Source organism: Halichoeres trimaculatus, unplaced genomic scaffold (genome assembly GCF_033239565.1).
Source record: "Halichoeres trimaculatus isolate MK-OKI-2021-1 unplaced genomic scaffold, fHalTri1.1 fHalTri1_scaffold_11, whole genome shotgun sequence".
Classification (NCBI taxonomy): domain Eukaryota; kingdom Metazoa; phylum Chordata; class Actinopteri; order Labriformes; family Labridae; genus Halichoeres; species Halichoeres trimaculatus.
In genome coordinates, this window is record NW_027437189.1 from 37713442 (window position 1) to 37785530 (window position 72089).

General features: G+C 44.0%; 2 protein-coding genes across 2 annotated transcripts; one reads left to right on the forward strand and one right to left on the reverse strand.

Moving 5' to 3' along the window:
• Positions 1-36153: 36153 nt before the first annotated feature.
• On the reverse strand, positions 36154-49119 carry LOC141798996 (uncharacterized). The gene is given in 7 exon segments (XM_074681006.1): positions 36154-40728; positions 40731-43344; positions 43464-43514; positions 43637-43699; positions 43786-43920; positions 44013-44180; positions 49075-49119. Coding segments are annotated over 7 exon segments (7503 nt in total). The 3' UTR covers positions 36154-36301.
• LOC141798997 (uncharacterized) lies at positions 49118-51016 on the forward strand. The gene is made up of 2 exons (XM_074681008.1): positions 49118-49416; positions 50125-51016. Exons 1-2 carry the CDS (start codon positions 49118-49120, stop codon positions 51014-51016), a joined length of 1191 nt encoding a protein of 396 aa, XP_074537109.1.
• The last annotated feature ends 21073 nt before the right edge of the window (positions 51017-72089 follow it).

The following is a 72089-nucleotide window of genomic DNA, read 5'->3' on the forward strand; positions in this document are numbered from 1 at the left end:
ACCGGCAATTTGCCCGCCAAAATAAGAGTTTTCAGAATTTTTAGCCTTTCTACAAACATTAACTTGTCAATAACCAAAAACGGTACAGGCTTGAAAATTGCCTCACATGACAGACCAGACCCTGTTCTACAAAAGTTGTGGGGGAATTCGTTGTTTCTGGCCCGGTTTTCGAATGGCGAGCCCTCAAAGTCGCCGACCACGCAATGTTAACAGATGGGAGAGCAGCCCTCGCTGAGCAGTTGGGCCTCTAGACAAAAAAGTAAAAGTCGCACAGCTTTAAAAATGACATGGTTGGATTCCTCACAAAATGTTCTTTAAGAATATCATATTTTTACACAGATTAGGTCAACATTCTGGCCTACAGGATGAGTAGTTCTTCATCTTGGAAATTTGATCCTCTCCCAGGGCTGCTGCATTCCTGTGATGATGTCACACACTGATTAGTAGTTCCACACAGCTGGTCACATGACTCAGCAGAGGAAACAATGACTCTCTCCCTCATTAAAGTGCTTATTAGACCCCCTGAACATGCTCAAAAACTCACCAAAATTGGCAGACACATTACAGTCGTCAAACTCTTCAATATAATACCAAACATCCCATAATATTCCCTCTGTCCACATTCTGACACATTAAAACAGCCATAGCAGCCAGTAGGAATGTCCTAGAGAGATCAAACCAACATCAAAATGTTCATCTCATTAAGACGAACAAATTACTTGCTGACACCCTGACCTTTCCCAGACAGGAAGTTGGCTATTTCTCTTCAGCATAGCAGAGGATACGTTGCCATGGTATCAACTGACTCCCTGACATCCCATAATATTCTCTCAGAGCCACAAGGCTCACTTCCACCTATGCACAGCAAAACCGCCCTAACTGGGGCTAGGAGTGTCGTAGAGAGATGAAACCACCACCAAGATGTTCGTCTTATTCTGTTGGACACAGTGGGGCCAATACCATGATAGTAGGGCAAAACCGGCATGAGCCCCGAGGACCCGTCTAACGCTGCTTGCAGCTTTAATTAGGGTCCTCGGCCTGAGCAGAGGACACCTTCTAGCAGGGCTAGAAGGTGTCCTCCGCCGAAGGCCGAGGGCACTATTGTATTCCGTCCGTTTCTTTTTAGGGTCCTCGGCCTGAGCCAGGGCACCTTCTAGCAAGAGCTAGAAGGTGCCCTCGGCCGAAGGCCGAGGGCACTATTGTATTTCGTCCGTTTCTTTTTTCTTATTATTATTCCGCACCGTCTTTGATCGCAAATTAGAACCCCTAAACATGCTCAAAAACTCACCAAAATTGGCACGCACCCCAGGATCGCGAAAAATTGCGATTTGATACCAAACATGACCCCAAGACATCCCATAATATGCTCAATAGCGCCACCTAGGCACACTCTGAAGGCCCTAGCACGGGCTAGGAATGTCGTAGAGAGATGAAACCAACACCAAAACGCTCGTGTCACCGAGACGCAAAAATCATACGCTGCTACCCTGGACCTATATCCAACAGGAAGCTGGCTATTTGCCTCACAAAATTAAAAAAAAATTTTTTTAACCCTTTCTGCAAAAATTTTCTCCTCTGAAACCAAAAATGGTACAGGTTTGAGACTACCATCACATGACAGACCAGACCCTGCTCTCCAAAAGTTGTGGGGGAAGTTGTTGTTTCGGGCCCAGTTTTCGAATGGCGAGCCCTCAAAGTCGCCGACCGCTTTTGGCCAATTTAGGATTTCTCCATGTTAGCAGATGAGGAGAACAGATTTCAGGTCAAAACACTCACTACTAGTACTTCTACTAGTGCCGCATTTGGGCCTCTAGACAAAAAACTAAAAGTCATAGAGCTTTAAAAATTACATGGTTGGATTCCTGACAAAATTCCCTACAACCATATGATATTTTTACACAGATTAAGCCAACATTGTGGCCTACAGGACAAGTAGTTCAGACATGTCTCTAAAATAAAAAAATCCATTTTGAGCACTCTTTCACCGGTGTTGTGACACATAAGGGCTTCTAGAGAAAAAAGTATAACTCGTACAGCTTTGAAAATGCCAAAAATGGATTCCTCACAAGCTCTACTATCAAATATGATATTTTTTGACACAGATTGGGTTAAAATTGTGGACTCTGTGAGGATTTCTTTACATTAGATGCCTGATAAAAACTCCCTCCAGGCACTAGTCACACTCGTGTCACGCTAATTAGAATTCCAAGCATGCAGCTGCTGGTGATGTCACTCAGCATAGCAGAGGATACGTTGCCATGGTATCAACTGACTCCCTGACATCCCATAATATTCTCTCAGAGCCATAAGGCTCACTTCCAGCCTACACACACCAAAACAGCCCTAACTGGGGCTAGGAATGTCGTAGAGAGATGAAACGAACACCAAAATGTTCGTCTCATTTTGTTGGACACATTGGAGGGAAAACCGGCAGGAGCCCGAGGACCCGTCTAACGCTGCTTGCAGCTTTAATTTTTCTTATTATTCCCTCCTCCAGTGAATCGCTTATTAGAACCCCTAAACATATTCAAAAACTCACCAAAATTGGCACACAGGTTCTGTGCGCCGAAAATTTTCGTTTGATACCAAACATGACCACCGCCATCCCATAATAATCCCTCTAGAGCCAAAAAACCTCTAAAAAACAGACAAAAACACACAAAAATGCCTCTAGCTTGGGCTAGGAATGTCGTAGAGACATGAAACCAAGGCCAAAATGTTCGTGTCATTGAGACGCACAAAAAATACAGGAGGTATTTTTGCGTTGCTCCAACAGGAAGCCGGCAATTTGCCCGCCAAAATAAGAGTTTTCAGAATTTTTAGCCTTTCTACAAACATTAACTCCACTGGAACCAAAAATGGTACTGGCATGAAAAGTGGCTCACATGACAGACCAGACCCTGTTCTACAAAAGTTGTGGGGGAATTCGTTGTTTCGGGCCCGGTTTTCGAATGGCGAGCCCTCAAAGTCGCCGACCACGCAATGTAAACAGATGGGAGAGCAGCCCTCGCTGAGCAGTTGGGCCTCTAGACAAAAAAGTAAAAGTCGCACAGCTTTAAAAATGACATGGTTGGATTCCTCGCAAAATTTCATACAAGACATTTATATTTTAACACAGATTAGGTCAACATTCTGGCCTACAGGATGAGAAATTGTCCCTTTGGGAACCTCATCCTCCTGCCCTTCTGTGATGATGTCACCCACTGATTAGGAGCTCCACACAGCTGGTCACATGACTCAGCAGAGGCAACAATGACTCTCTCCTCCATTAAAGTGCTTATTAGACCCCCTGAACGTGCTCAAAAACTCACCAAAATTGGCACACACATTTCAAGCATCAAACTCTTCAATATAATACCAAACATCCCATAATATGCTCTCTGTCCACATCTACAACATTCAAACAGCCATAGCAGCCAGTAGGAATGTCCTAGACAGATTAAACCAACATCAAAATGTTCATCTCATTGAGATAAAAAAAAATACACCGACACCCTGACCTTTACCAGACAGGAAGTTGGCTATTTCTCTTCAGCATAGCAGAGGATATGTTGCCATGGTATCAACTGACTCTCTGACATCCCATAATATTCTCTCAGAGCCACAAGGCTATGCACAGCAAAACAGCCCTAACTGGGGCTAGGAATGTCGTAGAGAGATGAAACCAACGCCGAAATGTTCGTCTTATTTTGATGGACACATTGGAGGGAAAACCGGCAGGAGCCCGAGGACTCGTCTAACGCTGCTTGCAGCTTTAATTTTTTCTTATTATTCCGCACCGTCTTTGAACTCTAATTAGACCCCCTAAACGTACTCAAAAACTCACCAAAATTGGCACGCACATCAGAATCGCGTGAAATTGCGATTTGATACCAAACATGACCCCTGACATCCCATAATAAGCTCAATAGCGCCACCTAGGCACACGCTAAGGGCCCTAGCATGGGCTAGGAATGTCGTAGAGAGATGAAACCAACACCAAAATGTTCGTGTCATCGAGACGCAAAAATCATACGCTGCTACCCTGGACCTATCTCCAACAGGAAGCCGGCTATTTGCCTCACAAAATTAAAAAAATTTTTTTTTAACAATTTCTGCTAAAATTTTCTCCTCTGAAACCAAAAATGGTACAGGTTTGAGACTACCATCACATGACAGACTAGACCCTGCTCTCCAAAAGTTGTGAAGGAAGTTGTTGTTTCAGGCCCGGTTTTCGAATGGCGAGCCCTCAAAGCCGCCGACCGCTTTTGGCCGATTTAGGATTTCTCCATGTTAGCAGATGAGGAGAACCGATTTCACCTCAAAACACACATTCTACTAGTGCCGCATTTGGGCCTCTAGACAAAAAACTAAAAGTCATAGAGCTTTAAAAATTACATGGTTGGATTCCTGACAAAATTCCCTACAACCATATGATATTTTTACACAGATTAAGCCAACATTGTGACCTACAGGACAGGTAGTTCAGCCATTTCCCTAAAATACAAAATCCATTTTGAGCACTCTTCCACCGGTGTTGTGACACATTAGGGCTTCTAGAGAAAAAAGTACAACTCGTACAGCTTTAAAAATGCCAAAAATGGATTCCTCACAAGCTCTACTATCAAATATGATATTTTTGACACAGATTGGGGTAAAATTATGGACTCTGTGAGGATTTCTTTACATTACATGGCTGATAAAAACTCCCTCCAGCCTCTAGTCACACTGGTGTCACGCTAATTAGAATTCCAAGCATGCAGCAGGTGATGTCATTCAGCACAGCAGAGGATACGTTGCCATGGTATCAACTGACTCCCAGACATCCCATAATATTCTCTCAGAGCCATTAGGCTCACTTTCACCCTATGCACACCAAAACAGCCCTAACTGGGGCTAGGAATGTCGTAGAGAGATGAAACCAACGCCGAAATGTTCGTATTATTTTGATGGACACATTGGAGGGAAAACCGGCAGGAGCCCGAGGACCCGTCTAACGCTGCTTGCAGCTTTAATTTCTTATTATTCCACCCGCCCCGAGAACGCAAATTAGACCCCCTGAACATGCTCGAAAACTCACCAAAATTGGCACGCACATCAGGATCGTGTGAAATTGCGATTTGATACCAAACATGACCCCCGACATCCCATAATAAGCTCAATAGCGCCACCTAGGCACACGCTAAGGGCCCTAGCTCGGGCTAGGAATGTCGTAGAGAGATGAAACCAACACCAAAACGCTCGTGTCATCGAGACGCAAAAATCATACGCTGCTACCCTGGACCTATCTCCAACAGGAAGCCGGCTATTTGCCTCACAAAATTAAAAAAATTTTTTTTTAACCCTTTCTGCAAAAATTAAACCCACTGAAACCAAAAATGGTACATGCTTGAAAATACCATCACATGACAGATTAGACCCTGCTCTACAAAAGTTGTTCAGGAAGTTGTTGTTTCGGGCCCGGTTTTCGAATGGCGAGCCCTCAAAGCCGCCGACCGCTTTTGGCCGATTCAGGATTTCTCCATGTTAGCAGATGAGGAGAACCGATTTCAGGTCAAAACACACATTCTACTAGTGTCGCATTTGGGCCTCTAGACAAAAAACTACAAGTCATAGAGCTTTAAAAATTACATGGTTGGATTCCTGACAAAATTGTCTACAACCATATGATATTGTTACACAGATTAAGCCAACATTGTGACCTACAGGACAAGTAGTTTGGACGTTTCTCATAAATAAAAAATCCATTTCCAGCACTCTTCCATCTGTCTTGTGACGCATTTGTGTTTCTAGAGAAAAAAGTAAAGCTCGTACAGCTTTAAAAATGCCAAAAATGGATTCCTGACAAAAATTCCTATCAACATGATATTTTTGACACAGATTGGGGTAAAATTGTGGACTCTGTGAGGATTTCTTTACATTAGATGGCTGATAAACTCCACCTCTTCACTCTGATCACACTAGTGTCACGCTAATTAGAATTCCAAGCATGCAGCAGGTGATGTCATTCAGCACAGCAGAGGATACGTTGCCATGGTATCAACTGACTCCCTGACATCCCATAATATTCTCTCAGAGCCATAAGGCTCACTTTCACCCTATGCACACCAAAACAGCCCTAACTGGGGCTAGGAATGTCGTAGGGAGATGAAACAAACGCCAAAATGTTTGTCTCATTTTGTTGGACACATTGGAGGGAAAACCGGCAGTAGCCCGAGGACCCGTCTATAATTAATTATTATTAAGCCAACATTGTGGCCTACAGGACAAGTAGTTCGACCATTTCTCTAAAGTAAAAAATCCATTTCTAGCACTTTTCCACCGGCTTTGTGACGCATTTGTGCTTCTAGTGAAAAAAGTATAACTCGTACAGCTTTAAAAATGCCAAAAATGGATTCCTCACAAGCTCTACTATCAAATATGATATTTTTGACACTAAAGCCTATTGACAACAAAACAGCCATAACTGAGGCTGGGAATGTCATAGAGAGATGAAACAAACGCCAAAATGTTTATCTCATTTTGTTGGACTATGGAGGGAAAACCGGCAGGAGAAGTTTGTCCCTTTTCTGGGAATTTGATCCTCCTGCACTTCTGTGATGATGTCACACACTGATTAGGAGCTCCACACAGCTGGTCACATGACTCAGCAGAGGCAACAAAGACTCTCTCCTCCATTAAAGTGCTTATTAGACCCCCTCAACATGCTCAAAAACTCACCAAAATTGGCACACACATTTCAAGCATCAAACTCTTCAATAAAATACCAAACATCCCATATTATGCTCTCTGTCCACATCTACAACATTCAAACAGCCATAGCAGCCAGTAGGAATGTCCTAGACAGATTAAACCAACATCAAAATGTTCATCTCATTGAGATAAAAAAAAATACACCGACACCCTGACCTTTACCAGACAGGAAGTTGGCTATTTCTCTTCAGCATAGCAGAGGATACGTTGCCATGGTATCAACTGACTCCCTGACATCCCATAATATTCTCTCAGAGCCACAAGGCTCACTTCCACCTATGCACAGCAAAACCGCCCTAACTGGGGCTAGGAATGTCGTAGAGAGATGAAACAAACGCCAAAATGTTCGTCTCATTTTGTTGGACACATTGGAGGGAAAACCGGCAGGAGCCCGAGTCGCACAGCTTTAAAAATGACATGGTTGGATTCCTCACAAAATGTTCTTTAAGAAAATCATATTTTTACACAGATAAGGTCAACATTCTGGCCTACAGGATGAGAAGTTTGTCCCTTTGGAATTTGATCCTCTCCCAGGGCTGCGGCATTCCAGTGATGATGTCACACACTGATTAGTAGTTCCACACAGCTGGTCACATGACTCAGCAGAGGCAACAATGACTCTCTCCTCCATTAAAGTGCTTATTAGAACCCCTGAACATGCTCAAAAACTCACCAAAATCGGCACACACATTTCAAGCATCAAACTCTTCAATATAATACCAAACATCCCATAATATTCCCTCTGTCCACATTCTGACACATTAAAACAGCCATTGCAGCCAGTAGGAATGTCCTAGAGAGATCAAACCAACATCAAAATGTTCATCTCATTAAGACGAACAAATTATTTGCTGACACCCTGACCTTTCCCAGACAGGAAGTTGGCTATTTCTCTTCAGCATAGCAGAGGATACGTTGCCATGGTATCAACTGACTCCCTGACATCCCATAATATTCTCTCAGAGCCATTAGGCTCACTTCCACCTATGCACAGCAAAATAGCCCTAACTGGGGCTAGGAATGTCCTAGAGAGATGAAACCACCACCAAAATGTTCGTCTTATTCTGTTGGACACAGTGGGGCCAATACCATGATAGTAGAGCAAAACCGGCATGAGCCCCGAGGACCCGTCTAACGCTGCTTGCAGCTTTAATTAGGGTCCTCGGCCTGAGCAGAGGGCACCTTCTAGCAGGGCTAGAAGGTGTCCTCCGCCGAAGGCGGAGGACACTATTGTTCCTGCTGCGTTTCTTTTTAGGGTCCTCGGCCTGAGCAGAGGACACCTTCTAGCAGGGCTAGAAGGTGTCCTCCGCCGAAGGCGGAGGACACTATTGTTCCTGCTGCGTTTCTTTTTAGGGTCCTCGGCCTGAGCCAGGGCACCTTCTAGCAAGAGCTAGAAGGTGCCCTCGGCCGAAGGCCGAGGGCACTATTGTATTTCGTCCGTTTCTTTTTAGGGTCCTCGGCCTGAGCCAGGGCACCTTCTAGCAAGGGCTAGAAGGTGCCCTCGGCCGAAGGCCGAGGGCACTATTGTATTCCGTCCGTTTCTTTTTTCTTATTATTCCACAGGCTCCGAAAACGCAAATTAGACCTGCTTAACATACTCAAAAACTCACCAAAATTGGCACGCACCTCACAATTGCGAAAAATTGCGTAATGATACCAAACATGACCCCCGACATCCCATAATAAGCTCAATAGCGCCACCTAGGCACACGCTAAGGGTCCTAGCTTGGGCTAGGAATGTCGTAGAGAGATGAAACCAACACCAAAACGCTCGTGTCATCGAGACGCAAAAATCATACGCTGCTACCCTGGACCTATCTCCAACAGGAAGCCGGCTATTTGCCTCACAAAATTAAAAAAAAAATTTTTTAACCCTTTCTGCAAAAATTTTCTCCTCTGAAACCAAAAATGGCACATGCTTGAAAATACCATCACACGACAGACTAGACCCTGCTCTACAAAAGTTGTGAAGGAAGTTGTTGTTTCTGGCCCGGTTTTCGAATGGCGAGCCCTCAAAGCCGCCGACCGCTTTTGGCCGATTTAGGATTTCTCCATGTTAGCAGATGAGGAGAAAAGATTTCAGGTCAAAACACACATTCTACTAGTGCCGCATTTGGGCCTCTAGACAAAAAACTAAAAGTCATAGAGCTTTAAAAATTACATGGTTGGATTCCTGACAAAATTGTCTACAACCATATGATATTTTTACACAGATTAAGCCAACATTGTGGCCTACAGGACAAGTAGTTCGGCCATTTCTCTAAAGTAAAAAATCCATTTCTAGCACTTTTCCAGCGCTTTTACAGCGTTTTTGTGACGCATTTGGGCTTCTAGACAAAAAAGTATAACTCGTACAGCTTTAAAAATGCCAAAAATGGATTCCTGACAAGCTCTTCTATCAAAAATGATATTTTTGACACAGATTGGGATAAAATTGTGGACTCTGTGAGGACTTCTTTACATTACATGCCTGATAAACTCTCAGTCTCCACTCTGTTTGGGGTTCTGTCACGCTAATTAGAATTCCAAGCATGCAGCAGGTGATGTTATTCAGCACAGCAGAGGATACGTTGCCATGGTATCAACTGACTCCCAGACATCCCATAATATTCTCTCAGAGCCATTAGGCTCACTTTCACCCTATGCACACCAAAACAGCCCTAACTGGGGCTAGGAATGTCGTAGAGAGATGAAACCAACGCTGAAATGTTCGTCTTATTTTGATGGACACATTGGAGGGAAAACCGGCAGGAGCCCGAGGACCCGTCTAACGCTGCTTGCAGCTTTAATTTCTTATTATTATTCCGCACCGTCTTTGAACTCTAATTAGACCCCCTAAACGTACTCAAAAACTCACCAAAATTGGCACGCACATCAGGATCGCGTGAAATTGCGATTTGATACCAAACATGACCCCTGACATCCCATAATAAGCTCAATAGCGCCACCTAGGCACACACTAAGAGCCCTAGCTCAGGCTAGGAATGTCGTAGAGAGATGAAACCAACACCAAAACGCTCGTGTCATCGAGACGCAAAAATCATACGCTGCTACCCTGGACCTATCTCCAACAGGAAGCCGGCTATTTGCCTCACAAAATTAAAAAAAAAATTTTTTAACCCTTTCTGCAAAAATTTTCTCCTCTGAAACCAAAAATGGCACATGCTTGAAAATACCATCACATGACAGACTAGACCCTGCTCTACAAAAGTTGTGAAGGAAGTTGTTGTTTCTGGCCCGGTTTTCGAATGGCGAGCCCTCAAAGCCGCCGACCGCTTTTGGCCGATTTAGGATTTCTCCATGTTAGCAGATGAGGAGGCCGGATTTCAGGTCAAAACACACATTCTACTAGTGTTGCATTTGGGCCTCTAGACAAAAAACTACAAGTCATAGAGCTTTAAAAATTACATGGTTGGATTCCTGACAAAATCCCCTACAACAACATGATATTTTTACACAGATTAAGCCAACATTGTGACCTACAGGACAAGTAGTTTGGACGTTTCTCATAAATAAAAAATCCATTTCCAGCACTCTTCCATCTGTCTTGTGACGCATTTGTGCTTCTAGAGAAAAAAGTAAAACTCGTACAGCTTTAAAAATGCCAAAAATGGATTCCTGACAAAAATTCCTATTAATATGATATTTTTGACACAGATTCGGGTAAAATTGTGGACTCTGTGAGGATTTCTTTACATTAGATGGCTGATAAACTCCACCTCTTCACTCTGATCACACTAGTGTCACGCTAATTAGAATTCCACGCATGCAGCTGCTCATGTCATTCAGCATAGCAGCGGATACGTTGCCATGGTATCAACTGACTCCCTGACATCCCATAATATTCTCTCAGAGCCACAAGGCTCACTTTCACCTATGCACAGCAAAACCGCCCTAACTGAGGCTAGGAATGTCGTAGAGAGATGAAACAAACGCCGAAATGTTCGTCTCATTTTGTTGGACACATTGGAGGGAAAACCGGCATGAGCCCGAGGACCCGTCTAATGCTGCTTGCAGCTTTAATTTTTTCTTATTATTCCGCACCGTCTTTGAACTCTAATTAGACCCCCTAAACGTACTCAAAAACTCACCAAAATTGGCACGCACATCAGAATCGCGTGAAATTGCGATTTGATACCAAACATGACCCCCGACATCCCATAATAAGCTCAATAGCGCCACCTAGGCACACGCTAAGGGCCCTAGCTCGGGCTAGGAATGTCGTAGAGAGATGAAACCAACACCAAAACGCTCGTGTCATCGAGACGCAAAAATCATACGCTGCTACCCTGGACCTATCTCCAACAGGAAGCCGGCTTTTTGCCTCACAAAATTAAAAAAATTTTTTTTTAACAATTTCTGCTAAAATTTTCTCCTCTGAAACCAAAAATGGTACAGGTTTGAGACTACCATCACATGACAGACTAGACCCTGCTCTCCAAAAGTTGTGAAGGAAGTTGTTGTTTCGGGCCCGGTTTTCGAATGGCGAGCCCTCAAAGCCGCCGACCGCTTTTGGCCGATTTAGGATTTCTCCATGTTAGCAGATGAGGAGGCCGGATTTCAGGTCAAAACACACATTCTACTAGTGTCGCATTTGGGCCTCTAGACAAAAAACTACAAGTCATAGAGCTTTAAAAATTACATGGTTGGATTCCTGACAAAATTGTCTACAACCATATGATATTTGTACACAGATTAAGCCAACATTGTGACCTACAGGACAAGTAGTTTGGACGTTTCTCATAAATAAAAAATCCATTTCCAGCACTCTTCCATCTGTCTTGTGACGCATTTGTGTTTCTAGAGAAAAAAGTAAAGCTCATACAGCTTTAAAAATGCCAAAAATGGATTCCTGACAAAAATTCCTATCAACATGATATTTTTGACACAGATTGGGGTAAAATTGTGGACTCTGTGAGGATTTCTTTACATTAGATGGCTGATAAACTCCACCTCTTCACTCTGATCACACTAGTGTCACGCTAATTAGAATTCCAAGCATGCAGCAGGTGATGTCATTCAGCACAGCAGAGGATACGTTGCCATGGTATCAACTGACTCCCAGACATCCCATAATATTCTCTCAGAGCCATTAGGCTCACTTTCACCCTATGCACACCAAAACAGCCCTAACTGGGGCTAGGAATGTCATAGAGAGATGAAACCAACGCCGAAATGTTCGTCTTATTTTGATGGACACATTGGAGGGAAAACCGGCAGGAGCCCGAGGACCCGTCTAACGCTGCTTGCAGCTTTAATTTTTTCTTATTATTCCGCACCGTCTTTGAACGCAAATTAGACCTGCTAAACATACTCAAAAACTCACCAAAATTGGCACGCACCTCACAATTGCGAAAAATTGCGTAATGATACCAAACATGACCACCTACATCCCATAATAAGCTCAACAGCGCCACCTAGGCACACGCTAAGAGCCCTAGCTCGGGCTAGGAATGTCGTAGAGAGATGAAACCAACACCAAAACGCTCGTGTCATCGAGCCGCAAAAATCATACGCTGCTACCCTGGACCTATCTCCAACAGGAAGCCGGCTATTTGCCTCACAAAATTAAAAAAAATTTTTTTTAACCATTTCTGCCAAAATTTTCTCCTCTAAAACCAAAAATGGTACAGGTTTGAGACTACCATCACATGACAGACTAGACCCTGCTCTCCAAAAGTTGTGAAGGAAGTTGTTATTTCTGGCCCGGTTTTCGAATGGCGAGCCCTGAAAGCTGCCGACCGCTTTTGGCCGATTTAGGATTTCTCCATGTTAGCAGATGAGGAGGCCGGATTTCAGGTCAAAACACACATTCTACTAGTGTCGCATTTGGGCCTCTAGACAAAAAACTACAAGTCATAGAGCTTTAAAAATTACATGGTTGGATTCCTGACAAAATTCCCTACAACCATATGATATTTTTACACAGATTAAGCCAACATTGTGACCTACAGGGCAAGTAGTTTGGACGTTTCTCATAAATAAAAAATCCATTTCCAGCACTCTTCCATCTGTCTTGTGACGCATTTGTGCTTCTAGAGAAAAAAGTAAAACTCGTACAGCTTTAAAAATGCCAAAAATGGATTCCTGACAAAAATTCCTATCAACATGATATTTTTGACACAGATTGGGGTAAAATTGTGGACTCTGTGAGGATTTCTTTACATTAGATGGCTGATAAACTCCACCTCTTCACTCTGATCACACTAGTGTCACGCTAATTAGAATTCCAAGCATGCAGCAGGTGATGTCATTCAGCACAGCAGAGGATACGTTGCCATGGTATCAACTGACTCCCTGACATCCCATAATATTCTCTCAGAGCCAGTAGTCTCAGTAAAGCCTATTCACACCAAAACAGCCCTAACTGAGGCTAGGAATGTCGTAGAGGGATGAAACAAACGGCAAAATGTTCGTCTCATTTTGTCAGACACATTGGAGGGAAAACGGGCAGGAGCCCGAGGACCCGTCTAACGCTGCTTGCAGCTTTAATTTTTTCTTATTATACCACCCGCCCCGAGAACGCAAATTACACCCCCTAAACATATTCAAAAACTCACCAAAATTGGCACGCATATCAGGATCGCGTGAAATTGCGATTTGATACCAAACAAGGCCCCATGCATCCCATAATAATCTCTCTAGAGCCAAAAAACCCAAAAAACACACTTCAACGGCCCTAGCTCAGGCCAGGAATGTCGCAGAGAGATGAAACCAACACCAAAACATTCAGCTCATCAAGACGCACAAAAAATATAGGAGGTATTTTCGCGTAGCTCCAACAGGAAGCCGGCAATTTGCCCGCCAAAATAAGAGTTTTCTGAAATTTAAGCCTCTCTACAAACATTAACTTGTCAATAACCAAAAATGGTACCGGCATGAAAATTGGCTCACATGACAGACCAGACCCTGTTCTACAAAAGTTGTGGGGGAATTCGTTGTTTCTGGCCCGGTTTTCGAATGGCGAGCCCTCAAAGTCGCCGACCACGCAATGTTAACAGATGGGAGAGCAGCCCTCGCTGAGCAGTTGGGCCTCTAGACAAAAAAGTAAAAGTCGCACAGCTTTAAAAATGACATGGTTGGATTCCTCACAAAACGCTCTTCAAGAAAATCATATTTTTACACAGATTCGGTCAACATTCTGGCCTACAGGATGAGAAGTTTGTCCCCTTTGGGAATCTCATCCTCCTGCACTTCTGTGATGATGTCACACACTGATTAGGGGTTCCACACAGCTGGTCACATGACTCAGCAGAGGAAACAATGACTCTCTCCTCCATTAAAGTGCTTATTAGACCCCTGAACATGCTCAAAAACTCACCAAAATCAGCACACACATCTCAAGCATCAAACTCTTCAATATAATACCAAACATCCCATAATATTCCCTCTGTCCACATTCTAACACATTAAAACAGCCATAGCAGCCAGTAGGAATGTCCTAGAGAGATCAAACCAACATCAAAATGTTCATCTCATTAAGACGAACAAATTATTTGCTGACACCCTGATCTTTCCCAGACAGGAAGTTGGCTATTTCTCTTCAGCATAGCAGAGGATACGTTGCCATGGTATCAACTGACTCCCTGACATCCCATAATATTCTCTCAGAGCCATTAGGCTCACTTCCACCTATGCACAGCAAAACAGCCCTAACTGGGGCTAGGAATGTCCTAGAGAGATGAAACCACCACCAAAATGTTCGTATTATTCTGTTGGACACATTGGGGGGAAAAACCGGCAGGAGCCCGAGGACCCGTCTAACGCTGCTTGCAGCTTTAATTAGGGTCCTCGGCCTGAGCCAGGGCACCTTCTAGCAAGAGCTAGAAGGTGCCCTCGGCCGAAGGCCGAGGGCACTATTGTATTTCGTCCGTTTCTTTTTTTTTCTTATTATTCCGCCCCGTCAATGAACGCTAATTTGACCCCCTAAACATGCTCAAAAACTCACCAAAATTGGCACACACATCAGGATCGCGTGAAATTGCAATTTGATACCAAACATGACCCCCTACATCCCATAATAAGCTCAATAGCGCCACCTAGGTACACGCTAAGGGCCCTAGCTCGGGCTAGGAATGTGGTAGAGAGATGAAACCAACACCAAAACGCTCGTGTCATCGAGACGCAAAAATCATACGCTGCTACCCTGGACCTATCTCCAACAGGTAGCCGGCTATTTGCCTCACAAAATAAAAATTATTTTTTTTTAACCCTTTCTGCAAAAATTTTCTCCTCTGAAACCAAAAATGGTACAGGTTTGAGACTACCATCACATGACAGACCAGACCCTGCTCTACAAAAGTTGTGGGGGAAGTTGTTGTTTCGGGCCCGGTTTTCGAATGGCGAGCCCTCAAAGTCGCCGACCGCTTTTGGCCGATTCAGGATTTCTTCATGTTAGCAGATCAGGAGAACCGATTTCAGGTCAAAACACTCACTACTAGTACTTCTACTAGTGCCGCATTTGGGCCTCTAGACAAAAAACTAAAAGTCATAGAGCTTTACAAATTACATGGTTGGATTCCTGACAAAATTGTCTACAACCATATGATATTTTTACACAGATTAAGCCAACATTGTGACCTACAGGACAAGTAGTTTGGACGTTTCTCATAAATAAAAAATCCATTTCCAGCACTCTTCCATCTGTCTTGTGACGCATTTGTGCTTCTAGAGAAAAAAGTAAAACTCGTACAGCTTAAAAAATGCCAAAAATGGATTCCTGACAAAAATTCCTATCAACATGATATTTTTGACACAGATTGGGGTAAAATTGTGGACTCTGTGAGGATTTCTTTACATTAGATGGCTGATAAAACTCTCCCCCTTCACTCTGATCACACTAGTGTCACGCTAATTAGAATTCCATGCAGCAGCTGGTGATGTCCTTCAGCACAGCAGAGGATACGTTGCCATGGTATCAACTGACTCCCTGACATCCCATAATATTCTCTCAGAGCCACAAGGCTCACTTCCACCTATGCACAGCAAAACCGCCCTAACTGGGGCTAGGAATGTCGTAGAGAGATGAAACAAACGCCAAAATGTTCGTCTCATTTTGTTGGACATATTGGAGGGAAAACCGGCAGGAGCCCGAGGACCCGTCTAACGCTGCTTGCAGCTTTAATTTCTTATTATTCCACCCGCCCCGAGAACGCAAATTAGACCCCCTGAACTTGCTCAAAAACTCACCAAAATTGGCACGCACATCAGGATCGCGTGAAATTGCGATTTGATACCAAACATGACCCCCGACATCCCATAATAAGCTCTATAGCGCCACCTAGGCACACGCTAAGGGCCCTAGCTCGGGCTAGGAATGTCGTAGAGAGATGAAACCAACATCAAAATGTTCGTGTCATCGAGACGCAAAAATCATACGCTGCTACCCTGGACCTATCTCCAACAAGAAGCCGGCTATTTGCCTCACAAAATAAAAAAATTTTTTTTTTAACCCTTTCTGCAAAAATTTTCTCCTCTGAAACCAAAAATGGTACAGGTTTGAGACTACCATCACATGACAGACTAGACCCTGCTCTACAAAAGTTGTGAAGGAAGTTGTTGTTTCGGGTCCGGTTTTCGAATGGCGAGCCCTCAAAGTCACAGACCGCTTTTGGCCAATTCAGGATTTCTCCATGTTAGCAGATGAGGAGAACAGATATCAGGTCAAAACACTCACTACTAGTACTTCTACTAGTGCCGCATTTAGGCCTCTAGACAAAAAACTAAAAGTCATAGAGCTTTAAAAATGACATGGTTGGATTCCTGACAAAATTCCCTACAACCATATGATATTTTTACACAGATTAAGCCAACATTGTGGCCTACAGGACAAGTAGTTCGGCCATTTCTCTAAAGTAAAAAATCCTTTCTAGCACTTTTCCACCGCTTTTCCAGCGTTTTTGTGACGCATTTGGGCTTCTAGACAAAAAAGTATAACTCGTACAGCTTTAAAAATGCCAAAAATGGATTCCTCACAAGCTCTACTATCAAATATGATATTTTTGACACAGATTGGGGTAAAATTGTGGACTCTGTGAGGACTTCTTTACATTACATGCCTGATCAACTCTCAGTCTCCACTCTGTTTGGGGTTCTGTCACGCTAATTAGAGTTCCAAGCATGCAGCAGGTGATGTCATTCAGCACAGCAGAGGATACGTTGCCATGGTATCAACTGACTCCCAGACATCCCATAATATTCTCTCAGAGCCATTAGGCTCACTTTCACCCTATGCACACCAAAACAGCCCTAACTGGGGCTAGGAATGTCGTAGAGAGATGAAACCAACGCCAAAATGTTCGTCTGATTTTGATGGACACATTGGAGGGAAAACCGGCAGGAGCCCGAGGACCCGTCCAATGCTGCTTGCAGCTTTAATTAGGGTCCTCGGCCTACGGAAGAGGGCACTTTCTAGCAAGCTAGAAAGTGCCCTCGGCCGAAGGCCGAGGGCACTATTGTTCCTGCTGCGTTTCTTTCTTATTAGGGTCCTCGGCCTGAGCAGAGGGCACCTTCTAGCAGGGCTAGAAGGTGTCCTCCGCCGAAGGCGGAGGACACTATTGTTTTTCGTCCGTTTCTTTCTTATTATTATTCCCTCCTACGCGTGTCCTCAAATTTGACCCCCTAAACATGCTCCAAAACTCACCAAAATTGGCACGCACATTCTGCAAGTCCGAAAATTTGATTAAATGAAAAAATTATCCCCTGACATCCCATAATATGCTCAATAGCGCCACCTAGGCACACGCTAAGAGCCCTAGCTCTGGCTAGGAATGTCGTAGAGAGATGAAACCAACACCAAAACGCTCGTGTCATCAAGACGCAAAAATCATACGCTGCTACCCTGGACCTATCTCCAACAGGAAGCCGGCTATTTGACTCACAAAATAAAAAATTTTTTTTTTTAACCCTTTCTGCAAAAATTTTCTCCTCTGAAACCAAAAATGGTACAGGTTTGAGACTACCATCACATGACAGACTAGACCCTGCTCTCCAAAAGTTGTGAAGGAAGTTGTTGTTTCTGGCCCGGTTTTCGAATGGCGAGCCCTCAAAGCCGCCGACCGCTTTTGGCCGATTTAGGATTTCTCCATGTTAGCAGATGAGGAGAAAAGATTTCAGGTCAAAACACACATTCTACTAGTGCCGCATTTGGGCCTCTAGATAAAAAACTAAAAGTCATAGAGCTTTAAAAATTACATGGTTGGATTCCTGACAAAATTGTTTACAACCATATGATATTTTTACACAGATTAAGCCAACAGTGTGGCCTACAGGACAAGTAGTTCGGCCATTTCTCTAAAGTAAAAAATCCATTTCTAGCACTTTTCCAGCGCTTTTACAGCGTTTTTGTGACGCATTTGGGCTTCTAGACAAAAAAGTATAACTCGTACAGCTTTAAAAATGCCAAAAATGGATTCCTGACAAGCTCTTCTATCAAATATGATATTTTTTGACACAGATTGGGATAAAATTGTGGACTCTGTGAGGACTTCTTTACATTACATGCCTGATAAACTCTCAGTCTCCACTCTGTTTGGGGTTCTGTCACGCTAATTAGAACTCCACGCATGCAGCTTGTGATGTCATTCAGCACAGCAGAGGATACGTTGCCATGGTATCAACTGACTCCCAGACATCCCATAATATTCTCTCAGTGCCATTAGGCTCACTTTCACCCTATGCACACCAAAACAGCCCTAACTGGGGCTAGGAATGTCGTAGAGAGATGAAACAAACACCGAAATGTTCGTCTCATTTTGTTGGACACATTGGAGGGAAAACCGGCAGGAGCCCGAGGACCCGTCTAACGCTGCTTGCAGCTTTAATTAGGGTCCTCGGCCTACGGAAGAGGGCACTTTCTAGCAAGCTAGAAAGTGCCCTCGGCCGAAGGCCGAGGGCACTATTGTTCCTGCTGCGTTTCTTTCTTATTATTATTATTATTATTCCGCACTCCAGTAAATCGCTTATTAGGTCCACTTAACATATTCAAAAACTCACCAAAATTGGCACACACATTATGGGTGCCCAAAATTTACGTTTGATACCAAACATGACTCCCGCCATCCCATAATAATCTCTCTACAGCCAAAAAACCTCTAAAAAACAGACAAAAACACACAAAAATGCCTCTAGCTCGGTCCAGGAATGTCGTAGACACATGAAACCAACATCAAAACGTTCGTCTCATTGAGACGCACAAAAAATATAGGAGGTATTTTTGCGTTGCTCCAACAGGAAGCCGGCAATTTGCCCGCCAAAATAAGAGTTTTCTGAAATTTAAGCCTCTCTACAAACATTAACTTGTCAATAACCAAAAATGGTACCGGCATGAAAATTGGCTCACATGACAGACCAGACCCTGTTCTACAAAAGTTGTTCATGAAGTTGTTGTTTCTGGCCCGGTTTTCGAATGGCGAACCCTCAAAGTCGCCGACCACGCAATGTTAACAGATGGGAGAGGAGCTTCAGTGAAGCAGTTGGGCCTCTAGACAAAAAAGTAAAAGTCGCACAGCTTTAAAAATGACATGGTTGGATTCCTCACAAAACGCTCTTCAAGAAAATCATATTTTTACACAGATTAGGTCAACATTCTGGCCTACAGGATGAGAAGTTTGTCCTTTGGGGAATTTGATCCTCCTGCACTTCTGTGATGATGTCACACACTGATTAGGGGTTCCACACAGCTGGTCACATGACTCAGCAGAGGCAACAATGACTCTCTCCTCCATTAAAGTGCTTATTAGACCCCCTGAACATGCTCAAAAACTCACCAAAATCAGTACACACATTTCAAGCATCAAAGTCTTCAATATAATACCAAACATCCCATAATATTCCCTCTGTCCACATTCTGACACATTAAAACAGCCATAGCAGCCAGTAGGAATGTCCTAGAGAAATCAAACCAACATCAAAATGTTCATCTTATTGAGACGAACAAATTACTTGCTGACACCCTGACCTTTCCCAGACAGGAAGTTGGCTATTTCTCTTCAGCATAGCAGAGGATACGTTGCCATGGTATCAACTGACTCCCTGACATCCCATAATATTCTCTCAGAGCCATTAGGCTCACTTCCACCTATGCACAGCAAAATAGCCCTAACTGGGGCTAGGAATGTCCTAGAGAGATGAAACCACCACCAAAATGTTCGTCTTATTCTGTTGGACACAGTGGGGCCAATACCATGATAGTAGGGCAAAACCGGCATGAGCCCCGAGGACCCGTCTAACGCTGCTTGCAGCTTTAATTATTATTATTATTCCACACGCGCTTTGAACGCTTATTAGGTCCACTTAACATATTCAAAAACTCACCAAAATTGGCACACACATTGTGACTGCCAAAAAATTTTATAAAATACAAAAAATAAAACCCGACATCCCATAATAATCTCTCTAGAGCCAAAAAACCTCTAAAGACCACTCAAAAACACACAAAAATGGCTCTAGCTCGGGCCAGGAATGTCGCAGAGAGATGAAACCAACACCAAAATGTTCGTCTCATTGAGACGCACAAAAAATATAGGACGTATTTTTGCATAGCTCCAACAGGAAGCCAGCAATTTGCCCGCCAAAATAAGAGTTTTCTGAAATTTAAGCCTCTCTACAAACATTAACTTGTCAATAACCAAAAATGGTACCGGCATGAAAATTGGCTCACATGACAGACCAGACCCTGCTCTACAAAAGTTGTGAAGGAAGTTGTTGTTTCGGGCCCTGTTTTCGAATGGCGAGCCCTCAAAGTCGCCGACCACGCAATGTTAACAGATGGGAGAGGAGCCCTCGGTGAAGCAGTTGGGCCTCTACACAAAAAAGTAAAAGTCGCACAGCTTAAAAAATAACATGGTTGAATTCCTCACAAAATGTCATACTAGAAATCAATATTTTAACACAGATTAGGTCAACATTCTGGCCTACAGGATGAGAAGTTTGTCCCTTTTTTGGGAATTTCATCCTTCCCTTGGGCTGCTGCATTCCTGTGATGATGTCACCCACTAATTAGGAATTCCAAGCATGCAGCTGCTGGTGATGTCACTCAGCATAGCAGAGGATACGTTGCCATGGTATCAACTGACTCCCCGACATCCCATAATATTCTCTCAGAGCCATTAGGCTCACTTCCACCCCACACACACCAAAACAGCCCTAACTGGGGCTAGGAATGTCGTAGAGAGATGAAACAAACACCAAAATGTTCGTCTCATTTCGTTGGACACATTGGAGGGAAAACCGGCAGGAGCCCGAGGACCCGTCTAACGCTGCTTGCAGCTTTAATTATTATTATTATTATTCCACACGCGCTTTGAACGCTTATTAGGTCCACTTAACATATTCAAAAACTCACCAAAATTGGCACACACATTGTGACTGCCAAAAAATTTGATAAAATAAAAAAAGTTAAACCCGACATCCCATAATAATCCATCTAGAGCCAAAAAACCTCAAAAATCCACTCAAAACCACACAAAAATGGCTCTAGCTCGGGCCAGGAATGTGGTAGAGAGATGAAACCAACACCAAAACGTTCGTCTCATTGAGACGCACAACTTTGGGGGTGGTCTTTTTTCGCCTATCTCGCACAGGAAGCCGGTAATTTGCCCGCCAAAATAAGAGATTTCGGAAATTTAAGCCTCTCTACAAACATTAACTTGTCAATATCCAAAAATGGTACTGGCATGAAAATTGGCTCACATGACAGACCAGACCCTGCTCTACAAAAGTTGTGAAGGAAGTTGTTATTTCGGGCCCGGTTTTCGAATGGCGAGCCCTCAAAGTCGCCGCCCGCACAATGTTAACAGATGGGAGAAGAGCTTCTCTGAAGCAGTTGGGCCTCTAGACAAAAAAGTAAAAGTCGCACAGCTTTAAAAATGACATGGTTGGATTCCTCACACAATGGTCTTCAAGAAAATCATACTTTTACAGAGATTAGGTCAACATTCTGACCTACAGGATGAGTAGTTAGGCATTTTGGAAATTTGATCCTCTCCCAGGGCTGCTGCATTCCTGTGATGATGTCACACACTGATTAGGAGTTCCACACAGCTGGTCACATGACTCAGCAGAGGAAACAATGACTCTCTCCTCCATTAAAGTGCTTATTAGACACCCCGAACATGCTCAAAAACTCACCAAAATCGGCAAACACATTACAGCTGTCAAACTCTTCAATATAATACCAAACATCCCATAATATGCTCTCTGTCCACATCTACAACATTAAACAGCCATAGCAGCCCGAAGGAATGTCCAAGACAGATTAAACCAATGTCAAAATGTTCATCAAAAAAAATACACCGACACCCTGACCTTTCCCAGACAGGAAGTTGGCTATTTCTCTTCAGCATAGCAGAGGATACGTTGCCATGGTATCAACTGACTCCCTGACATCCCATAATATTCTCTCAGAGCCATTAGGCTCACTTCCACCTATGCACAGCAAAATAGCCCTAACTGGGGCTAGGAATGTCCTAGAGAGATGAAACCACCACCAAAATGTTCGTCTTATTCTGTTGGACACAATGGGGCCAATACCATGATAGTAGGGCAAAACCGGCATGAGCCCCGAGGACCCGTCTAACGCTGCTTGCAGCTTTAATTATTATTCCACCCGCCCCGAGAACGCAAATTAGACCCCCTGAACATGCTCGAAAACTCACCAAAATTGGCACGCACATCAGGATCGCGTGAAATTGCGATTTGATACCAAACATGACCCCCGACATCCCATAATAAGCTCAATAGCGCCACCTAGGCACACGCTAAGGGACCTAGCTCGGGCTAGGAATGTCGTAGAGAGATAAAACCAACACCAAAACGCTCGTGTTATCGAGACGCAAAAATCATACGCTGCTACCCTGGACCTATCTCCAACAGGAAGCCGGCTATTTGCCTCACAAAATTAAAAAAAAATTTTTTTTAACCCTTTCTGCAAAAATTTTCTCCACCGAAACCAAAAATGGTACAGGTATGAAAATTGCATCACATGACAGACCAGACCCTGTTCTACAAAAGTTGTGGGGGAATTCGTTGTTTCGGGCCCGGTTTTCGAATGGCGAGCCCTCAAAGTCGCCGACCACGCAATGTTAATAGATGGGAGAGGAGCTTCAGTGAAGCAGTTGGGCCTCTAGACAAAAAAGTAAAAGTCGCACAGCTTTAAAAATGACATGGTTGGATTCCTCACAAAACGTTCTTCAAGAAAATCATATTTTTACACAGATTAGGTCAACATTCTGGCCTACAGGATGAGAAGTTTTTCCTTTGGGGAATTTGATCCTCCTGCACTTCTGTGATGATGTCACACACTGATTAGGAGTTCCACACAGCTGGTCACATGACTCAGCAGAGGCAACAATGACTCTCTCCTCCATTAAAGTGCTTATTAGACCCCCTGAACATGCTCAAAAACTTACCAAAATCAGTACACACATTTCAAGCATCAAACTCTTCAATATAATACCAAACATCCCATAATATTCCCTCTGTCCACATTCTGACACATTAAAACAGCCATAGCAGCCAGTAGGAATGTCCTAGAGAAATCAAACCAACATCAAAATGTTCATCTCATTAAGACGAACAAATTACTTGCTGACACCCTGACCTTTCCCAGACAGGAAGTTGGCTATTTCTCTTCAGCATAGCACAGGATACGTTGCCATGGTATCAACTGACACCCTGACATCCCATAATATTCTCTCAGAGCCACAAGGCTCACTTCCACCTATGCACAGCAAAACCACCCTAACTGGGGCTAGGAATGTCGTAGAGACATGAAACAAACGCCAAAATGTTCGTCTGATTTTGTTGGACACATTGGAGGGAAAACCGGCAGGAGCCCGAGGACCCGTCTAACGCTGCTTGCAGCTTTAATTTTCTTATTATTATTCCACCCGCCCCGAGAACGCAAATTACACCCCCTAAACATGCTCGAAAACTCACCAAAATTGGCACGCACATCACAATCCCGAGAAATTGCGATTTGGTACTAAACATGACCCCCGACATCCCATAATAATCTCTCTAGAGCAAAAAAACCTCTAAAAACCACTCAAAAACATACAAAAATGGCTCTAGCTCGGGCTAGGAATGTCCGAGAGAGATGAAACCAACACCAAAACGTTGGTCTCATTGAGACGCACAAAAAATATAGGAGGTATTTTTGCGTAGTTCCAACAGGAAGCTGGCAATTTGCCCGCCAAAATAAGAGTTTTCTGAAATTTAAGCCTCTCTACAAACATTAACTTGTCAATAACCAAAAATGGTACCGGCATGAAAATTGGCTCACATAACAGACCAGACCCTGTTCTACAAAAGTTGTGGGGGAAGTTGTTGTTTCGGGCCCGGTTTTCGAATGGCGAGCCCTCAAAGTCGCCGACCACGCAATGTTAACAGATGGGAGAGCAGCCCTCGCTGAGCAGTTGGGCCTCTGGACAAAAAAGGAAAAGTCGCACAGCTTTGAAAATGACATGGTTGGATTCCTCGCGGAATTTCATACAAGAAATCCATATTTTAACACAGATTAGGTCAAAATTCTGGCCTACAGGATGAGAGGTTTGTTCCTTTTTTGGGGGGGATTTGATCCTCCCCTTGGGCTGCTGCATTCCTGTGATGATGACACACACTGATTAGGTATTCCATGAAGCAGCTGGTGATGTCATTCAGCCTAGCAGAGGGATACGTTGCCATGGTATCAAGTGACTCCCTGACATCCCATAATATTCTCTCAGAGCCATAAGGCTCACTTCAAGCCTACACACACCAAAACAGCCCTAACTGGGGCTAGGAATGTCGTAGACAGATGAAACCAACGCCGAAATGTTCGTCTCATTTTGTTGGACACATTGGAGGGAAAACCGGCAGGAGCCCGAGGACCCGTCTAACGCTGCTTGCAGCTTTAATTTTTTCTTATTATTCCACCCGCCCCGAGAACGCAAATTTGACCCCCTAAACATGCTCGAAAACTCACCAAAATTGGCACGCACATCAGGATCGCGTGAAATTGCGATTTGATACCAAACATGACCCCCGACATCCCATAATAAGCTCAATAGCGCCACCTAGGCACACGCTAAGGGCCCTAGCTCGGGCTAGGAATGTCGTAGAGAGATGAAACCAACACCAAAATGTTCGTGTCATCGAGACGCAAAAATCATACGCTGCTACCCTGGACCTATCTCCAACAGGAAGCATGCTATTTGCCTCACAAAATTAAAAAAATTTTTTTTTTACCCTTTCTGCAAAAATTAAACCCGCTGAAACCAAAAATGGTACATGCTTGAAAATACCATCACATGACAGATTAGACCCTGCTCTCCAAAAGTTGTTCAGGAAGTTGTTGTTTCGGGCCCGGTTTTCGAATGGCGAGCCCTCAAAGCCGCCGACCGCTTTTGGCCGATTTAGGATTTCTCCATGTTAGCAGATGAGGAGAAAAGATTTCAGGTCAAAACACTCATTCTACTAGTGCCGCATTTGGGCCTCTAGACAAAAAACTAAAAGTCATAGAGCTTTACAAATTACATGGTTGGATTCCTGACAAATTTTCCTACAACCATATGATATTTTTACACAGATTAAGCCAACATTGTGGCCTACAGGACAAGTAGTTCGGCCATTTCTCTAAAGTAAAAAATCCATTTCTAGCACTTTTCCACCGCTTTTCCACCGGTTTGTGACGCATTTTGGCTTCTACAGAAAAAAGTATAACTCGTACAGCTTTAAAAATGCCAAAAATGGATTCCTCACAAGCCCTTCTATCAAATGTGATATTTTTGACACAGATTGGGGTAAAATTGTGGACTCTGTGAGGATTTCTTTACATTAGATGGCTGATAAACTCTCAGTCTCCACTCTGTTTGGGGTTCTGTCACGCTAATTAGAATTCCAAGCATGCAGCTGGTGATGTCATTCAGCCTAGCAGAGGATACGTTACCGTTATAAAACGTTATTAAACTCACCAAAATTGGCACGCACCTCACAATCACGGAAAAATTCGATAAAATACCAAACATGACCCCCGACATCCCATAATAATCTCTCTAGAGCCTAAAAACCTCTAAAAACCACTCAAAAACACACAAAAATGGCTCTAGCTTGGTCCAGGAATGTGGTAGAGAGATGAAACCAACACCAAAACGTTCATCTCATTGAGACGCACAAAAAATATATGAGGTATTTTCGCATAGCTCCAACAGGAAGCCGGCAATTTGCCCGCCAAAATAAGAGTTTTCAGAATTTTAAGCCTTTCTACAAACATTAACTCCTCTGGAACCAGAAATGGTACATGCTTGAAAATTGGCTCACATGACAGACCAGTCCCTGTTCTACAAAAGTTGTGAAGGAATTCGTTGTTTCGGGCCCGGTTTTCGAATGGCGAGCCCTCAAAGTCGCCGACCGCCCAAAGTTAACAGATGGGAGAGGAGCTTCTGTGAAGCAGTTGGGCCTCTAGAAAAAAAAAAAAAAAAGTCGCACAGCTTTTAAAATGACATGGTTGGATTCCTCGCAAAATTTACTACAAGAAAATCACATTTTTACACAGATTAGGTCAACATTCTGGCCTACAGGATGAGAAGTTTCTTCATTTTTGGGGAATTTGATCCTCCCCTTGGGCTGCTGCATTCCTGTGATGATGTCACACACTGATTAGGAGTTCCAAGCATGCAGCTGCTGGTGATGTCACTCAGCATAGCAGAGGATACGTTACCATGGTATCAACTGACTCCCCAACATCCCATAATAGTCTCTCAGAGCCATTAGGCTCACTTCCACCCTATGCACACCAAAACAGCCCTAACTGGGGCTAGGAATGTGGCAGAGAGATGAAACAAACACCAAAATGTTCGTCTCATTATGTAGGACACATTGGAGGGAAAACCGGCAGGAGCCCAGGAACCCGTCTAACGCTGCTTGCAGCTTTTTATTATTCCGCTCTGTCAATGAACGCAAATTACACCTCCTTAACATGCTTGAACAGCTTTAATACTCACATGGTTGGATTCCTGACAAAATTTCATTTCAGGTATTTCATCGTTTTACACAGATTATGTCAACATTCTGGCCTACATGATGAGTAGTTTCTTCATTTTGTCAGTTTGATCCTCCCCCAGAGCATTCCTGTGATGATGTCACACACTGATTAGTAGTTCCACACAGCTGGTCACATGACTCAGCAGAAAAAAATTATACGCTGACACCCTGACCTTTCCAAGACAGGAAGTTGGCTATTTCTCTGTCAAAATAAAATTTCCACACATATTTACCCCTTCTACACTTTTTGAGTGCTTACAACACCCCCAAGCATGCTCAGAAACTCACCAAAATTGGCACACATATTATGAGCGCCCAAAATTTCCAGATGATACCAAATATAACCCCCAACATCCCATAATATGCTCTCTGTCCCCATCTAGGCACACTAAAATGGCACTAATGGAGGCTAGGAATGTTGTAGAGAGATGAAAATAATGCCAAAATGTTTGTTTCATTGAGACACACAGTTCAAACGTTGAGACCCCTCACCTATCTGCAACATGAAGCCAGCAATTTGCCTTTCAAAATAAAATTTCGGTTTTCAGCTCTGTGCAGGCTGCCACATTTGGGCCTCTAGACAAAAAAGTAAAAGTCGTACAGGTTTACAAATGTCATGGATGGAATTCTGTCAACATTTCCTAATAAAATATCTTAAACACTTACAGATACCATAATTATGTAGTTTGGACATTTGTATGTCCATGGCCTCCTGAACTTGGGGATCATCCCTTAGGAGTAAAAAAAACTGAACACTTTCCTGTACTATAGCTAAAACATTAACACATAACAAACGTGTAAAACTCCTGAGGTTCAAAACTTTAGGGGTAAACATTTACATTTGAAACAAGCAAATTAAAAGGCTTGTTTCTTCTTACGATGATCAAATTAAGCCCCAGAAAAATGCAAAAATGTGCTCTTTAGTGTCACCCACCGATACCACTTAAACACAACCAGATTATCAAAAAATTCAGTGAAAGTAAAATGTCATTTCAAACAGGCAAGCATAAACAGGGCTGTTGCCCCAAGGGCACTGTGAGAAATCTTTATCAGAGACAACTAGCACAAACATGTAGATTGGAGGTTTTTAAGTCCACGTACTGCTGGATCTACTCACAGCTGCAGCTTCACACATTAGTGTAACTTTGAGAAGGTCACAGGGTCTCCTCTGACTTTTGAGCTAGCATGTGAATGCACACTGTAAAAAGGTACTTTTCATAAACTCAAACAATTTACAGTGTAACTTAACACTCACAGCAACCATTGAAATGAAGTTTTTTTGAGTCTGGTTGCAGTCATTTTTTTCTACAAGGCTGCAAGTACAGGTGTGAAACAAACACGTTGGGTGTGATAGGGTTCAATGAATGGGCAATTCTCATTTCAAATGAAACACATTTGTCTGCTTGACTTCAGATACTTTTTTCTCATCACATCAATCACGCTTTCACCCCTTTTTAGCTTATACCTACAACTTTATATTGAAAAAATCACCACTTATACAATTTAAATCTGATCAAAAATACACTTCACAACGAACATCATTTCTTCTGTACCCAAGTCATCAAGAACTTTTACATTTTAAACTACACTACATAAACAGAATTGTTTTTAATGAACTCACATCTGAGTGACTGGTGTGGGACCAAGACAATCAAATCTCAGCCTTTCTCATCCTCACTCAGCTGACACTTTAAAGTTTGACCCACCTACATTACACTGTAAACCAGGAGAACAGTCATCACTCACCTTTGTTTTTTCACACTACATGGAAAACATTTTGAGTAACTATTAACAGCATGACAGACAACACTGATGTTTAGCATTATATAATTTATTTTGAAAAACTGTTTCACATTTAAATGTCTGGTTTCTTGCTCAAATGTGTTTCCACATAGTTTAATCGTGTCTATACATTTTACTTGTTATTTCTCTTTTCAATATGAAAAAAGTTACTCAACATAAAGGTTAATAAACCTATCATTTTATTTTACAATTCATCCAACACTTAGAGATCCAGACATTCATTCTTTCCTTGCTGTCAAACTACTATTAACATATCTTCAATTTTTTATCTTTAACTTTTCACATTTTAATGTCATGGACACAAATACTTTGACTACAGTTCATCTAATCTAATTGTGCTGATGACAAAACAAAAACATGTGTTGCTGTGAATCCATAAGTCTCTCGCTGTTTGATCCACATCCACAGCCCATTGCTCGTGATGATGTTGGGGATCACTGCAGCAACTTCCACCAGACAGTTCACCTCAGAGACACAAACATTCTTTTAAGAACAAAATCATCTAAGCATGTGCACTGACTGCAGAACTAACTCTAAACACAGATTTACATGACCACAATGTTGTAATAGGTTTCAGAGGGACAGAGAGAGAAAACATAAGACTGGAAGACACAAAGGGGATGAGGACACATGAAAAATAACAATAACAATAACAATAACAATAATAATTTGTTTTTAAAACTGTCCTGTCCTGGCAGTCAGGCATGCAGAATGGGGAGTCTGAGCCTTTTGGTGCCAGAACAGATTTTCTCTTACTTCATGTTCACAAACAAACAGTTTTCATCTGAACTGTTGAAAGTGAACTTGTGAAGATTTAACACAATTAAACTCAAACATACACTCAGTTACACATATTTACACTTCAAAACATGAAGAAAGTGACAGTTAATGAGCAGCAAGCAAAGACTAACAGCTAAAAACACCAACAACTATAACATACATGATTATCTAAAACGCCTGCCTACATGATCAACAGCATTTAAAAAAAAACACTTTCCTCTTCACTGAGACATGATTATTTTATAAACAATCACATCATAATTACTATTTACATTTTTAATTACAACTATACAAAATTTACACAACAAATGCCTACAACTCTAAAACCTCATCATAAATATATAAATACAATAAATATAGAAATATAGAAAACAAGTACAATGGACCACTAAAATCTCAACACGGCATTCACTTTGTGAGTGGGCAGACTAGTGTATAGTTTGTTGCATTTATGTGGCAGTTTTCGACATAGTCCAGTTTCCTCTTTATACCCCACAGATAACTAATGCTAACATTTGCACCCTGGCAGAGATATGTAGCTGTGTTTCACTCAGACAAAGAACTCACACTGCCACTGTGAATCCTTTGTCAAAGCAACCACATTAAATGTCATCTAGATCTAACGCTGTATCAAAAAGCTCCTCTAGCTCACCTACACTAACATCTACTTGCCCCTGATCATCTTTAACTCTAAAACTACACAGAATACCTTCATGATCACTGAAGTACGTGGGTATCACTGCACATTCCACATCGTACTGTGCTGTTTTAACATAAACATGATCAATCAAAGTGCCCTTCTCTGTGGTTTCCTGTGTTACATGCTGCATAAAACCTTTTGTGCCCATGAATTTACAAATTGATGAGTTTTTTAAGATGTTTTCATTAAAATCACCCATCACTATAATTGTGTCACTGATTGGATTTAACCAATCAAGCAACTTCCCCAGATTTTCCTTCAGTACTAAATTTGGATAACATGGTGGACAATAGATCACTGCCAAAACTATGTTTACTTTTGGAAACAGGCACACCTGTGGTGAATCTCCTGCGCTCTGGGAGCGCTCCTCTCCTTCCCCCTCCCCTCCCTGTTCCTCTCTCCCGCGGCTGCAGCCGGCACAGCTGCAGCGGATCTGCAATCAGGCGCCGGCTACTTAAGACGCTCTTCAGGTGTGGACCGGCGCCAGTGGATTCCGTCCTGCTACGTGGTAGTTTGGCCTCTCTAGTGTTGAGTATACCGACCTCACGTTGTTGAGTACTTTTTTCCTGTGAGATTTATGCTGATCCTGTTTTTCTGCTGCTTTGTCCTAGTGCCTCCCTCGAGCCACTGCTACAGCCCTTGCCACCTTCCACAGCCACAACTCTCTGTGCCCAGCGCTCTCAGGAGAGAGCTGTTCACAAGCCGGACTTTCATTCTCAATTACTCCCTCTGTGCAATAAAAACTCTTAAAACTGCTTCCTTGCCTCCGCCTCGCTTTTGGGTCCAGCGAGTACCTTGCTAGTTCTGCCCAGAACTGTAACAGAATCCACTGGCCAAGAAGTATGGATCCAACCTCTCCAGAGGAGTTCAAGGAAGCCCTCACCCACCAAGGCATGCTGCTTGGAAGGCACGACAAGATGCTACAGGGGATTTTGGAGACCCTTCAGGGCCTGCACCTCCAGATCAACCAGCTCACCCCGCAGGCTTCCTCCAGTGAGGTATGAGTGCCCTCTGCTGACAGCAGTCCTGTGCAGCCTGCCCCCCAACCCTCTGGCTCTGTTAGAGAGCCTTTTGTTCCCTCTCCCAAGCCTTTTGCAGGTGATTTAGGAGCTTGTGCTCAGTTTTTGTTAAACTGCTCTCTTGTTTTTGATTTACAACCCTCCAGCTATCCCAGTGATAAAGCTAAGGTAGCGTATGTAATTAATTTACTTCGCGGCCGGGCCGCTAAATGGGCTACTGCCCTTTGGCACAGTTCTTCACCTGTGCTTTCTTCTTTTTCAAGTTTTTCCTCTGAGTTAAGGAGAGTATTTGATCACCCAGTTAGGGGGAGGGAGGCTACCAGGAGACTTTTAGCGTTAACTCAGGGTTCTCAATCTGTTGCTGACTACTCCATAGAATTCCGTATTCTAGCCAGTGAGTGTGGGTGGGACGAGTCAGCCCTGATGGGGGTTTTTGCTAAGGGTCTCTCTGATCAGTTAAAGGATGAGTTGGCCACCAGGGATGAACCAGTCTCCCTGGAGGATTTGATTTCACTTGCCATCAGGATTGATAATAGACTGAGAGAGAGGGTTAGAGAGCGGGGTGCTAGACCTCGAAGACCAGCCCTTCTAGGTGAGCCTGCAGCCCCAGAGATCCCGTCCTCAGCCTCCACGGTCAGGTCACCTAATCCCCAGCCCCCGGAAGAACCCATGCAGCTGGGCAGAGCCCGCCTTCATCCACAGGAGCGCAGGAGGCGCATGAACAACAATTTGTGTATTTACTGTGGCGAGGCTGGCCACTACATCGCCTCCTGTCCTTCATCAGTAAAAGGGTAGGCTCACCGCTGAGAGAGGGGATCACGGTGAGCCAGATCTCTACCCCTGCCAGCTCCATTCCTCGCATGTTGGTACCTGCTCAGATCCTGTGGGGACAGGAGTCCTCTTCTCTTCAGGCTCTTATTGACTCTGGTGCGGATGACAGTTTCATCCATAAAGGACTGGTTCAACAGCTCAGGTTGTCCCGAGTTCCCCTTTCCGAGCCCAAGAGGGTCACCGCCCTGGATGGCCGTCTCCTCGCCACAGTGACTCACCAATCCGAGCCCTTCACCCTCATCATCTCTGGGAACCATAGAGAGACTTTTCAGCCTTTCATTATCCAATCCCCCACTACTCCTCTGATCCTCGGTTACCCCTGGCTGAAACTGCATAACCCCTCCATAGACTGGTCTACCTTATCCATAACAGGCTGGAGCGCTTCCTGCCATGCTAACTGCCTTCAATCTGCCGTCCCTGCTACCAGAGCTCCTCCGTCTTCCTCTCCACCTCCGGACCTGTCTGCTGTTCCTCCCGAGTACCACGATCTCGCGCCAGTCTTCAGTAAGGACCGTGCCCTGTCTTTGCCACCTCACCGCCGGTATGACTGTGCGATCAACCTTCTCCCTGGTTCACCTCTACCCTCCTGTAGACTGTACAATCTCTCTCGCCCTGAGAGACACGCCATGGAGGCGTATATCAAGGACTCGTTGGCCTCTGGATTCATCCGACCCTCCTCTTCCCCTCTCGGAGCTGGATTCTTCTTTGTCAAGAAGAAGGATTCAACCCTGCGACCCTGCATTGACTTCCGGGGCCTCAACGACATAACCATCAAGGATAAGACCCCACTACCCCTTATCGACCCCTCGTTTGAGCCTCTGTGTGAGGCGCGGGTTTTCTCTAAACTGGATCTACGCAACGCCTACCATCTGATCCGCATCCGGGAGGGAGATGAATGGAAGACAGCGTTTAACACACCTCTGGGACATTACGAATACCAAGTAATGCCATTTGGCCTCACCAACGCCCCCGCTGTCTTCCAGACCCTGATGAATGATGTTCTGCGTGACATGCTGAACCGCTTTGTCTTTGTCTATCTGGATGATATACTGATCTTCTCCCGAGATCTTCAGGAACACAAGCAGCATGTCCGTTCTGTCCTCCAGCGTCTCCTTGAGAACAGGCTCTTCGTCAAACCAGAGAAGTGCGAGTTTCACGTTTCCTCTGTGCACTTCCTTGGCTACATCATCGCCCAGGGTAAACTTCAAGCGGACCCGGCTAAGATCCAAGCGGTGGCCGAGTGGCCCCCGCCCTCCACTCGTAAGGAGTTACAGCGCTTTCTGGGATTCGCTAACTTCTACCGGAGGTTCATCCGCAATTTTAGCCTGGTGGCTAGCCCGCTCACCCGTTTAACCTCTACCTCCTCTCCCTTCCTGTGGACCCCTGAGGCTGAGACAGCCTTTAACCAGCTGAAGGCGCTGTTCACCAGTGCACCCATCCTCCGCCATCCTGACCCTTCTCTCCAGCTCATTGTGGAGGTGGATGCTTCGGACACAGGAGCAGGAGCAGTGCTCTCCCAACGGGATTGATCCACCCAAAGGATTCATCCCTGTGCCTTCTTTTCCCGACGCCTCTCTCCAGCAGAGCGCAATTACGACGTGGGCAACAGAGAGTTGCTGGCTGTGGTATGGGCTCTGCAGGAGTGGAGGCACTGGCTGGAGGGGACTGCCGTCCCCTTCATCATATGGACGGATCACCAAAATCTTTCTTACCTTCGCTCAGCCAAGAGATTCAACCCCAGACAAGCTCGGTGGTCCCTTTTTTTGAGCAGGTTTGAGTTCACCCTTTCCTACCGACCTGGCTCCAAGAACACCAAACCTGACGCGCTCTCTCGCCTTCATTCCCCCTCTATGGATTCAGAGGACCCGGATTTTATCCTTCCCTCCTCCTGTTTCGTGGGAGCAGCTCAGTGGGAGATCGAACAGGAGGTTAAAAGAGCCCTCAAGGCCCAACCGGATCCAGGGACAGGACCCAAGGATCGGCAGTTTGTTCCCGAGTCCGCCCGTGCCAAAGTCCTCCAGTGGGGACACTCCTCGAGGCTGGCCTGCCACCCCGGAGTGACCCGCACTCTCGAGTTTCTACAGCAGCGTTTCTGGTGGCCCAACATGAGCAAGGACACACGGGACACATGCTCTGTCTGTGCCAGAGGCAAGGCTTCTCACCACCCGCCTGCTGGTTTGCTGCGCCCCCTCCCTGTGCCTAGTCGACCCTGGTCTCATATCGCCCTGGATTTCATCACTGGTCTGCCCCCCTCTGAAGGTAACACAGTTATACTCACCATTATTGACAGCTTTTCCAAAATGGTTCATTACATTCCCCTGCCCAAGCTCCCTACTGCTCTAGAGACTGCCAACCTTCTTGTCCTCCACGTCTTCAAGCTTCACGGTATCCCAGCTGACATAGTGTCTGACAGAGGACCCCAGTTCATCTCCCAGGTTTGGAAGGATTTCTGCTCTTCGGTGGGCGCAGCAGCCAGCCTCTCCTCGGGATACCACCCTCAAACCAACGGCCAGACAGAGCGGGCCAACCAGAATCTCGAGTCTGCGCTCCGGTGTGTGGCGGCCCAGCATCCTGCCTCTTGGAGCACCTGCCTGCCGTGGATTGAATACTCCCACAACTCCCTCACCAGCTCGGCCACAGGTATGTCCCCCTTCATGGTCTGTAACGGTTTCCAGCCCCCTGTGTTTCCAGAGCAGGAACAGACTGTGGCCGTGCCGTCGGTGAGGGAGCACCACCGTCGTATCAGGACCATCTGGCGGGAGGCGCGGGCGGCGCTCCTCAGAACGGCTGACCGGAATAAGTGTCTGGCTGATGCTCATCGCTCTCCTGCTCCCATGTATCAGCCAGGACAATGAGTGTGGCTTTCCACCCGGGACCTCCCCCTTCTCTCGGATGCACGTAGGCTCTCGCCACGGTTCATCGGACCCTTCCCAGTGGTAAAGGTCATCAACCCCTCCTGTGTCAAGTTGAAATTGCCTGCCTCCCTTCGGATTCACCCCACTTTCCATGTGTCACTAATAAAGCCTGTCTCCTCCAGTGACCTTAGTCCTCCAGCCGTTCCCCCCCCTCCCCCCCGGATCATCGATGACCATCCGGCCTTCTCTGTCTCTCGGATTCTGGACGTCCGTCCCCGGGGGAGGGGATTCCAATTCCTGGTGGACTGGGAGGGCTATGGTCCGGAGGAGAGGTCCTGGATTTCCCGTAAGTTGATCTTGGACCATTCTCTGATTGATGACTTTTACCGTGCCAACCCTGGGAAGCCTGGTAGGACGCCAGGAGGCGTCCGTTGAGGGGGGGGTACTGTGGTGAATCTGCTGCGCTCTGGGAGCGCTCCTCTCCTTCCCCCTCCCCTCCCTGTTCCTCTCTCCCGCGGCTGCAGCCGGCACAGCTGCAGCGGATCTGCAATCAGGCGCCGGCTACTTAAGACGCTCTTCAGGTGTGGACCGGCGCCAGTGGATTCCGTCCTGCTACGTGGTAGTTTGGCCTCTCTAGTGTTGAGTATACCGACCTCACGTTGTTGAGTACTTTTTTCCTGTGAGTTTTATGCTGATCCTGTTTTTCTGCTGCTTTGTCCTAGTGCCTCCCTCGAGCCACTGCTACAGCCCTTGCCACCTTCCACAGCCACAACTCTCTGTGCCCAGCGCTCTCAGGAGAGAGCTGTTCACAAGCCGGACTTTCATTCTCAATTACTCCCTCTGTGCAATAAAAACTCTTAAAACTGCTTCCTTGCCTCTGCCTCGCTTTTGGGTCCAGCGAGTACCTTGCTAGTTCTGCCCAGAACTGTAACAACACCAAACACTCCAGATTCAAATCGGGTACCTGCAGAACGTCACAGTCCAATTGGTCTTCACTATATAAACCAACTCCACCATGTTCTAGCTGCTGAAGCTCTAACAATTTGGCGTGACTGCTGCTGCTGCTGTAACACACACCACGGGGACGACTGTGGAAAGTGAAACCATCGATTTGAACACTGTCCAATGAGGACTGTGCAGTGAGCCACGTTTCTGTGACAGCAATACAGTTAGGCTGTGAATGCTGCGTGCAAGACACCAGATCCACCAAGTGGCGGCTTAAACTTTGAACGTTCATCAGATACACAGAGAAACTGGGTGCATCTGATGAAGGTTTCTGCTGTCCAATCAAAAATGGAGGCATGCCCTCCAAGGCCTCCCTGATGGTGGTCTTGCTGAAAATGGCCTTCTCATTAAAATCCCTGATGATCAGTCCCGACAAAGCCCTGACTCGACTAAGTGCTACATACGCCTGCCCGGGTGCAAACACCTTCTTAAAACAGACCACAGCCTGGTCCACCGTCAACCCCTGAACTTTGTGTACCGTACACGCCCACGCTAACCTAAGAGGAAACTGAACACGCAGACCCCCCCACTTTGTGGCCTTCTCCTGCTCTGGATCAATAGCAGTAGAATCCCTGCATTCTACTGCTGCATGTGCACGCTGTTTCCCTCCTCTGTGAGCCAATTCTAGGATCGTCAAATTTAACATAAACTGTTTGAGGAAACTTGTCTTTCACATTCTTAAACTCAATGTGAGTGACGGTGCCACATGCTCCATTGACCAGACCATCCCCGACATCCACATTCTTACATAACATGACGCGCGCGTTCCTTGCTAAACACAGCCGCTCTTGCAAACACGTGTCTGATGCTGCTCTATGATGCCCGGCCATCTTTTCCAATTTGCCTGTTCTGCTACTGTTTTGGTAGTCCTGAGCATCAATAGTGACATAATCAGGACATGAGGCAAAGAGCTGCTGCAGGTTGTGCTCAGCCACTTGCATATTAGTCGGGAAAATATGCAAGGCTGAGCTCTCCTCGCCGGTCTCGCGTGACTCTAAAATTTGGACGTCCGTTTCAAACAGGGGCGTGTCCTTGGAACGCACTCTCAACCTGTTCAACAACTCGGCAAACACACTGTCCTTCTGCCTGACTACCGTTGTGAGCTCCACTACGCTAAAGTTAGACCACCGATCAACCCCGATGGGACTGCTATACAGAGGCTTCCCTTTAACAGGAGGCAACTGATAGAAGTCACCAACAGCTATCACGCTCACACCGCCAAAAGGGGAAAAGTCGCCTGTCTGCCTAATCTGCCTCAACCTACCATGGACATAAGCCAGCAGAATGTGATCAACCATGCTGATTTCATCGATGATTAGAATTTGGAGGTGACCCAATTCAGCTCTGAGCGAGTTTAGTTTATCTTCACCTAAAGGGGTGTAAGGTAAACTAGCATGTGTTCCAATGCCGAATGTGTGATGAATTGTGGCTGCATTTAAATTGTATGCAGCGATGCCCGTAGGAGCAGTTAACAAAACTGTGACATCGTCTGGTTGGTGACATAGTGCTGACAGCAGCCTCCCTGCCTCATACTGAATGGCCCTGATTAAATGACTCTTCCCCGTGCCTGCTCCACCTGTCACAAACACCTGCAGAGGCTCTGGGTTTTTGCCCATCACCTTCTGCAAACACCAATGTCTCACCCTATAAAAAACAGCTAATTGTGTCTCATTCAGAGACCTAACCAAACACAAACCCTCACTATGAGACATGGTGTTTCTGTTCCTCTCTAACCTAACAACCTGCCTCGCAGCACCCATCAAATCTGGAATATTCTCTAAACCTTCAACTAGCTGCTCTCCCTCTATCTCCTCTGCCTGTTGCTGCCTCCTCTCCTCTAAACACTCGATGCGCTCTGCTTCCTGCTCAGGACACAACTCACCCCACACATCCTCATCAACACCACCAAGCAGCTCAGCAATCTCCTGAGCTCGCTCCAAATCCGGACAATCAAACTCAAATTTGGCCCTATTCTCCTCGACCACGGCCTGCACAGAGTGCACGGAGCCGTCCCTAAACCTGACCTCCCCGACCTCATAGAACTGACTGAAGAACTCAAAGCCCTCAGGTTTTAGCTCAGAGTCAGTTCTGTAAGGAAGGAACAACTGCAACAGACTCTGGAAATGAGCCTCTTCCTGCTTCTCTAAGTTAAAACGCATGTACCGAACCACTGCAAACTGAGATCGTGTTCTCCTCAGGATGAAGCCCAAATTGTTTTTCAGTTTAATAGCATTTTCTGATTTTTCATTGCCGTAGAGAACACGATACTCAGATGCAAACGTCGCCATACACATGTCGCTAAACACGTCATCATCGGGCCTGTTCTTGAACCTGTCCACTATGCTAGTCATCCACATGTCATCTGAGCGAAGATCATGTGATGACGCCCTTTCCTGCAAAACACTGAGAGGTAAACTCATTTTGACTATGTTGCTCCCTGTCGGCACAAAGACAACCTTTCGGGAACATTCCCTCAGATGCATGGACGTTAGCCTATACACTGCCTCCTGGGCGCAGACGTCTCTGTGGTGTAAATATACACTCCCCAGCTTCTTTAAGCTTTCTCTAGCAGAGAGATTTCCTTGTTGGGAAACTTCTTTTTGGGCATTGCTCAATAAAAGGCCAATTTCTCTCTCCGACTTCGTAATGTACGAAATTATGTAAATGACGACTGCGTAGGCGTCAGTGACAAAGCTAAGGTCCATGTTGGCGTTCCAGCACTTCAACAACTTCTTACTGTACTGGTTCACCCAAACACTGTTTACCTCTCTCCTGTAAACTACCTTCGTCTTCTTTTCTAAACGCCGATACGCCTGCTCATAGATGTCCTGACTGATACCCAAACTCGCAAACAACTCATCTAAACTCGCAGGAGGCACCTCATTTTCAAAAGCTTTCTTAACAGCTGTTAAAATGGCCTCCGCTGTTTCTTTGGGCATCTCGTTGTCGTCGTCGAAACACTTACAGATTGGCATGTTTTTTGAAGCAGCTCTCTCCTCTGTGCTATATGCATCTTTCCCGCCACATTTGCATTCTTTTTTATGACAGATAAATGTCCGCTTCGTAGCTGGTTTTGGGAAATTGAAACGACATTTGCTCTTCTTTGACTTTCTACAAGTCTTAGCATGTCGTTTGGAGTGTGTTTGAACCGATGTCACAATGTCCAATAATGTGTCATCGTCAGAGGGCAACTCGCACGAGACATATTTATCTATAAAAGCAACTACCTCCTCATCTGTGTTCTTACAAATTTTGGGGGCGCCCTCGATCCAAAACAAACAGTGAACATGAGGAGAACCGCGCTGCTGAAACTCGACCCTATGAAAGTGATCGGCGATTTTGCCAATTGGTTCAGCAGGAGACATGAGAACTGCTTTCAAAAAACAATGCCATCTGTAATCAAACATCCTCGCAGCCGTCACCGGATTACGACGCAACAACTGACACCTGTCTGCCCACTCCAAATCCTCTACCGTCTGCGATCTGCCTTCCTGCCTCAGGATGCTGGTCAGCAGATTCTGCCAGCGCATATCAGCAGACGAAAAGGAACGAAACCACGTCGGGATCCCTAACTGACGAACGCAAGCCATCACTTCCTTCTGAACAGTCTGCCAAAATGCCGGAGTCCCCCTAATTGGTCTCAGGAACTTAAACCCATCATCAAACTCTAACAACTGCTTTAAAGCCTCCTCATCCTTCAACATACCCTGTGTGATTCGCTGAGACCTCTGACCTACTTTACCCTTACGCAACGCCACAGAAACGTTCGACACTACCTGATCTAACTCCGACATGTACTGCGCAAAAAAGATGTACTCTACATTACGTGCAAAACGACCGTCCGCATGCATAATCCTATTGTTGAAATAACGCGTAAGCGACAGGTGAGCCGATCGAGTGTCGTGAAAGGTCTTATTACCCCGAGGAAACAACACTGGAAAACATTTAGCCTCATTCGTTTGGTCAGAAAGCATCTTCACTGGACAATTTCCCTCTGCAGGCGCAATATTGACTATATCCTCAAAATACTGATCTAATGCTTCCTGACCAATATCAACAGGCATAAGACAAGTGTCCTGAAACATGCAGTGCTGCTGCCTGTCATGTAACATTTCATCTTGTATTATGTCTGAAGCTTCCTCCACATCTGCCTCAACAAACTCAGCCTGTGCTCTAACCTGATCAGCTCCCTGAGCACTAACCTCACCCTCTTCAACACCCTGTTGTACAATGTCCTGATCTACAACAGCCTCATCTTCACTAGACTCTGCTTCTTCCCTCTCTTCATCCTCTATCCTACAAAACTCATTAACCCAGTCCTCATTGAACTCTATATCTGCATAAAGGGCATTCGACCTCTTTAAATAATCTAGCGCCTGTCTTACACGCAAAGTATCTACAAACTGATACTCATAATACCCTTTATATGTCAGTTTACGCTTCAGCTTAACCTGCACTAACGACCCCTCCATAGTGGACCGGGGCAACACACGAGTCGACTGCACGATGTCGGCTGGAACACACGTCACAGGTCCATGTACTCCGTTCTGCCCCCCTTTCGGCAGTGCCAACATCTTCATAAATGGAATATGTAACGCAATTAAATGCTGTTCTAAACTATTCAGGCATCCCAGTTCAGGAGGAATGGGATCCAGCTCCAGGTTATTGATCCAGCATTCAGCTGGCATCTCACCTTTAAAAATCTTACCCTGACAGGAGTGACAAATCCACAGCTGACCCCTAGAAACTGCCAATTGGCACGGCACAACACACTCACTGCTACACTGATGCAGGAAACACTCACTGATACACTCCTCAGCAAGTTCAGCTGTTCTGCTGGTTCTGCTGTAAGTGTCCCTGTCACAACTAACGACCTGATTTCTAAACAACAACCTGTGACAAACACAGCAGACAAAATCAGGTCCATCTCTAACCTGCTCCAAAAACTGATTCATAACAAAACCAAAGTCTTTAGACTCCTCTGTTTCCTGCTCAGCCTCACACGACCAATAACTTTCCACCTGTGCTCTAAACTACCATACTGACGCTTACTAAATTTTCTACTCCTAGCTTTAACTTTCTCCCTATGCTCCACACTGCCCCTATATTGTGCCCTAAGCTTGGCTTTAACTTCCTCCCTATGCTTCATATTTTCTTTATATTTACTAACACTAAAAACTTTTACCTTCTCTCGATGCTCAGCACTATCTCTATATTTAGCTACACTGGATGCTTTAGCCCTATCCCTGTGTGGCACATCTTCACTATACTTTTCAACTCTCTTAAACTTTTTCTCTTCCCTAAAAATCTCATTTTCCTGATATTTCTCTCTTAACCTCAACTGACATCTCTCCATAAGCAACTTATTTTTTTTCCTTTGTGTCCACTCCCTACGGTTTTTATACAGCGATTTAACCGACCACCTACCCGACTCTACTTTCTTAGCACCCTCTACAGCATCCTCTTCAACATCTAAACCTAGATCTGAAACTTCCATTTCATCACTGCACCAAAGTGCTGGTTCCTCCCTAGCAACGACACCTTCCTGACATCTAGCCCTAAAGCTGTAACCTGACACCTCACTGACTTTACAATAACCATAACAACTCTGCAGTCCAGGCTCATGAACACAAACCACATTCTCAAAATGACTCCCTGAGACATTCTCTAAATAAATGCACTCTGCCGACAAACACCTACCACTACAGCTGTACTTTAGCCAACGACCATCATAAAATGTACAAACACTAACGCCTAACATATCTGCTGTAGCCTGAATTTCCACCTCTGAGGCCCAAGAATTAACACTTGCCATCCTGGAATGCTGAATGTACTCAGACACTGACGAGTACTCACCCCTAATCAAACTAGAGTAATGACAAGCATTCCGCTGGAGATGTTTACAAACCGCAAGCCTAATCCTACGATGGTGCTTCTGAGAACCACTCACAGCCTGAGAGATGGCTCTGAAGAAGCAGTTACCATCGGCCACGATCCTCTCATTTCTACAAGGAACCCCTAATAAACCAACACCCGTGGATGCTGGTCCACCGATCTTCACAAACTCTAAGTTAAAACTATTGCACACAGCCTTGCAGACATCTACACTAAGAGGACGGAAGACTAGCTCTGCATTTTTAACAGTATCTACAAACTCTACATCTAAATTAGCCTCACAAACATCAAAACGCTTGGATTTCTTTGACACACGAGGGCCAGAAGAAATCTTACGCTTCTCTGCTGCTGAGACACTGCTAACTTCGCTAGCTAAAGACACCCCTGACGACGCTGGACTGGCATCTACACTAACACAAACCTCAGGCTCGCAACTGCCTTCAGAAACCACATCACTTAACCTGCACTCACTGACTACACTAGACTCTGGTGTTGGAGCAGTGTTCACCTCAGTGACCCGCCTCTCCACGGAAACACCAGACAGCACCGGACTGACATCTGCATACGCACTAAGACCAAGCGGAGGGAAATCTTCATCGTACCTAAAACGAAAGCCAGATGGCCTTGATTTCTTCAACCAACAAGTGTCAGAAGAAATGCCCCACTTACTGCCACCGGTAACGCTCGGTCCTGCCGGTGAGCCGCCGCTCAACACACTGGCATAAGACCGCAGAGAAACGCCTGACAGTGCTGGACTAACATCTGAACTGACACAACGCTCAGACACAACACTACACTCTGGTGCTGGAGCAGCAGTCACCCCTGTGACCCTACCCTCCACAGAAACACCAGGCAGCACTGGACTTGCACCCACATGGACAGTGATGCCACACAGTTCAAAGTGCTTCTCCCTCGAACTGAGACTGTCGGCCAAGCAACAGATGTAGTGGTGCAGGTCATCCAGGCACGCAAAATGCAAAACCACGCTTGTACCGTTAAAGTGTAACAAGCCCTCGTTACCACGTGAGTGACTGTCCACTACAGCGAACCGTCCGTCCTCACAGATGATGGCAGAAGTGTTGCCACACATGGTCAGAAGACATGTGCGGTACTGACCCAAGATCCTGTTTAGTCCGTCACGCAAACTGATGAACACACCGCTGTCGATGTGTTCACCCTCGGTCACGCCGACATCACCAAATGCTGAGTTGCCAAAAACAAAGCGAACTACTGCATCATCGATCATCAACCGCTGAGGCAAATCTGGGACAGAGAGCAGATTTGTCTCGTGGTTGAAGATGCCTCGATCGCGCAAATTACTGTACAACTCATCGCCGCAAATCACCGCGTGATCAAGCTGACGTCTGTCCCAGGAAAAAACACTGCTCAGCATGTGTTTGGCTAAGCTGACCAAAGCTATAGCCATACACTGCTGTCCTCCGTAAAAAAAGCGCTCGTCAGCCTGATGAAATGACCCGCGCACAACCCTGACTGGCCTCCCAGCTCTGCTAGCCTCTGCTGCTACATCACTACTGTCACAATCTAACCCAGCATCAGAAACACAAGCAGAAGAAAAAAAGTGGTCCTTAGCTTTGCTGATCTTCCGTGGCCTCTGGGTTCCCTCGGCGACAGCAGGGCACGGCGCAGCCACCTCCTCCACGACGACCTCCGGGACCACGGACTCCTGGGCTGCTGCCTCCGCCTGACACAAATCAAAAATTCAGTTTAACTGCATGACAAACCAGGGGGAAAACTGCAGGTGTAAAAACAATTAGTCACATAATATGTTTAGACAAAAACGCACCTGGCGCTGGACCGGACTGGGCCGGAGGCAGACACGGTCTCCTGGGCAGGTGAAGGTGTTGCCGCCACCTATAAAGAACAGGAAAACATGGAAAAAAAAAAAAAAGATCAAGATGCAACTCTTATCAAAACATATATCACACCGCATTGGTCACTCTTCAAAACCAGCAAAAAATAAAATAAAAACACACCTGCCGCTTTCCTCCACTGCGCTTCCTGGCAACACCTCGTGGCCGACGCTTCGCACGCGAAGCCTAGAGGAAGAAAAACAAACCTTTATAACAGCTGTTTACCACTTGTGTTATCAATTATTTGGTCATATGGCTTGTGTGCACTTTACCTGGCCAGCTGGTGGCTCAGCGATGCAGCCGGAGCCAGAAGAAGGACTGACCTTCTCCATGGCATCCAACATGTCACCGCTGAACCACACAGGGTTGGGCGGGATGACAGGCCGAACCACAGCAGGTGTTCCGGCCTTCAAAACAAAAAACAAACATTGTTTTAAAAAAAACTTCACATGCAGGCTTTGCACAAACTTCTACACACTCAATCAGAAAAACACTTTACCTTGTCCTCCTTTCCAACCACAGTCCACTCCCAGGGGTCGCTGTGACGGGTCACGGGGAGGTGACCTGTCACAACTAGCCTGGGAGACACCGTGGCACGCGGCGATGTCCGGCGGGACACCGCGGGCGTGGGCGAGCCAACACAAGGAAAAAGGCCGACACAGCGTAGCTATATCTACAACCTTAAAGCACATATCACACCAAGTAAAAGTTTTTCAACATATATTTAAAATGCACCAAAAAAAAAGGAACAGGAGAGCAAAGGAGCACACAGCCAAGGAATTTGCAAATTAATACCATTTCAGAGAAATCAAGAAAATTGTTGGGGGAAAAAGCCACAAAAAATGCACGCAAATCTTATCTACACATTTAGATCATGCCAGAAATGCCACAAAACACAACATTAAAGGACCCAATCACTTTTATCACTCACACATTATGGATCTTTAACCCTTACAAAATGCCAGTGAGCTCTGGCCTGCTAACCAGGACGGATACACAACTGATTAACAGCTTAAACTTAGATGAACAAGCCACATAATGTGGCTAAAAAGTAGCTTTCACAGAAAAAATAGGCCAACATAGTAGAGCTATATCTACAACCTGAAAGCCCATATCACACCAAGTAATAATCTTGAAAATGTATTCAAATGCACCAAAAAGCACAATAGAGCATAAAATCACACAGCCAAGGAATTTGCAAATATCTACCATTTAAAAGCAAGCAAGATTATTGTAGGAAAATAAAAGGCCACAAAAAAATGCATGCAAATCTAATTTACACATTTAGATCATGCCAGGAATGCCAAAAAAACACAACATTAAAGCACCCAAACAATCACTTTAATCACTCACACATTATGGATCTTTAACCCTTACAAAATGCCAGTGAGCTCTGGCAAGCTAACCAGGACGGATACACAACTGGTTAACAGCTTAAACTAAGATGAACAAGCTACATAATTTGGCCAACAAGTAGCTATCACAGGGAAAAAGGCTGGCGTGGAATAGCTATATCTAAAACCTTTAAGCACATATCACACCAAGTAACTACTTCAACATATATTTAAAATGAACCAAAAAGCACAGGAGAGCACTGAAAAGCACAAATTTTGGAAATCTTCAAATCAATTTCATTTAAGAGTAGGCAAGGTTATAGTAGGAGAAAAAGACCATCAAAAATGCATGCACATGTTATCTACACATTATAAGCATGCCAGGAATGCAACAAAACACAACTTTAAAAGTCCCAAACAATCACTTTAATCACTCACACATTATGGATCTATAACCCTCACAAAATGCCAGTCGGCTCTCGCCTGCTAACCAGGACAGATACACAACTAATCAATAACTTGGACAAAAAACAACATAGGCAGACAAACCTCACACACACAATAAGTCTTTTCTCTCAGCATGACCCAAAAAAGGAGCAAAAAGCTACAGCTAACAAGTAGCTTTCACAGAAAAAAAAAAGGCTGACGCAGCATAGCTATATCTAAAACCTTAAAGCACATATCACACCAAGTAATAATCTTCAAAATGAATTCAAGATGCACCAAAAAAGCTCAGGAGAGTACAGTAGAGCGCACAGCTAAGGAATCTTTAAACAATACCATTAAAGAGTAATCAAGATTATTGTAGGAAAATAAAAAGCCATCAAAAATGCCGATTTAATCTACACATTAAGATCAAGCCAGGAATGCCACAAAACACAACTTTAAAAGTCCTAAACAATCACTTTAATCACTCACACATCACGGATCAAAACTTCAACAAAATGCCACTAAGCTCTGGCCTGCTAACCAGGACACATACACAACTGATCAACAGCTCAAGCTAAGATTTAAAACAAAGGCAGACAAACCTCACACACACAATCACACAATTAGTCTGTTCTCTTAGCATGACCCAAAAAAGGAGCAAAAAGCTCCAGCTAACGTGGCTAACAAGAAGCTCTCACAGAAAAAAAAGGCTGACGCAGCATAGCTATATCTAAAACCTTAAAGCACATATCACACTTAGTAACAATATTTAATATGTATTCAAAATGCCCCAATAAAAAACACTGGAGAGCATAAGATTGCACAGCCAAGAAATTTGCAAATCAATTCCATTTAAGAGTAATCAAGATTATAGTAGAAGAAAAAAAGCCATCAAAAATTGCATGTGCCAGTAAGCTCTGGCCTGCTAACCAGGACAGATACACAACTGATCAACAGCTCAAGCTAAGATTTAAAACAAAGGCGGACAAACCTCACACACACACCACAAGTCTTTTCTCTCAGCATGACTTAAAAAAAACAGCCAAAAGCTCCAGCTAACGTGGCTAACAAGAAGCTAACACAGGGAAAAAGGCAGACACATCATAGCTTTGTCTTAAACCTAAAGGCACATATCACACTTAGTAATAAACTTCAAAATATTTTTTAAAATGCACCAATAAAAAACACTGGAGAGCATAAGATTACACAGCCAAGAAATTTGCAAATCAATACCATTTAAGAGTAATCAAGATTATAGTAGAAGAAAAAAAGCCATCAAAAAATGCATGTGCCAGTAAGCTCTGGCCTGCTAACCAGGACAGATACACATCTGATCAACAGCTCAAGCTAAGATTTAAAACAAAGGCGGACAAACCTCACACACACACACTCACACAATAAGTCTTTTCTCTCAGCATGACTTAAAAAAACTGCCAAAAGCTCCAGCTAACGTGGCTAACAAGAAGCTAACACAGGGAAAAAGGCTGACACATCATAGCTTTGTCTTAAACCTAAAAGCACATATCACACTTAGTAATAATCTTCAAAATATTTTTTAAAATGCACCAATCAAAAGCACAGGAGAGCATAAGATCACACAGCCAAGAAATTTGCAAATCAATACCATTTAAGAGTAATCAAGATAATAGTAGAAGAAATGAAGCCATCAAAAATGCATGCACATGTAATCAAAATGTTACTTTTTGTCAGAATTACCCAAAAAAAGAGCAAAAATATATAGGCAACATGGCTAACAAGTAGCTTTTACAGAAAAAAAAGGCTGACACAGCGCAGCTATATCTAAAACCCTAGAGCACATGTCACACCAAGTAATAACCTTCAAAATGCACCAAAAAAAGCACAGGACAGTATAAGATCACACAGCAAAGAAAATTTCAAATCAATACTATTTCAGAGTAATCAAGATTATTATGATAAAGAGCCACAAAAAATGCATGCATATGTCATCTACACAATAAGATCATGCCAGGAATGCCACAAAGCACAACTTTAGAAGACCCAAACAATCAATTAAATCACACACACACACATTATGGATCTTTAACCCTCACAAAATGCCAGTATGCTCTGGCCTGCTACCCAGGACGGATACACAACTGATCAACAGCTCAAGTTAAGATTTAAAACAAAGGCAGAAAAACCTCACACACACAATCACACAACAAGTCTTTTCTCTTAGCATGACCCAAAAAAGGAGCAAAAAGCTACAGCTGACGTGGCTAACAAGTAGCTTTCACAGGGAAAAAGGCTGACATGGAATAGCTTTATCTAAAATTCTAAAGCACATATAACACCAAGTAATAACCTTCAACATAAATTTAAAATGCACCAAAAAGTACAGGAGAGTACTGAAGAGCATGCAGCTAAGGAATCTCAAAAACAATTCCATTTAAGAGTAAGTAAGATAATAGTAGGAAAAAAAGCCATCAAGATGCATGCAAATCTAATCTACACATTAACAGCATGCCAGGAATGCCACAAAACACAACTTTAAAAGTCCCAAACAATCACTTTAATCACTCACACATTATGGATCTATAACCCTCACAAAATGCCAGTCGGCTCTCGCCTGCTAACCAGGACAGATACACAACTGATCAACAACTTGAACTGGGATAAACAACAACTTAGGCAGACAAACCTCTCTCACACACACACTCTCACACAAAAAGTCTATTCTCCAGGCATGACCCAAAAAAGGAGCAAAAAGCTACAGCTAACGTGGCTAACAAGTAGCTTTCACAGAAAAAAAAGGCTGACGCAGCATAGCTATATCTAAAACCTTAAAGCACATATCACACCAAGTAATAACCTTCAAAATGAATTCAAGATGCACCAAAAAAGCTCAGGAGAGTACAGTAGAGCGCACAGCTAAGGAATCTTCAAACGATACCATTAAAGAGTAATCAAGATTATTGTAGGAAAATAAAAAGCCATCAAAAATGCCGATTTAATCTACACATTAAGGTCAAGCCAGGAATGCCACAAAACACAACTTTAAAAGTCCCAAACACTCACTTTAATCACTCACACATTATGGATCTATAACCCTCACAAAATGCCACTAAGCTCTGGCCTGCTAACCAGGACAGATACACAACTGATCAACAGCTCAAGCTAAGATTTAAAACAAAGGCAGACAAACCTCACACACAAACTCACACAATAAGTCTTTCTCTCAGCATGACCCAAAAAAGGAGAAAAAAGCTCCAGCTAACGTGGCTAACAAGTAGCTTTCACAAAAAAAAAAAGGCTGACACAGCGCAGCTATATCTAAAACCTTAAAGCACACATCACACCAAGTAATAATCTTCAAAATGTATTCAAAATGCCCCAATAAAAAGCACAGGAGAGCATAAGATTACACAGCCAAGAAATTTGCAAATCAATACCATTTAAGAGTAATCAAGATTATTGTGGGAGAAAAAAAAGCCACAAAAACAGCATGCTGTCATTTTCTAAACACAAATGCTGAGTGTTGAATTTCAGAGCCCATAACCTCTAACTCTAGGGGAAACAGTCCTATTAATGACCTCTGTCCGCTGAATAAAAATGTGAAAAAGCAGGACAAAGAAGACAATACTTCCACATTTAAAAATTTTAAGTTTGAATGTAAACAAACAGAGCCCTAGCCTTCCCTCTGATGGTGCGGCCACACCAAACGCGAACACGCAAATTTATTCGCGCGAATGAAATTAATCGCGCCGCGTAAACGCTCGAGTCTCGCCGCTGGACTTTTTTGACAAGCTGAGGCGCGAACACGCGAATGCGCGGTACTGCGCATGCGGAGTAGAGAGTCCGCTTGATTGACTTCACAATCATGGATGAGGTAAATGTGTTAGCTGCTTCGTATCTGCTTCGGAGATCCCAGGTGCGTCGTCGGGCCAAACGTCGACGTTTTTGGGTTCACCCGATCCTGCGGAGACGCCTGCAGCACGGTGAGTTTCATCACCTTGTGCAGGAACTCCGGCTGGATGATGGCCGCTTTCAGCGGTACTTCAGGCTGACCAGGGCTCAGTTTGATGTCCTGCTGGCGAGGGTGGGCGCCAGGGTCTCCAGGATGGACACCAACTACAGACGGGCTATTCCTGCTGCTGAGCGTCTGTCCATCTGTCTCCGGTGAGTGGCATTTTATTCTCGTGTCAAAATAACCCTTGTGTCATGATTATTAACGCCGATATATTGTCTTTTCAGCTGAAAAAGTTTCGGGTTTTTATGTCAACGTACAGACTTGTTTACTTTTGTGTAGCCATAGTTATATTATTCTCAACTGTTTCGACATAACGGCAAACTCAGGCCGCAGCTATATTGTAAACAAAGAGCTGCAGACTAGCTGCTCTCTTTCTCTCTCTTGTCTTTTCTCTTTTCTCGCTTTCTTTTTCTCTTTCTCTGTCTGATTGGTTGACGCACGATGTCTCAGCATGCTCAGGTAGAAACGATGTAATTGCGCATACGTGAGGTAAAAGGAATTTCATAAGTCGTTTAGAGAACCGTGTCTGTTGTGAAAATACTAAAATTTCATGGTAAAAAACTTTGAATAAAAGCCCCATTTGAGTTGTCTGACAGAGTAAAGTTTGGACAATAATTTGGGTGCATGTTATATTTGAGAAACTGCAGTATGACATGTACTATAGGCCTAGATCTATTTGATTATAGCAGTGTATTATCATTATAATTATTGTTATTATAACTAATTTCTATTCAGCATAAATACAGGAATATTTTCACCTGTTGTTATCAATAACAAAGTAGAATTAAATGCAGATTCTGTACTCCCCAACATTTACTTCGGTTCAGCTAAATTTCATGTTTTCATGTTTTTTGCAGTTTCCTGGCCACTGGGGACTCTTTCAGGACCATCGCCAACAGTTTCCGTGTTGGGACCTCCACCGCCTCCATCATCGTGTCAGATGTGGCCTCTGCAATCTGGGATGTCCTTGTGGAGGATTACATGGCTGTGCCTACCGCAGAGGATTGGCGTTGTATTGCAGAGGGGTTTCAGGAGCGGTGGAATTTCCCTCTGTGCTGCGGTGCTGTTGATGGCAAACATGTTGTCCTGAGAGCTCCACGAAACTCAGGATCCATGTTCCACAACTATAAGGGGACGTTCTCCATTGTCCTCCTTGCTGTTGTGGACGCCCAGCGCTGCTTCAGGGTCATTGATGTCGGGGGCTACGGCAGGACCAGTGATGGTGGCATCCTGGCTAACTCAGCCTTTGGTCGTGCACTCCGTAACGGCACCCTCCAACTGCCTGCTGACCGGCTTTTACCAGGAGCTGAGCACAGGGGACCACAGCCGCATGTGTTCGTCGGGGATGAGGCCTTTCCACTTAGGAAGAACCTCATGAGACCATTTCCTGGGCGCACACTTCCCAGGGACCGGCGGGTCTACAATTACCGTCTGTCCCGGGCACGGCTGGTGGTGGAGAACGCCTTTGGGATCCTTGCATCCCAGTGGAGGATGTACTGGCGTCCTATGGAGCTCCAGCCCGAGTTTGTGGAGAAGTGTGTCAAGGCCACCTGTGTCCTGCACAACTTCATCCAAAAGTCCAACTCAGCGTCTGCGATCAGAGGCCCCCCAGATGGTGATGTGGAGCCCCTGCCAGGTCTGGGAAGAGTGGCTGTGAACAACTCCGCCAGGGAAGCCATCAGGGTTCGGGAGACCTTTGCAGCCTACTTCTCTGCAGAGGGAGCGGTCCCGTGGCAGAACAATGTCTAGTGTGCAAGCACCCCCAAAACGGCTCTTTTAAGAGCCACCTACACTTTACTACTGAGCAAATGTCCTGCAACATAAATTTAATGTTGTTACGTTTATATTAAAGTTTTCTACACAGCTGAGGCCTACAGAATACAGCACACAATGTTCTGTGTGTGCAACAAATGTATGAAACCAGAGATATGTTTGTGTAGGAAAGAGAAGACAAAATATTGCTGGGTTCGATTTTTTTTGTATTTAAATATAAAATATAAAATATAAAATATAATAATATAATTAATATAAAATATAATTAAACAGGGAAATCAACTAAAACACACAAACAAATTTAATATAAAAAAAAGGTATATACAAATAATTACAAAGAATAAATTTATAAAAAACATTGAAGATAATTTAAAAAAAATACGACGTATCTGCTCTACAGAGACTGGAAAAGGAGCAGGCTTGGGTGAAGGGCGCTAAACTTAAAACCTCAGGGACACCAACAGAAAGCCTGGTTCCTTTTCTGCAGAGATTTTTGCCCCGTGTTCTAAAAATTTTTTTTTAAGGATCCAATGGTTCCAAATTGAGCACAACTGTGCTGGCCTCAAAGACCAATTTATAAATTTGGAATTTCACATATTCCTTTTGTTGGGGCGGCAACCTCTGCAGAGAAGGAAGCAGGCCGAGGAGGAACATTTCATCCTCCGAGGGAGGGGGACGAGGAGGCACAGGTGGGGCAGGAGGGGCTTGGGCCTGCCGCTGGAGGGCCTGGAGCAGCAGGGCCCTGAGCTGCCGGTCTTCTGCATCCTCCGCCACTCTCTTTCTTTTCCTCCTCGTCACTGTGTGAAACACAAAAAGGTTGTATTTGGTAACATGAACTGCTGTTTTTTCAAAATATTAAAATGAATAACTAAGCCTCTTTTAACAGTATCAAAAGTATCTTTAGTTTGAAACTCTGGTGTGACACATCAAACACCCTCACTGCAACCACAGAACCCAGTAATAAGTACACAAGGTAAACTAATGTAAAACAATTACTGTGATTTTAGTGCAGGTTAAACCTCTATGTGGTGAACTTTGGTTAACAATATAAAGTAGAATGTTTTACATATCTAATTGCTTTTATTGTTGTCTTACAATATTTGTAACATCTAAATAAATGCAATCCTCAAAGTGTATACAGTTTGGTGCATAAACAAGTAATAAATCATTCTATCGTGCTCACTTTTTTTCATCCCATAACTCATTACGGTCAAAAAAATGACCCCCGTAACCTTTTGGGTAGGCACATAAGAACAGGGTGAACATAGAGAAGGTGATTACAAGAAAAGTAGGTGAGTTTAGAATGATAATTGTTTCAAATTGTTTGCATATGATATTAAGTATTAATTTATTATGTTCTTATTTATTACTCATAACAACACTGTTATTTCTTTAATTTATTTACTTATTATTTCTACTGAAAGTAACTAAGAAAGGTATGTTTCACAGGGAAAAAAAATACAAAAAGCATACACATACCGTTGGATGCTCTCCCTCCCACAGGAGCAGGGGCAGCAGCTGGGCCAGAAGAGGGGCCAGGAGGGTCAGGAGGAGGAGAGGCAGCAGGAGTGCCTTCAGCATCACTGCTGTAGGGAGAGTCCTGTGGCAGGTGGTCTGTAGTGATGACATGGGTGACTTTAGTTATGTGTTTACATTTTAATTATCTCAATCACTCAAGCTTGCTCTGGTAATTGCAGCACATCAGGAATTAAACAAATACACCCATATTCTTACGGCATACAGTTCCAGCCATATCTAGTAATCAATACCTGGCTTCCACAACCATTTAATGCAGAAAATCCCTCATGTAAAGAAATAAAACAAGAAATGACTTTAATTTCAGGGTTTGGGATGTGTTTACATACATCAAATTAAGGTACTTTTAAATTGTATTAGTCCCTTTTGAAATACTAGGCTGTGAAAAGAAATCCACTGACACAGATATCTCAAAAATAAGCTGGCAATACTTTATGTGTGTGCATATTCATCTCTCAACAAACCTCTACACTCAATCCCTGAGGGGCCTGCTGCCTCTCCCTGGTTATCCACCTCCACTGGCCCTGCCTGGCTGTTCCCTGGGACCTCATCCTCGACCCCTCGACCCATGTTCCCTGAGGTCTCCCTGGGGGTAATAAAGGGGTCGAGGAAAGAGAGGACCGCAGAGAACTTCCACTTTTTCCCTGGCTCTGCCGCTGCACCGCTCCTTTTATCCTGTTCTTTCCTCCTCTCTTTCAGGTAGGTGTCCCTGAGGTTCTTCCACCGTTTACGACAGAACTCCACTGAGGAAAACACAGTCGGACTCAGTCAGTGGCGGACTGGGACTGAAAAACAGCCCTGGACTTTGTGTCCCCACCGGCTGTTTATACACAGACAGACAGCCAGCCCTCCACCCCCGGTCGTCGAACAGAACCGACCGTTGCTGTCGGTGTATGAACGACCGGTTCAGCCCGACGACGGCCGGTGCTACAGGTCTGTCAACGGTCAACGGCCGGTTCTGCCTGACGATAAAATCAAGCTGGAAACGAATATTAACAGAACTTACCTTCAAAACCGGTGTCCTGTGATACTTTCACCCAAGCCTGCTCCTTTTTTTTCCGGTCTCTGTAGAGCACATACGTCGTATCGTACAACTCCGGATAATGACACACAGCACAAATTATTTTCTCCTCCATTTTCGTAGGTGGCAGCTGGAGGAGCGTCAACTGTCAACAAATCAATGACGTTGCTGATTGGCTGTCGTGGCAACGCCTTCACGCGAATTCGCGTCTACCGCCCAAACGCGTGAACGCTCCAAACACGCCGCGCCAAACACGCGAATCGCGCCGCCCGAGGCGAATCGGCGGCTAAACGCGTCTTTGCATTGACTTTGTATGTAATCGCGCCGCAAATTCGCGTTTGGTGTGGCCACAACATGAGGGTTCCACTTCTATTTGGAACCTCTGTCAAGAGTTCCAGAAGCCTAAGCTCAAATCCTTATGACATATTTATTTCACAAATTTGAAAGTAAACAGGCACAACAAAGAAGAAGGTTTCCATGGTGACAAATCATTGAATATTCATTTATTAGTTTATTACTACTATCATTAATAATTTATATTAATATCAACTTGTTATTTCATATTTCAATATCCTGTGTTCACTCTTTAAAAACATTTTTCCTACTGTTAAACAAGACTACAACACTACAGGAATATTAAAGCCACAAAAACAGCATGCTGTCATCATTTTCTAAACACAAATGCTGAATGTTGAAATTCAGAGCCCATATCCTCTTACCCTAAGAGCAACAGTCCTATTTATGACCTCTGTTCACTGAATAAGGACACTGCATAGCCATATCTACAACCTTTAAGCACATATCACACCAAGTAATAATATTCAAAATGTTTTCAAAATGCACCAAAAATGTTTCATAGTGTCTAAAATACATATATTTAATTTATTTAGAAGCCAATCATTGTACTTGGAGGTAACAAGCATTTCTCTCAGTATTACAGAAAAGCAACACACCAACCAACCAAGTAAAACTCATAAAAATCTTGTTAAATTCACCAAAAAAGTACCAAAGTATCTTAAATATATATCTTAATTGTGTTAAGGGCAGACTTTCTAGCATTTCTTTCAATATTACACAAAACCAAGCACTGAGCAGGCCGAGGCTGGCACACCATGGTGGCTAACTAGTAGCTATGACACAGCATTATTAAAGCTAAACCCACAAAGCAAATATCACACCAAGCAATACTCTCCAAAATGCACCAAAAATGTTTCATAGCATCTAAAATTCATATATTTGATTAGTTTAGAAGCCAATTATTGTACTTGGGTTTAGGAATATCAAGCATTTGTCTTAATATAACAGAGCAGGCAAACGTGGCTAACACAAAGCAATTATTGAACAAAGGCCGAGCTAATATTAGCATATGTATGCACACAACTTTTGCCAACCGAGTAAAAGCCATCAAAATGTATTCAAAATGTACCAAAAATGTACAATTCTTTCATCAATATATATATATTATTTGTTTAATGGGGAACCACTGCACCATGATCAAAGTTCATCGAGTATTTGTGTTAACATGACACAAAAGACAGCACAGAGTAGCTAGCGTGCTAACACAAAGGCTGAATGCAGATCAAAGGCTGAGATTTACATAACATTAGCATACGTTTAGCGTCGGAGCACCAACCACAAATGCTAACTAAAAGTCATCAAAATGTTCTTCAAATTCACCACAAATGTAACATTATAGCTTACATATATAAAACTTATTTAATTTAGGACAATTATCGTCTTTGGAGCAAAGACTACCGAGCATTTCTCTCAACAGGACACAAAACCACACACGGAGCAGGCCTCGCTAGCGGGCTAACAGAACAAAGGCTGAGATTTCCATAACATTAGCATACGTCTAGCATTGAAGCACCACCCACAAATGCTGATAAAAAGTCATCAACATGTACTCAAAATGCGCCAAAAATGTATCACACCATCTTAATTATGTATATCTTATTTGATAGAAAGGCTAATGGTGTGGCCACACCAAACGCGAATTTGCGGCGCGATTACATACAAAGTCAATGCAAAGACGCGTTTAGCCGCCGATTCGCCTCGGGCGGCGCGATTCGCGCGTTTGGCGCGGCGAGTTTGGAGCGTTCACGCGTTTGGGCGGTAGACGCGAATTCGCTCGAGTTCAAAATATTCCCCCACGACGTCATTGTTATGACAACGTTGGGGGGCAACTGCCGCCTGCTCCGGCTCCAACTCCGCTGTAGGATGGAGGAGAAAACAATCTGTGCGGTGTGTCATCATCCAGAGTTATACGATACGACGTGTGTACTCTACAGAGACTGGAAAAACAGGAGCAGGCTTGGTTGAAAGTCTCTGAGGAGACAGGTTTTGAATGTAAGTTCTGAAAACATTCGTTCCCAGCTTGATCTGCCTGCAAGGGCTATCACTGAGTCCGACTGTGTTTTCCTCAGCGGAGTTTTGAGCCTGATAAAGAGCAGGAAAGTGCGGAGCAGGGGCAGAGCCAGGGAAAAGATGGAAGTTCTCTGTGCTCCTCTCTTTCCTCCACCCCTTCATTATCCCCAGGGAGACCTCCGGGAACATGGGTCGGGGGTTTGGGTGGTCGGGGGTACGGGGGGTCGGAGGTTCGGGGGATCGAGGATGAGATCGCAGGGAACAGCCAAGCAGGGCTGGTGGATTACCAGGGAGAGGCAGCAGGCATTGATTGTGATCTCCAAAGCTTTCACACACTCTCCTGTCATGCTTTGGAAACCACAGCTCATTGTTTTTCGGCTGCTCTTTTGGACTTTCGGTCTTTAAATGAACGAGCTCTCTACTCCGCATGCGCAGTACCGCGTGTTCGCGCCTCAGCTTGTCAAAAAAGTCCAGCTGCGAGACTCGGGCGTTCACGCGGCGCGTGACAGGCCATTCGCGCGAGTAAATTCGCGTGTTCGCGTTTGGTGTGGCCGCGGCATAACATCGTTTCACTATCAAAGTAGTTCAGAAAACACACCTCACAGAAGCTTCTAGAAAGTTTTAAATCACACAGCAGAGCAGCAAAATCTTACTTATACGTGATATCGTTCTTTCATTTCACCTTAAATCACGTTTAACATTGCTCAGGTTCAACACAACATATGCTTACATCAAATTAAGAGACAACGAAATGGGTCTTACCTCCAGAGTCTGTGAGAAGAACGAAACGACGCCAGATGGATCCTTTTATACCCCGCTGGTACCTCACGTCACTCTGACGTACATCCCCCTTCGGCAGAAGACGCAGCAGAGAATGCTACCATTAGCTGTGCATTCTAATCACATTGACATTGAAGGATACCACACAAAACGTAATTGAACATAACCGAATCGTTTAATCATGCATTTAACGCAACTGTAGTGTTTTTAACGTCTTTAGAGTCAGCTATAACGAATAACAAAGCACCACATCTACAGTATTTGTCCAAGAGTCACCAGTTATACAGTCGCGATTAACTCCAAAATACTGGGTTGCTCGGTAGCCGTTAAAACTTGATCAACGTTGCCTCTGTTGTGAAGTACAATCTCTGGTAACTCACCACGAAACAACCGTACATTTTGATGCTGCTACCAGGTTGAATTTATTGTTTAAAAATGCCAACTCGTCTCAATGAATGCAGATAAATGCAGCAAAATACGTGCGCATCTTTATGATATGTAGACTGATCATCTCCCTTTCAATGCAGAAGCTTGTATAGTCTTGCATCACACCACAATTATATTTTCCACCCCTTTTCTACAATAAATTGCTTGTAGCTAAGTGAGCAACAGACGTTTAGCTTCTGTTAGCTTCTGTTAGCTACACGGTCCAACTCGCCTTTCACGTTCAAAAATACTGCTGATAACTAAGATGACAGGTAGTAAAATAAACAGTACTGAAGCCTAGAAACTTTAATTTTCCGTACCTGTTCAAACCACAGACGGAATCCGTTGTTTGAGAGCTCCCGACGTTAGCGCTCTCTCCTGGCTTCTCCCCTGTTTCAATCAGTCTAATCCACTTCATGTCATCTTGCGGGATCTCTGGGGATATGGTGAATCCTCTCCCTCCTCCCATGCGCTGGAGCAAAGCAGCTGTGTACAATAAGTTGACCGACCGACAGAGAAACAGACTCATATCTTCCTCTGCATCCGCTCGTGTTTTGGTGAGATTAGCTGTTGACCAGACCGTATACTGTTGACAGGTCGCGTGACGTCATCCCCCGCCGCTCCATTGATCCCCGCGGATGTTTTACAAACCGCGTACGACAGTAGTAGTGCCTGCTATTTTGCCCCAAATTCAGTACTTGTTAAGCAGAATGGTAAAAGTTGTAAAATCTACTGTATACATCCCAGGATGTCCTACTGATACTAGAGAACGTTTCTATCTGTGTCTGCATCTGACCGGTGTTCTTGGCATACAGTTCCCACAATGCACGGCGCTAACGCCGGTGGCAAGTATTATACTGAATTACCGCCATCTACTGGAATGAGTTGCCATGATAAATACAACACAGTCCTTGAAATACAAGGGAAGTGATGCCAAACACTGGTAAATCCTGTAACTTTCATTTGTAAAACAGGTGTTTAATTGTACTAATTTATTAAAGCCCATATAAACCAATGAATACTCGTTTTAACCATACGTGAATGATATAGAAATGTTTATTTTTCCACCAGCTGTAAAAATAAAAAGTCAATCCCTTCCACATTGTAATTTTGAGTGTAAGATTAAAAAGTCAAATATGATGATTCTACTGTGATATGATAAACAAAATAAATAGGATGTTGACATCTGCCCATAATTTTTTAGTACATTAATAATAATGCAAGAAAACAAACAAAAAAAAATATTTTTTTCTGTTTTGTAAAAAAAAATCCATCACCTAAAATGTTGCTTACCAGACCTCTCTGGACACACTAAAATGGCCACCACAGCCAGTACATTTTTTACCCTTACTACACCCTTTTGACGTTCTCCCATCGCTTATTACACCCCCAAGCATGTTCAGAAATCCACCAAAATTGGCACACTCATTATTTGCGTCCAAAAAAAGGGGGAAAAATACCACACATGATCATGAACCAAACATGACCCCAAACATCCGATAAAATGCTGTCTAGCGCCACCTAGGCACACTAAAAGGGCCATAGCGGCCAGTAGGAATGTCGTAGAGAGATGAAACACCAAAATGTTCGTCTCATTGCGACACACAGTATGACAGACTGTGGGGGGACAGGAGCCGGAATGTAGTAGACAGATGAAACCAACGCCGAAATGTTCGTCTTATTTTGTTGGACACATTGGAGGGAAAACCGGCAGGAGCCCGAGGACCCATCTAACGCTGCTCGCAGCTTTAATAAGGGTCCTCGGCCTGAGCAGAGGGCACCTTCTAGCAAGAGCTAGAAGAAGCTAGAAGAAGCCTTTGGCCGAGGGCACCTTCTAGCCAAAGGCCGAGGGCACTATTGTATTCCGTCCGTTTCTTTTTTTTAGGGTCCTCGGCCTGAGCCAGGGCACCTTCTAGCAGGAGCTAGAAGGTGCCCTCGGCCGAAGGCCGAGGGCACTATTGTATTCCGTCCGTTTCTTTTTAGGGTCCTCGGCCTGAGCCGAGGGCACCTTCTAGCAGGGCTAGAAGGTGTCCTCCGCCGAAGGCGGAGGACACTTTTGTTCCTGCTGCGTTTCTTTTTAGGGTCCTCGGCCTGAGCCAGGGCACCTTCTAGCAAGAGCTAGAAGGTGCCCTCGGCCGAGGGCACTATTGTTCCTGCTGCGTTTCTTTTTTTTTCTTATTAGGGTCCTCGGCCTGAGTGGAGGGCACCTTCTAGCAGGGCTAGATGGTGTCCTCCGCCGAAGGCGGAGGACACTATTGTTCCTGCTGCGTTTCTTTTTAGGGTCCTAGGCCTGAGCCAGGGCACCTTCTAGCAAGAGCTAGAAGGTGCCCTCGTCCGAAGGCCGAGGGCACTATTGTTCCTGCTGCGTTTCTTTTTAGGGTCCTCGGCCTGAGCAGAGGGCACCTTCTAGCAGGGCTAGAAGGTGTCCTCTGCCGAAGGCGGAGGACACTATTGTTCCTGCTGCGTTTCTTTTTTCTTATTATTCCGTCCTCCAGTAAATTGCTTATTAGAACCCCTAAACATATTCAAAAACTCACCAAAATTGGCACACATGTTCTATGCGCCCAAAATTTTCGATTAATACCAAACATAACCCCCGACATCCCATAATAAGCTCAATAGCGCCACCTAGGCACACGCTAAGGGCCCTAGCTTGGGCTAGGAATGTCGTAGAGAGATGAAACCAACACCAAAATGTTCGTGTCATCGAGACGCAAAAATCGTACGCTGCTACCCTGGACCTATCTCCAACAGGAAGCCGGCTATTTGCCTCACAAAATTAAAAAATTTTTTTTTAACAATTTCTGCTAAAATTTTCTCCTCTGACACCAAAAATGGTACAGGTTTGAGACTACCATCACATGACAGACTAGACCCTGCTCTCCAAAAGTTGTGAAGGAAGTTGTTGTTTCTGGCCCGGTTTTCGAATGGCGAGCCCTCAAAGCCGCCGACCGCTTTTGGCCGATTTAGGATTTCTCCATGTTAGCAGATGAGGAGAAGAGATTTCAGGTCAAAACACACATTCTACTAGTGCCGCATTTGGGCCTCTAGACAAAAAACTAAAAGTCATAGAGTTTTTAAAGTTACATGGTTGGATTCCTGACAAAATCCCCTACAACATGATGATATTTTTACACAGATTAAGCCAACATTGTGGCCTACAGGACAAGTAGTTAGGCCATTTCTCTAAAGTGAAAAATCCATTTCTAGCACTTTTCCAGCGGTTTTGTGACGCATTTGTGCTTCTAGAGAAAAAAGTATAACTCGTACAGCTTTCAAAATGCCAAAAATGGATTCCTCACAAGCTCTTCTATCAAATATGATATTTTTGACACAGATTGGGGTAAAATTGTGGACTCTGTGAGGACTTCTTTACATTACATGCCTGATAAACTCTCAGTCTCCACTCTGTTTGGGGTTCTGTCACGCTAATTAGAATTCCAAGCATGCAGGTGGTGATGTCATTCAGCACAGCAGAGGATACGTTGCCATGGTATCAACTGACTCCCAGACATCCCATAATATTCTCTCAGAGCCATAAGGCTCACTTTCACCCTATGCACACCAAAACAGCCCTAACTGGGGCTAGGAATGTCGTAGAGAGATGAAACCAACGCCGAAATGTTCGTCTTATTTTGATGGACACATTGGAGGGAAAACCGGCAGGAGCCCGAGGACCCGTCTAACGCTGCTTGCAGCTTTAATTAGGGTCCTCGGCCTGAGCAGAGGGCACCTTCTAGCAAGCTAGAAGGTGCCCTCCGCCGAAGGCGGAGGGCACTATTGTTTTTCGTCTGTTTCTTTTTTCTTATTATTATTCCACGCACCCCGAAAACGCAAATTAGACCCACTAAACATGCTCAAAAACTCACCAAAATTGGCACGCACCTCACAATTGCGAAAAATTGCGTAATGATACCAAACATGACCCCCGACATCCCATAATAATCTCCATAGAGCCAAAAAACCCAAAAAACACACTTCGACGGCCCTAGCTCAGGCCAGGAAGGTCGTAGAGAGATGAAACCAACACCAAAACGTTCCTCTCATTGAGACGCACAAAAAATATAGGAGGTATTTTCACGTAGCTCCAACAGGAAGCCGGCAATTTGCCCGCCAAAATAAGAGTTTTCGGACATTTAAGCCTCTCTACAAAGATTAACTTGTCAATAACCAAAAATGGTACCGCCATGAAAATTGGCTCACATGACAGACCAGACTCTGTTCTACAAAAGTTGTGAAGGAAGTTGTTGTTTCTGGCCCGGTTTTCGAATGGCGAGCCCTCAAAGTCGCCGACAACGCAATGTTAACAGATGGGAGAGCAGCCCTCGCTGAGCAGTTGGGCCTCTGGACAAAAAAGGAAAAGTCGCACAGCTTTGAAAATGACATGGCTGGATTCCTCGCGGAATTTCATACAAGAAATCCATATTTTAACACAGATTAGGTCAAAATTCTGGCCTACAGGATGAGATGTTTGTTCCTTTTTTTGTGGGGATTTGATCCTCCCCTTGGGCTGCTGCATTCCTGTGATAATGACACACACTGATTAGGTATTCCATGCAGCAGCTGGTGATGTCACTCAGCTTAGCAGAGGATACGTTGCCATGGTATCAACTGACTCCCCGACATCCCATAATATTCTCTCAGAGCCATTAGGCTCACTTCCACCCCACACACACCAAAACAGCCCTAACTGGGGCTAGGAATGTCATAGAGAGATGAAACAAACGCCAAAATGTTCGTCTCATTTTGTTGGACACATTGGAGGGAAAACCGGCAGGAGCCCGAGGACCCGTCTAACGCTGCTTGCAGCTTTAATTTCTTATTATACCACCCGCCCCGAGAACGCAAATTAGACCCCCTAAACATGTTCGAAAACTCACCAAAACTGGCACACACATCAGGATCACGTGAAATTGCGATTTGATACCAAACATGACCCCCGACATCCCATAATAAGCTCAATAGCGCCACCTAGGCACACGCTAAGGGCCCTAGCTCAGGCTAGGAATGTCGTAGAGAGATGAAACCAACACCAAAACGCTCTTGTCATCGAGACGCAAAAATCATACGCTGCTACCCTGGACCTATCTGCAACAGGAAGCCGGCTATTTGACTCACAAAATTAAAAAAAAATTTTTTTAACCCTTTCTGCCAAAATTTTCTCCTCTAAAACCAAAAATGGTACAGGTTTGAGACTACCATCACATGACAGACTAGACCCTGCTCTCCAAAAGTTGTGAAGGAAGTTGTTATTTCTGGCCCGGTTTTCGAATGGCGAGCCCTCAAAGCCGCCGACCGCTTTTGGCCGATTTAGGATTTCTCCATGTTAGCAGATGAGGAGAAAAGATTTCAGGTCAAAACACACATTCTACTAGTGCCGCATTTGGGCCTCTAGACAAAAAACTACAAGTCATAGAGCTTTAAAAATTACATGGTTGGATTCCTGACAAAATTGTCTACAACCATATGATATTTTTACAGAGATTAAGCCAACATTGTGACCTACAGGACAAGTAGTTCGGACGTTTCTCATAAATGAAAAATCCATTTCCAGCACTCTTCCATCTGTCTTGTGACGCATTTGTGCTTCTAGAGAAAAAAGTAAAACTCGTACAGCTTTAAAAATGCCAAAAATGGATTCCTCACAAGCTCTACTATCAAATATGATATTTTTGACACAGATTGGGGTAAAATTGTGGACTCTGTGAGGATTTCATCACCAGAAGTTTTTCTTAAACCCCCCTCTCCACTCTACTTCTCCTCTGTCACGCTAATTAGAACTCCACGCATGCAGCTGCTCATGTCACTCAGCATAGCAGAGGATACGTTGCCATGGTATCAACTGACTCCCCGACATCCCATAATATTCTCTCAGAGCCATTAGACTCACTTCCACCCTATGCACACCAAAACAGCCCTAGCTGGGGCTAGGAATGTCGTAGAGAGATGAAACAAACACTGAAATGTTCGTCTCATTTTGTTGGACACATTGGAGGGAAAACCGGCATGAGCCCCGAGGACCCGTCTAACGCTGCTTGCAGCTTTAATTAGGGTCCTCGGCCTGAGCAAGGGCACCTTCTAGCAAGAGCTAGAAGGTGCCCTCGGCCAAAGGCCGAGGGCACTATTGTTCCTGCTGCGTTTCTTTTTTCTTTTTCTTCCGCCCCGTCTTCGAACGCTAATTTGACCCCCTAAACATGCTCAAAAACTCACCAAAATTGGCACGCACATCAGGATCGCGTGAAATTGCGTAATGATACCAAACATGACCCCCGACATCCCATAATAAGCTCTATAGCGCCACCTAGGCACACGCTAAGGGCCCTAGCTCGGGCTAGGAATGTCGTAGAGAGATGAAACCAACACCAAAACGCTCGTGTAATCGAGACGCAAAAATCATACGCTGCTACCCTGGACCTATCTCCAACAGGAAGCCGGCTATTTGCCTCACAAAATTAAAAAAAAATTTTTTTAACCCTTTCTGCAAAAATTTTCTCCTCTAAAACCAAAAATGGTACAGGTTTGAGACTACCATCACATGACAGACTAGACCCTGCTCTCCAAAAGTTGTGAAGGAAGTTGTTATTTCGGGCCCGGTTTTTGAATGGTGAGCCCTCAAAGTCGCCGACCGCTTTTGGCCGATTTAGGATTTCTCCATGTTAGCAGATGAGGAGGCCGGATTTCAGGTCAAAACACACATTCTACTAGTGTCGCATTTGGGCCTCTAGACAAAAAACTACAAGTCATAGAGCTTTAAAAATTACATGGTTGGATTCCTGACAAAATTGTCTACAACCATATGATATTTTTACACAGATTAAGCCAACATTGTGACCTACAGGACAAGTAGTTTGGACGTTTCTCATAAATAAAAAATCCATTTCCAGCACTCTTCCATCTGTCTTGTGACGCATTTGTGCTTCTAGAGAAAAAAGTAAAACTCGTACAGCTTTAAAAATGCCAAAAATGGATTCCTCACAAGCCCTTCTATCAAATATGATATTTTTGACACAGATTGGGGTAAAATTGTGGACTCTGTGAGGATTTCTTTACATTAGATGGCTGATAAACTCTCAGTCTCCACTCTGTTTGGGGTTCTGTCACGCTAATTAGAGTTCCACTCATGCAGGTGGTGATGTCATTCAGCCTAGCAGAGGGATACGTTGCCATGGTATCAACTGACTCCCTGACATCCCATAATATTCTCTCAGAGCCATAAGGCTCACTTTCACCCTATGAACACCAAAACAGCCCTAACTGGGGCTAGGAATGTCGTAGACAGATGAAACCAACGCCGAAATGTTCGTCTTATTTTGATGGACACATTGGAGGGAAAACCGGCAGGAGCCCGAGGACCCGTCTAACGCTGCTTGCAGCTTTAATTATTATTATTATTCCACACGCGCTTTGAACGCTAATTAGACCCCCTAAACATGCTCGAAAACTCACCAAAATTGGCACACATATTGTGACTGCCAAAAAATTTGATAAAATAAAAAAATTAACACCCAACATCCCATAATAAGCTCTCTAGATCAAAAACCTCTAAAACACACACTTAAACAGCCCTAGCTGGGGTTAGGAATGTCGTAGAGAGATGAAACCAACACCAAAACGTTCAGCTCATCGAGCCGCACAAAAAATATAGGAGGTATTTTCACGTAGCTCCAACAGGAAGCCGTCAATTTGCCCGCCAAAATAAGAGTTTTCAGAATTTTTACCCTTTCTACAAACATTAACTTGTCAATATCCAAAAATGGTACTGGCATGAAAATTGGCTCACATGACAGACCAGACCCTGCTTTACAAAAGTTGTGAAGGAAGTTGTTATTGCGGGCCCGGTTTTCGAATGGTGAGCCCTCAAAGTCGCCGCCCGCACAATGTTAACAGATGGGAGAAGAGCTTCTCTGAAGCAGTTGGGCCTCTAGACAAAAAAGTAAAAGTCGCACAGCTTTAAAAATGACATGGTTGGATTCCTCGCAAAATTTCATATAGGCCATGTATATTTTGACACAGATTAGGTCAACATTCTGGCCTACAGGATGAGAAGTTTGTCCCCTTTAGGAATCTCATCCTCCTGCACTTCTGTGATGATGTCACACACTGATTAGGAGTTCCACACAGCTGGTCACATGACTCAGCAGAGGCAACAATGACTCTGTCCTCCATTTAAGTGCTTATTAGACCCCCTGAACATGCTCAAAAACTCACCAAAATCAGCACACACATTTCAAGCATCAAACTCTTCAATATAATACCAAACATCCCATAATATTCCCTCTGTCCACATTCTGACACATTAAAACAGCCATAGCAGCCAGTAGGAATGTCCTAGAGAGATCAAACCAACATCAAAATGTTCATCTCATTAAGACAAACAAATTACTTGCTGAGACCCTGACCTTTCCCAGACAGGAAGTTGGCTATTTCTCTTCAGCATAGCAGAGGATACGTTGCCATGGTATCAACTGACTCCCTGACATCCCATAATATTCTCTCAGAGCCATTAGGCTCACTTCCACCTATGCACAGCAAAATAGCCCTAACTGGGGCTAGGAATGTCGTAGAGAGATGAAACCAACACCAAAACGCTCGTGTCATTGAGACGCAAAAATCATACGCTGCTACCCTGGACCTATCTCCAACAGGAAGCCGGCTATTTGCCTCACAAAATTAAAAAAAAAATTTTTTAACCCTTTCTGCAAAAATTAAACCCACTGAAACCAAAAATGGTACATGCTTAAAAATACCATCACATGACAGATTAGACCCTGCTCTACAAAAGTTGTGAAGGAAGTTGTTGTTTCTGGCCCGGTTTTGGAATGGCGAGCCCTCAAAGCCGCCGACCGCTTTTGGCCGATTTAGGATTTCTCCATGTTAGCAGATGAGGAGAACCGAATTCACCTCAAAACACACATTCTACTAGTGCCGCATTTGGGCCTCTAGACAAAAAACTACAAGTCATAGAGCTTTAAAAATTACATGGTTGGATTCCTGACAAAATTGCCTACAACAACATGATATTTTTACACAGATTAAGCCAACATTGTGACCTACAGGACAAGTAGTTCGGACGTTTCTCATAAATAAAAAATCCATTTTCAGCACTCTTCCATCTTTTTTGTGACGCATTTGTGCTTCTAGAGAAAAAAGTAAAACTCGTACAGCTTGAAAAATGCCAAAAATGGATTCCTGACAAAAATTCCTATCAAACATGATATTTTTGACACAGATTGGGGTAAAATTGTGGACTCTGTGAGGATTTCTTTACATTAGATGCCTGATAAAAACTCCCTCCAGGCACTAGTCACACTCGTGTCATGCTAATTAGAATTCCAAGCATGCAGCTGCTCATGTCATTCAGCATAGCAGAAGATACGTTGCCATGGTATCAACTAACTCCCTGACATCCCATAATATTCTCTCAGAGCCACAAGGCTCACTTCCACCTATGCACAGCAAAACCACCCTAACTGGGGCTAGAAATGAAACAAACGCCAAAATGTTCGTCTGATTTTGTTGGACACATTGGAGGGAAAACCGGCAGGAGCCCGAGGACCCGTCTAACGCTGCTTGCAGCTTTAATTTTCAGGTTGAGCTTTGAACTGCCTGATCTAGCTGATGAAATCCTTAACTGTGGATATACTGGAGTCTATTTCCAACAGGGAGTCCATTGTTGGGTATGCAATTTTTTCTGTATGCACAAAATGTACATACAAATTGGAGGGTGCCATTAACTGTCGTCTGGACATTGTCAAGTTTGCAGTCTTTACCATGGTTGTGGCCCAGACTGAAAGACCATTTACAGGTTCAGCAAACCTTTGCAGGAGTTTGGAGTTTATTAACTGATTTGGGTGTGACATCATAACTTTACAATAATCAGCTTTTCCCACAATATTCTAACCGTTGAGACACTGAATTTGGGGGTTTCATTATCTGTGAGCCATAATAATCAACTTTTTAAAAAATAAATGCTTCAAAAGTTTCACTCTATGTGCCATAAATAGATTTACAATTTAGAAACGAGTGACCAAACAATCTAACTTTTTCATGTTATTCTCTTTTTTCGACATATACCTGGAGCAATGCTACTCAGAACTACAACACACAGTACAAGGTGCTCCTGGAAATTGTACTTGCTTAGTACTGTTAGGGCGAATTTAAAGGCTAAACATACAGCTATCCATTTCATATGATATTTGTGAGATTCTAGTTGAGGTAATTTCAGCCAGACCTGCAGCAGGCTTGTTCTCGGAAAAGGTGCTTGTGAGAGAGGTCAGAGGTGAGTTTCTCAGCAGCGAAAAACAATACTCGAAACCTTTGCCAAAACGCTCCGCCCTGATAAGAGAGTACAGGAAATCTCATGCCATGACCAGTGGTAGTTTGGCTGGAGCCAAACTATCCCCATAGTGACGAGTTGGCAAAAACAGACACATGATGACGTCACTGAAACCTTCCATAAAGATACATGTTTGAAGCTGAGGGAGTCTGTCCGTCCATCTACCATGATTGCTGTGTTTCGAGCTGTGTGACTTCAATAAAACCCGCAAAGGCTGCCAAGTTGATTATGTTGTCTCGTCATTGATATATGTGTATTTGCATCTGGGAAATCCTTAACAGTACCACTGCAAAGTTCAGTGTATCTGTGGGATTCTGGAGGAGTCCCACTGTCCACAGTTGTTGTTCTGTTCTTAGGGAGTGATTATCCCAACCCACCCTGGAGACATCAGGGCCCTGTTCTACGAAGCAGGATTACTGCCTAGCGAGGTAGTTTTGAGGATAGGTTCCGGATTCCCTGTTCTACCACACGGGATCACTTCTGAGCGAGGCGAGTCTCCATGGCAACACACGCTGAACGGCTAACCTGCTCCGGGGCAGGTTAGGTTCTAGATTGAACTCGGACTTTAAAAACCCCGCCCACTGACCAATGAGCTCTCACGAAAAAAGGCTTGTCCGTTCTTAGAGGATCCCGTGGACATCGGAGCCCGACCCACTCTCTTTTTCGTATGACCACCTTTATGAAAGTTTTTCCGGGGAGGGGTTGGTAGTACATGACACTTTCTACATGTAGTTAAAGGGAATGACGAACTCTCATTGCCGTAATAAGATCTTTAATGCCAACACTTCTGTTCCATGACAATATTTTATTGCCCATATTAAAATTGTGACAGGAATTCATGTAGGGCTCATGTGGGCTACATATCACAAAAAATGTAAACACGATAGGAATAAACAAATGAATAAATTCATCTAAGAAATAAATTAGGGATGGTGCATGTTACAGTAAAAGTGCATGGTGAACAGTGCTATTTCAGGATGATGATGGCACAAAAGATTATTTTTGCACTACACCACTACACTTACGCATTTAGACTGTCGGCAATTTTCTGCCAGCACTCCTTCCGTGCTTTAACAGCGGTGACGGTGTTGCTTTTAACGTTAATTACATGTTTCAGCTCGTCATACTTCCTCATGATCACCTCCTGCTCCTCCTGAGCGAAGTATGCGGTCCTTCTGTCTCCGGCCTGCTCTGACGCTCCAGACTGCTCCATGTTTGTGATTGGTCAGATGCAGCGGGCCCCGCCTTATATGTGTGCAGGCGCTCATTGCCTAGCTGGATCCACCTATTAGGTTGATAACCAGCGTCGTGAAACCGTGTAGCGAGACCGCCGGCTACCGCGCTCAGTTCAGCGAGGTAGCTCCAAGGCTATCTGGCTAGGCTAAACTTGCTTCGTAGAACAGGGCCCAGGTCCCTTTGCAGATGCAGAAGGAAAACATGCTGGACAAAGAAGAGGTGGATGCTATCAGAGGGATCTAGAAGACCTTCATCTTCAAGGCTGTGAAGACTCTCATAGTGCACATTTGTTACAGCCATCCTTGCGTCTCGCCACAGACGTTTTAGTACAAGTTCTAGTACAAGTACAATTAACTTCAAATTCTCACAGTGCATTTGTTTTGTTTTTTTACCATAGATGATTTTTTTTTTATACTGAAAATTATATATAAATGCATAAATACCATTGATTGTGCACCCTCTTTCCTGACGGGAAACTGCCCCTGCCACACCCCCTGAAAGTGAACATGCACCGTGCTATGTCAGCATTTTCAACTCCTTGGTCTCACTGATCAGACTTTGTGCAGCGCTAACAGCTCAGTAAAAGCATGGGTGATGTTCTCCGGCATCTCAACCTGGCTGGAAAATGTTTTAAAATGTTGCATCTCCTGGTTGACAGCAAATTGGAAATAGTCCACATCTAGGGGCAATTTTTGTGTGACTTGAGAAAGTTTGATTAGAAGCCACTGAAGAAATTCCCGTTTTTAGTTCCTCCCAGAAAAAAAATAGCTCCATGCCTCTTTTTCTTTCATCAAATTGGCTCTAGAACTTAAAAGGAGCAAAAAGAGGACAACTTTATGTCAAAACGAAACATGCACACTGCAGTTTATCTGTAATCTATCCCGCTAGTTTACCTTCATTTAAACTTGCAAACACTTGCCACAAGGGATGAATGGAGCAATAAAATGTTTTAAAGGTCTGTGAAACGTGCGATGATTGGCACATGGAGGGAGCTGACATATTCACAATTCCTCCAGTATTTATTCACTGTAAGAAGACAGTAAAACACATGAATTGTCTTCTAAAATTTCCCTTGTACCTCTGTTCCTTCAGCGGTGCTACACGGCACAACTGTGACATCTAGTGGACGAAATAAACAATTACATGCAGCTCGATGTCTGAACGGTGCTGTGACCATCGGAATATGTGACCGCAGGGGGCGATGGCGGGCATTAACTATGTGTGCATTGTCCAAAAAAGAGGAGGAGAAGTTGAGTTACGTAAATGGCGTACTCAAAGATACATCTGGGGTAAATGTTTGCAAAATCTGTAGAAATTGTGTGTAATTTATACAAAGCAGTCGATTGATGTTGCTTTATCTGCTACCCACGAGTGAGCACCGCTTGTGATGGCTTCCTACTGATAAAGGAGAAACCATTGTATATACAGCTACATAACCCAGGAACTGAAAACCCTACATTAGATCAGACGACTTTTAAAGGAAATATATACTATAATCTACGTTTGCTAAGAGCTACATTTTATGTAAAAGTCTATATGAACTGTTTCAAATATGTAGTTCGCTGTGCCTGCTCTCATGAGACACATGTACAAATCCTTTTAAATTTATGTTTTAGTTTATCTATACTTATCTTCATGATCGTTATATAATGTAATCCCTCTAAACATGTTCAATAAATAAGTAAAAATTTAAAATGAGTGTTGTGGCTATAATTAAAAAAACAACTATTTAAGAGCATGCTGTAAGGAGACAACAGGGTAGCCATCAGATAATGTGACCCTGCTTTACTCACATAATAACTGATTAAATCACCCACATAACTTTTATGTGGGCATTTGTCATCCTCTCACATTGATCTGGACTCAAGTATTCCTATTATGGATCATCATACAGTCAGAAACACAGAGCTAGGCGCCACCCTGTTGGCTATGGCTGCCTTTTGCAGCAGCTCTCTCTTTTTTTGTCCATTTCTTGTCATTATTTTGGTCTCTTTTTCGTAATTTTTGTATTTGGAGTAGATCATTTCTTTGTTTGGCTCATTTGTTGGTCATGGACACCAAACTTTTTGTGGCTTCAGTGATATTTTTACTATTTTTGCTCCTGTGTTTGTCTGGAGATCCTACATGTAACCATGGCCACATTGTTTACATGTGAACTCAGCTGTTAACAGTCTGTAGCATGTCAATGCCAACTGGTGTAAGGCCTGATGTCTTCCCACAAGGTGAGGAGAAGGAGGTGAGGACGACATGCTGGTTCTCAGGTGTGAGCTAAGAAGTGACGATATAGACCTGTCCTTCCATCCATTGTTATTGGGGACGTAGGATCTATCTCCAATAAGATGGACGAGCTTGCTGTGCTAACCCAGCAATAGAGGGAAAACCAGAGGGCAGAGTCGCATCATGCTATTCACAAACATGGCTAACGAAGCTAACATCAGACACCAACACCATGTTGGAAGAGCTTCACCTGCTGTGAGCAGACAGGATACAGGAGACAGAGATGGAGCATGACTGAAGAAGCTCAGTCCTGGGTCCTGTGGAGGTGGAGGCTGGTTGAACTGGAGAATGATGGACAAGCTGTCATCATCTATTTTCTTATGGACCTTTTTGCACTTTCTTACTTTTGTTTTCTTGATTGCTGCCATGATTTCAATTTTGTTGTACATGTTACAATGACAATAAAGTTCCATTCTATTCTTTTCTGTTCTATTCTCTCCCACCCAATCAACACAATCCCCCGAACTTGTATACAGGCACAGCACAGATGAACATGACAAAACTTACACACAATAAACATAGATAAATACGGGGAATGAACTGATACAGACAACAGAGTCTCTCCTTCTCTTTTAGCTCTTTAGCTCTTTACCTCATCTGCCAGAATACCTTACACATTCTCGGTCTCACATAATCAAGAAACGTAGTCCATATATGATGAAATGTTCCAATTTTCCTTTTGGACTAATATGTCAAATACTGTATGGGAAGCAGGGCAAATTTAACTTTGTGCCATTCTGAGAGGGTTGGTGGCTTTTCTGAAATCCATCTAAGTAACAAACTTTCTTGCAGCATAGATAGATAGATAGATAGATAGATAGATAGATAGATAGATAGATAGATAGATAGATAGATAGATAGATAGATAGATAGATAAAATACTTTATTAATCCCCAAAGGGAAATTCATAGGTCAACATTCCACATATTTATAGGTGTTCTTGATTTTAACCCCAACAGAAGGCATACAAGGGTCAATTCTTAAATCCTTGTTAAAAAGCACTCTTTGAAACAATTTTCCCCCAAAATTCCTGTATATACACATAAGACCACACAGTATGTATAAAGCTA

Excerpts from the sequence above, each read along its gene's own strand:
- LOC141798997 (XM_074681008.1), top strand. The coding sequence starts at position 49,118 with ATGGATGAGGTAAATGTGTTAGCTGCTTCGTATCTGCTTCGGAGATCC. Across the intron at positions 49,417-50,124 it reads CGTCTGTCCATCTGTCTCCG|TTTCCTGGCCACTGGGGACT; the intron begins GTGAGTGGCATT and ends TGTTTTTTGCAG.